We start from the raw sequence: 71801 nt of genomic DNA, 5'->3' as shown, positions 1-71801 counted from the left end.
TGGTGTAAATAAAGTCCTGGTTTATTCTGCCTCATTTGCATATGCAAGAGTTTCTCTGTGATAGACTTTCAAAGGTGGGGCAACATGTATGTACATCTTTAATTTAATAGAATTGTCAAATAAGTTTCAGAGAGATTTTACTAACACTTCAACAGACAAAGTATAAAAGTCCTGTTTCCAAGTACAGCCTTGCCAACATTGAAGACTGTCAATGAGTGAAATTAATCTTACACTGAAATCAGCTCTGGGCTGACCGACAAAAACCTGAAAGCAAGAATTAAAAGAATCAAACAGTTTCCAAGTCACTCGATATTGTCCAGATCAAAGCTCAAGGTATGTCTAGGAACAGACAATATCCAGCACCCCAGGTAAAATGTACAATGTCTGGCATCTAATCTAAAATTACCAGGCATGCAAAGAAGCAAGAAAATGCAACCTATTATGAGGAAAATCAATCGATAAAAGTTATTGATTGGAAAGGAAGAAGTCAAAGTGCCTTTATTGATAGACAACTCCATGGTCTATGTAGAAAATCCAAGCAAATCTATGAGAGAGCTACTAGGACTGATTCATGAGTTTAGGAAGGTTGCAGGATAGAAAATGGTTAGAAGGAGGTGATCTCTCACTCCAAACACTTAACCGATTGTCCCGGCACTTTCCTTCCCATATCTGGAACAAGGCCGGTAAGCCAAAAACTCCTACTGCAGAAACAGTCTGCTGTGATGCACTTAGTATACAAATGCAATGTTTTCACACTAAGGAAATGCTCTACAATGTTGAAAGTAGTTAATGCTGAATGACAGCATCCAATCAATTCTTTTCTTCCATTTCCTAAATTGTCTTTAATTACCTTGTACTACTCGAATATCTGAATCCCACAACGTCCTTTGCAATCCAGCAAAATGACAAGAACCAAGACACCGAATAGCAGCTCCAATTTATTTTTTGCATTAACAACAAAACAAGTGGACCTTGAGGCCCAGAAGCAAGTACAAGAAACAAATTAGGCCCCCACAGCAAAGTGGCAAATCCTGCAGAAATCACTGCCCTAGGGAAGCATGCACTGCCTAAAACGGGACTCGAGGTTAGGCTTAGATCCCTCTTTCTTGGCGAGGCTTAAAGAAAAGTGGAGGCACAACAGGCCAGAAGAGTCGCACCAGCACGGATAGTTGGTAAAGACAGCCGATGACGGAAACGTGGAGATGGCTGGGATCTTCAGCAGTCAGTCGTCTAACATGGAGAGAAGGAGAAAATCAAGTCAGAGGGGAGGAGGGGCGCCTCCCTTCCCGCACAGCAGCACACCCAGAGCAGCGCAGCCCTTCCTGAAACTTAAGCCCTGTCTTGCTCGCAGCTCTCCTTGGGCTGAGACCGGCCCTGGCCACTTGCTGCCACCAGCTCCCCGGCCCGTTTCAGAACTCACACAGTGAGGACGTTGCCGTTCACACTGATCTCCTTCTGCACTGGCAGTCGGCGTTGAGCATTTGGGGTCAGGAACAGGCTGGCGAGCTCCGCGTTCTGAGGCGATGGGAAGGGCACGCTGAGGGTGCTCGTGGGGTCTGGTTAAGGCACCATCCACAGGACCCACTTTACCTGTACTTCAGCCCTCCTGCCCTCTCCGAGGCCCGCCTCTGTTGCCCACCTCCCCCTGCCTACCCGGGCCACAGGGGCTCCTCAATAGGATACAACTGGACTTGTCGGTTATTTGGGCCTCCAGCCACGGGCGCAGCATCTCCGCCGGGCCCTGGTGCCCGCTCCATCTTAGGAACGCCACTGACTGCAGAACCTACCTCTCCCGAGACGCCAGGGCAGACACGATCGCCAGTGCCACCGTGGTTGTCAGGGTCTTCAGGATCCCCAGGATCCCCAGGTGGCCGGTCACCTGGTCCGCCTGGTGCACCAGGCTCGCCTGCCCCACGTGGCCCACCAAGGTCTCCCGGCCTGACCTGAGAATCTGCACCCCTTGCTCTGACTGCTGCACCTGCCTCTGCCTCCAGGTCACCTGCACCTTCGTCTGCCACCAGCATGGCTCCTCCGCCATCAGCCTCAGACTCCATCTTGAACGCTGCCACTGATTCCACCGGAAACTGTGCCACCTACCGCTTCCGTACCAAGCTCTGCCCCTTACTCACAATGCAACTCGAAATGCCCAGAGCGCCTGCGCAGACACTCCCTGGTGACGCCTACTGCCATGTGATTGGTTCCCACCACGAGGACCCTAGAGCCCAGGAAGGCTATCTAGCCAATGGGCTCTCCCTCACAATTTCCGCCCTTAGAAAACGTCATAGCCCTAGTGCGCCTGCACAGACAGGAACGCAGGTCTGGTCCCGCCAGGCTCGAGGCGGGAGCTGTAGCGAGCCCTGGGCACCCTTAGGCTGCCTAGCCACGAGCCCGTGACTCCACCCCAGTGCACTTGCACAGAGAGACCCCCGCACGCCAGCTCCCTGCAAGGTCACGCTGCCTCAACTCCCAAGACCATATGGGCCACGAAAACTGTGGGAATCCAGAACAGCACACGCTTTAGTCTGTGGTGCACCGCGGGCTCCTGTGCAGACAGGCCCTGCTGCCTGCCCCTGGAGACCCTGGTGAGGCCCCGTGGTGACTGGTTCCCACCAAGCCTGTCTTGCCCGAAGCGTGCCCATGGGCCAGGAAGACTGTGCCCCTGCTGGCCTGGAAGGCTGTGCCCTGCTGGTATGGCCAATGCCACACGCAACCAGCTGGCTGACCAACAGTGCCCTGTCATCAGGTTCTAGGAGGGACTCGGGCACCTCTGGGCCAAGCCCATCCTGTCCCGTCCCTCTGGTTTCTGCACATGGTCCAGCCCTGGGGACAGGAGGTCAGGGATGTGGGGCCACCACTTCCGGGCCCTACCTGTCCTACGGGAGCACCCAGGCTGGAATTGTCACCCGGTACAGCAGAGGGTTTTTCCGTGGACACCGGTGACCGTGTGGGGTGCCACCTCCCCTTTCTGGGCACTTCCCAGACTCGTGTCCCATTTTGCCACAGCCTATTCACCCCTCTCCATTCCACCCTGCTCTTTCCATCAGGGACCTGGAGGCATGGTCTTGGCATACCTTCCTGGCCGGGGTCCCTCCTTCAGGGCCTTCTGGAAAGCACAGTTCGTCTGGTTACATGGGGAGCACAGGGCTGCCTCTGCACTGAGGCCTGGCTTAAGGGACTGACCCCAAAGCCCCCCAAAATGTGCCACAGGGTGACCAGGGCCCGCTCAGCTGCCCACAACATACACATGGGCTTCTCTCCTCGGTGGCAACTCTGCCCTGCTCCTCTGCCAGGAAAGCGGTTTTGCTCAGTCCCCAGTCCCTGAGGAAAGGAATGCCTGTGCCAGTGGGCATTCGTGCTGCGAGTTAAAGGCCCTGCCCAGGAGGCTTCTTTTGCTTCCTTCTGGAGCTCATGCTCATGTCCATTGTCTCCCCTTCTTGGAGCCCCCGCCCCACCTATAAGTCTCCCTCCTGCAGTCTCTTTGGGACGAGGCCGCCATCCTACTCAAATATATGCCAAGTCCCTCTCCAGCTCATCCACCAGCCACTGGGATGGAGAGCAGTCCGCCTTCCCTGGACGGGGGTCACTTTCTCCTGTCCACACACAAAGTCCTCCGTGCGTTTGAAGACTCCCCTAGGAGCTGAGGGCACGCAACAGACTCCAGTCTGCTGCACGGTCCAGGTTAACTGAGAGCGTGAGCTCTACACATGCGCGCACTCACACACACACGCGCAGCTCTAACTGCGTGTGCCAAATGTGCACACATCATACACGTGTGAGCACACGCATACTTGCACACTAATGTACACCATAAAACTGGAGGTGTGCAGCAGGGTGAAGGCAGTGAGAAGACGCCAGCAGCACTGTTGGAAGAATGAAAACGGAGAAGCTTCAGGAACTCCTAGGACCTTGGGAACGCAATTCCCAGAACTACTTGCTTGACACAAACTGTGTAATTGGCCTTCGAGAAGGAGAATTCTGTCCACGTTTTCTGGTCTACTTCTTCCCATCCCACTGCCAAGCAGGGCTTCAAATGAGACTGTACTTAGGAAAAGTATTTCCCATTATAAGCACTGGTTTGAAAGGACACTGAGAGGTGCCTTGGGGCAGGCTCACCTTCAACTATGCAACAAAGTCAGAACATGCCCCTCTTTCTCATACATCGACTGGCTCAGTGATCAGATTGAATAAAGAAGTAAAAGGAGGCCACTTGAGTGAGTTGATTTCCTAGCAGAGGACGGTTAGCCTCACTCTATTCCCCATTCACGTACCTCATCTCCAACTAGTTTTTCTCACAGTGGGGCCCACGTACCAGAACTGCTGGTATCATTAGCTAAATCTTAGTGCAGACAGTGAGCTTTGTGGCATATTAACTTTTTTTTTTCCTAGCCCCTTCTCCCCAAGTCTGCAGTAGCCTTGCAAACAAGCAGCCTGCTATCATGGTGAAAACCAGGAGCCTAGTAGCCACTGGAAATGGTAGAACAGGTTTGGAGCTCCTTCAAAGCCCCATTCTGAAACAATCGTCATTATCTGATCTGTCTGGTGGTTCCCCAGAAAAGCCGACCCGAAGGCTGTCTTTACGTGACCTGAGTCAGAGCTCACCCGGTGCAAACAGCCTTTCTCTGGGGGCTGGGTGGAGTGTGCCAAAAAATAGTCAGAGGCAATTGTTTAACATTGTGACCACCTCAGGCTTTGGATAACAGTTGAGACAAACAACAGGCTAACCTAAAAGCTTAAAGGGAAAAGATGGGGAATGAGATGTCCACTGGGAGCTTTGAAAAGCTCTGACACATTCCTGGGAGTCTAGAAAGCCTGGAACACTCATAAGGCTGGGCTCCTGCTCAGAAAAGAGCTGAGGAGGCCCTAAGCTCTCAATTCTGGCTAAATTTGGAGCTCTGCCCAAGCAGGAAGTGGAGGCTAAGGCAGAGTTGTGAACTGCAAGGCTGAGAGGTGAAGGTGTGCCCCAACACACACACACACACACACACAGACACACACACACACAGACACACAGAGCCCATCAGCAAAGACTTGGAGACAAATTGGTTCCAGGAATTGGAGGAAATATCAGTGCAGTCATTATCTGACCACTCAACTAACCAACCACAGACTCCAGTGTCCACACACAACAAAGAATACAGATTTTACAAGGTTAGTTTGGAAAACTCATGAAACAAACAGCAACAAAAACAAATCTAGCGGAGGAGGCAGAATCTGATTTCTGGAGTCACCACATTATAATATTTAAAATGTACAGTTTTCAACAAAATGCTATGAGACATGCAAATACACAGAAAAATTATGTGAAAGTAACTATAGAGGTAAACATAAAAGACAGTATAATTGCATTTATGTTTATAATGTTTTTTTCCTCCTATCTGATTATAACCCCTTTATAATGTGATAATCATAAAACTGTCTTGATGGGCTTAGAATGTATAAATATGTGATGCATGTGATAAAAAGAGCACAAAAGACGGGGCAGGGAAGGAAAGGAGCTTTATAGGAGCAAAATTTTATATGCTATTCAAATTAAATTGGCATAAGTCTGAAATAGAATGTTAGAAGTTAAGGTGCTCTTTGTAATCACCAGGGTAACCCCTTAAAAATAAAACTCAAAAAATTTGGTAAAAGAAAAAAATGAGAGAATTCGAACGGTCACTAGAAAATACCTATTTAACACAAAATAAGACAGTAATGGAGGAATAGAGGAACAAAAAAGATGCAACATACAGGAAACAAATAGCAAAATGGCAGATGTGAATACTACCTAGTCGTTAAAGTGAATGTAAAAGATTAAACACTCCACTTAAAAGGCACAGAGTGGCAAGATGAAGTTTTAAAAGCACATGATCCAACTATATACCATCTACCAGAGACACACTTTAGAATTCAAGGACACAAAGAGGTTGGAATAAAAGAACAGAAAAAGATATACCATGCAAAGAGTAACCAAAGAGAGTTAGAGTGCATGTATTCATATCAGGCAAAATAGACCTTAAAATAAAAATTGTTAATACAGACCAAGAAAGACATTTTATAATGATAAAGAACTGAAACGATATGGCTGCAATAAAACATGTACTTAAATGTTTATAGCAGCATTATTCAAAATAGCCCCCAATGAAATAATAGAATATTATTGTATTATTTGTCCATAAAACAAGAACGGTGACAATCAGCTTTGTACCCCGTGAATAGTGGTAAGCAATAAAAAACTAAATAAATAAAGTTATATTCTAGCAGTGGGGGGGGGGGGAAGAAATGAAGTATTGTTACATGCAACCAATGGATGAACTTTGAAAATCTTGTGCTCAGCCAAAGAAGCCAGTCACAAAAGGCCACATACCGCTTGATTCCTTTCATATGAAGAGCTCATAATGCGCAGATCCATTGAGACGGGAAGTGCTGAGTGAGGACCAGGGGCCTGAGGTGCGGCCATTGAGATGGTGAGTGACAGCGAATGGATATGGGGTTTCTTTTTAGGGTGATGGAAATGTTCTGGAACTAACTGGTGGTAATGGTCGCGCAACTCTGTGAATACTAAAACCACTCTACTGTACACTTTAAAGTGGTGAATATTATGTTATGTGGATTATATGTCAATTTTTAAAATCTCAGGAGGAAAGTTCTATTACTAAAACGAAGGAGCAAAGAAGATACATGGAATATGCCATCTCTGCCAGATTGTGCCTCTCTAGCCAAGCAACTCCACCAAGGACACACTAGAATACAGTCAGAAGATGAAAGTGAACTTGTCCAGTGGCAGCGAGCAGGCAGGCGGACCCTGGCAGGTGGGAACCTCTGATTAAGGAGGTCATGCAGAGAAGCAGGCCGATGGAGTGGCTGTGCTATACCTGACATGAGACTTCCACCCGCAGCTCCAAGACAGCTTCAGCTGTGGCTGTTTTCCCACCAATGGCGGGAAGGAAGGGGACGGAAGGGGCAGGTGCAGCAAACAGCAGAAGACAAGCATTTTCCTTTATAAGGAATATGAGCCAGCAATTGCACATATCGCTTATGCTCCTACCCCTCTGATAGAACTTAATCACACGCAGGGCTGGCTGCATAACGTGGAGGGCCCAGTGCAAGATGAAAATGTGGGACTCTTTGTCAAACAGCCAGCGGGGGGGGGGATGCAGTTAAAGGCACTGAAATATGTGGTTTTAAAAATGTTTTATCACCCATAAAACAAATAAGAGAACTGGGTTGATCATGAGTAACGACATAGGCATAGAAATTGCAGAGAATAATATTGTGGTGTCTCCTAATTGTAGGTAATAAGAGAAAAGAGAACGCCCTCACTTAAGATGTGTTTGACTCCCTAGGCTAAGACTTCGATGCTGTCTTGAAAGGCCATATCTTGAGGGGCTAACCCAGCAGGCTGCTGTGTGGTTGAATAAGTTCGGCATAGGCTTTCCAACCGGGGTTCCTCGCTGCTGAGACGTTCAGGCAAGTTCTGACCTGGGGAAGAAGGATAGCACCAGGGCGCTGCCCCAGGAGGCACAAGGCCACTGGTCCTCAGGGCGGGGATGGACAGAAGCAGGATCACAACCCTTGCATAGAGTGACGTTGCTATACATGTGCACCACGGTCTGTGGCTCGGCACGAGCTTTCCAGTCCCAGATGCTGGCCAGGCTGTGGAGGAAATGTGACTTTCATACGTTGCTGGGTGGGGCGCAAAATGTTGCAGCTCACTTGTTTCTTAAAAGGTTAAACATACCTTGCCAAATAAGCTAGCTACACCATGCCTAGGTATTTATCTAAGAGAGAGAAAACCTGTACTGTCCACACTAGAACTTGGACATGAATGCACACAGGAGCTTCATTCACAGTAGCCAAGAACTGCAAACAGTCGTAATGTGATATGCTCACATGGCAGCAATAAAAAGAACAAGCTACTGATGCATATTGTCACCCAAAATTCAGGATGTTGAGGCAAAATAATTTTATAAGGTTTACTAGATGCCAAATGGGAGGATCGGCCCAGCAAAGGCCAGCCAACAGAGTTGGGAAGTGCTCTGGGAGTCTGTTACGACTAACAAAGATTTTACAGGGAAGGTGACAGAGGAGCGGGGACCACGTCCGGGAGGACTTATTCCATTCTCGTTGGTGGACCAAATACAGAAATGACAATCACCGGTTACAAGTGACATCAGAAAGTGAACAATGTCTATGTGCAGTTTCAAGCAGAAAATCTTCATGCTTCAGCTGTTTAAAACAATGATGTGACTGCTTTCAGTCAGCAAATTTTACACTCATCGTGTGTTCCAGCTGACCACATTCTATCCTTAGATTAAGAAAATAATGTCGACCCTGAGAACATGACACTTGACACACGGCAGAGATTGCTTGAGAACCTGCTTCAGTTGCTTCATCAGTACAATGACATGGACGAAGTTTAAAGTCATTATGCCAAGTGAAAGTAGTCAGACACATAAGACGACATGCTACGTAATTATATGAAACGCAAAGTAATCTAGAGTGACAGAAAGAAGGTCAGGGGGTGCCCTGGTTGGGGGTAGTGAGAAAGAGCGACCGCAAAGAGCCACGTGGGATCTTTTGGGGATGATGAAAATGTTCTGCAGTTACCCTGGTGGTGGTTTCACAGGTGGGTGCAATTTCCAGAACTCACTGATGGACGATTTCAATGGATGCAGTTCCTCGTATGTGAATTATTCCTCAGTAAAGCTGCTAAGATTAAACTGTTGCCTCCCAGGGACCTTGTAAGGCAGAAGACATGCTGTCCAATGCCAAAGTGCTGGGGGAAATGGTAGAAAGAATCAAAATGTTGGGGATGAACTTGGGCCAGAGCTAGCAGTCTGCAAGCAGAGCTGGGAGGGAATGCCGTTCTTCTGAGGGTGGTGCTCTCTGCCTGAGACCCGCAGTCCTTGTTCAGTGATGGCCTGGTCATTTAGAATTTTACACGTTGAGAGAGCTGACCACTTCTGCAGCCCCAATTCCAGCAGTTTGTGATGGTCGCTTGGAATCAGCCTCCTGAGGAAGAGACAGAGACTGCAGGAGTCAGCCGAACCGTTAAGGCCAGTTTCTTTTCTTTTTCTGTTTGTCTTTTTCTTTCTTGTTTTTCTTTTGTTTGTTTGTTTGTTTTTTGTCAGCTGGCCAGTAGGGTTATCCGAACCCTCGACCTTGGTGTATCAGCACCACATTCTAACCAACTGAGCTAACCGGCCAGCGCAAGGCCAACTTAAGAGTGTTGCATCCCCATCTGAGCCCAACGTTTAAGATGAGGCAGATGGCCTCAAGACAGGTGCCATTCATTGTCAGAGAGGGGCACAGGCCAGCGGGGAGGCCACTAAGTGAAAGGTAAGAGACTTCATGCTTCAGAACCAAGTCTAGATCATCAATTCTTGTATGTGGAACTGGCTGGAAGCCAACCAATCGTTTGAGGGAATCATACTGGCAAAGACAGTGCAATCTGGGCCTGCCAAAGCCAGTGACTGCTCCAGCCCTCAAGCCACCCTCCAGGGGCCCCCAAACCTGTACCAGTAGGTAGCAGGCTGCCAATGGCATGTGGCCTCCAAGAAGGGCATACTCCCCAATTGTCACTTCAGGAGTGGCCCAGGGGGACAAATGGATAAGGACAGGTCCCCGGATGGCAAGGCCAGTGGCTATAGAGGGCAGTGTGAGAACAAGTGAGTCTTTCCTCTTTCTCAGAGGACAGATCTGCAGACTGCCTGCTGGGCCAGCCACGGGCTTTGCTCCACCGCTGGGGCTGGTGTTCGTATTACTCCTGCCTGGAGCGATTTGTTCCATTGCTGTGGACCAGAGACTGCCGTGTGTCCCCCGTTCTCCACTTCTGGCCAACTTCGAATTGTCCTCCAGTAGTTAGTCTCCCCTCTCTCCTTTTAGCGATAAAATTCTTTCAAGTTTTATCTGTGCACATTCCCATCGTGCTAAAGACTTACACCCAGCCTCCGTTGTAGTTACATGGCATTAGATGTGACCAGAACCAGCTTCCTGGGCGTGTGACCTCTGCACGGGGCCTTGCTCTCAGAAGGGCCTCATACTTGCTCCCAATGCTCTCCTGTCACAGTCTAAACTCCTTAAATCACTTTATATCTGCACTTCTGCTACATAAGTGAAGTCCATTGGGACAGCAGGGCATGTGCGTGAGCAAAGATGATGCACAGGTCTCGGCCTGTGAACATGCGGACCCAAGCCCACAGGCACGTGGGCAGCGTGTGTGCCATGCCTGGTGAAGTCTGGGGGTGACACGAGGCCCTGAGAGCGTGGCCAGGGTGAGACCTGGGCCCAGATTGGCAGAGGCAGTGGAGGCTGGGACACGAATGCTGCAAAACCCCACCCCCTTGATCATGCCAGTTCTTACTGTCTGTGGGCAATTTCCCACAAGTTGGCCCCAAGTCAGCAGAAAGGATTAATGTCCCCCCTTTTGATCCACAACCCACTGTTCTGTGACTCCTTCCTCCACCCTTCTACCGAAACTAAGGCAGGAGAAGTGGCAGGTGAGGGCAAAAGAGGAACTGAGGACAGCGTACAGGTTCCGGCTGAGGTGTCCATGTGCACAGTGGCCCCAGTGACAGACGGTGACTCCAGAGAGAGAAGTGGGCCCGAGAAGGAGATGAGCTCCCTCGTGTGCTGTGATCACTGTGGAAGTCACCACGGAGGACAGGCTGACCGACGTCGAGCCAGGGGGGAAATGCAGGGGAAAGTGGAGAGAACTAGGGTGAAGTGCCCGGGGAGGGGAGGGAAGACGGGCCGAAGCTCTGGAAGGGCTAATTGGCTCCTGCTTAGGGGCTGGGGAGCTAGTGCTGATGCACGGGAGCCACGAGGCCACGGAAAGAGCAGACGAGGGCAGAACGGCTTCGTGCATGGAGGGGCAGAGCCACATGGTCCCCAGACCCAGGTCACTACGGCCAGTGGACTGCAGGGCTCTTGCTCAGAGGGTGGCCCGGACTCCCCGACAGAGAAAAGGCAGCCAGAGAGTCTGAGAAGGATTTTAATTACAACCCGCAGCGAACTGAGGGACAAAGCTGTGTTAAGCTTCAGGAAAGAAAGGGTGCCCTGGCAGGGCAGCACAGCAGGGCCTTCAGATGAGGTGCACAAAAGGCAGGGAGAAGCGGTGCGGCCGCAGCTACTCGGCTCAGCGGGGACCAGCTGCTTCTGTACGTGCTCCACGCAGCCTGTCAAAGACAGGAGAGTCAGGCAGGAGCCTCCCGTTGGGGCCAGCCCCCGACCTCCCTGATGGCCGAGACTGTGACCAGGGCTATGGGATGTGTACCACTGACTTCAAAGCATCCGGAACGTGTCAGTCAGGCACTGCACGGCCACCGAAACACAGAGAGGCATCACTGGGCACTCCAGGCACACGGAGATAGAAACCCTCCTCTCACCCACGGGATAGGCCCAACCTAGCAACCCAAACACCCCATCCAAACCTGGCAGTACCCAGCCCTGGGACTGGCCCACCCACCTGTCACCCTAATTAAGTGCAGACGTGTTTTCTAAATGGGAACACAACGTACGAATAGTTCTTAAACTTCGGTGCGTATCAGAACCATTCACAACCTATTAAAACATGTACACTCCCTGCCCAGCAGCGGCTGAGGAGAAACGCAGTGTCTCCACATGTGCTAAATCAGATCTTCAGGACCTACTGGCAAAGTGGTTCAAACAATGTATTATCTACATGGAGACAGATGCGTGAATGGGTGGATGGGTAGGTGGATGGATACAGAGATTAGATAAGTTAGACAGGTAGACTGGATGACGGATGGATGGGTGGGTGGACGGATGCACGGACAGATAGCCAGACAGACAGGTAGACATACAGATACGTAAATGCACAGAAGCCTCCAGGGCCAGGCCTGCCAGACTCTCCCTCCCACAGAGATGGTGGTCCCTGAGCGGCTGCCTGCACCCCCAGCCCCAGCCCCACAGTGTCGCAGGTTCTACACTAAGACACCCAGGTCCTACCCCGCCCCAGCCTACCACGTTGACCTCTAAGGTTGTCAATTTCTTTCGGCTGCACACGACACTAGCCCAGCAGGTAAGAGGGAGAGTGAAATGGTTACACGTCCTTGCCTCCTCTCCCTCCTCAGCCCTCTCTGGCCCTGCCCACACATCCCAAAGCCCAGTGGCTCGACTGGAAGGGAATGTGCAGTGGGAAGGAGACACCCTCCCTCCAAGTGGATGGGAGGCGGACAACACGAGTCAGTGTAACTGACTGAGTCAGTGTCACTGCTCAGCTTGGAGGGCAACACTTGAGGGCAGCACCACACTCCAGGCGGTGGCTGCTGGCTTTCTTGTCGTGGAAGATGGAGAGGTGGCTGTGCTCCACTACAACTTTATCGGCAGGCTGGGTGGCGGCCACAGGACGTAGTTTGCTAACCCCCGAGTGAATTCAAAGGACAGGGAATTCCAGTGCTCACCATTGCTAATCTGGAAATGCAAACTAAAACCAGAAGTAATTTATCCCACATCATATTTGAACACTTAAAGAAGATAACATTCCAAGGTTATGAGGAAACCAGTATTTGTGCACATGGCTGGTGGGTGTGGAAACTGGGACAGCCACTTGGCAGGGTAATCTGGCAGAATCTGTGGACAGCAAATTATACACTTAATTAGGCTCCTGGCACTCTTGTAAATGCTGCAGAGAAGTATTAACTGATCCCCACAACAGTCCTCAAATTAAAATATGTACTATTATCGCCACCTGTAGGTGAGGAAATGGGTGTAGAGAGGGCCCACGGCTGGCCCAGGCCCCTTCCACTTGTCAGCAGGAATGAAATGAAGCAGTCTGGCTCCAGGTCCTTGCTTTGAATTGGAAGTATTAAGAGTTTCAATGCCCATTCCCTCGGTGCCCCAGCAGATCCATTGCCAGGTCATCTCCTGGAGAAACATGGGTACGTGATGTACATAAGGATACATGCCCAGGGATGTTGATGGCAGGAAAAACCGGGAACAATCGAAATTCCCATCAGTAAGGAAATGGACAGATGCAATGAGGCCTGTTAATGCAGCAGATTAAAATGCAGCAGTAAAAAGGAACGAACGAGCCTCTGTTCACGTAAATGTCAAAAGCATTCCGATCACTGTATAAAACTAGGTGCAGAGCAAGATACAGAACAGGCTACAATTTGCAAGTTCACAGCCCCTGCCCCCCCAAGTCCTGTATGCGGTGTGCGGATACATACATACATGTATGTAAACATCTACACATACTTTTAAAACATCTGGAAGGACACACACCAAGCACCTGACACTGGTTGGGGAACGGCAGGGGGTTGGGTGGGGTGGGGATGCCAGTTGTTCGTAGTTCTTTCCCCTGAACTTACGGGTTCCAAGCTTCCCAGAGCTCAGTGCCCTGACATCTGAGGAGTGGCCCTTTCCTGGGTTTCTGTAAGGCCCTCGAGTGTTAGAATTTCTCATCCCCAACAGGCCTCCACCCTTTACATACCTCCCTTCCTTTCTTTCCCATTCACACCCCTGTCCTCCCTTGCCTCTCCCCCACACATCCTGTCCGGGCTGATTTTGCAGAACAGAGGACCGCAGTGTCTGAAGACCTCTTGCCTGCAGGAACTCGATGTCTGATTTTCCCGGGCCTGCACCCGAGAAGCCTACGCTGCTGCCGAAGATTACAGAGCAGGGCACATGGGGTGCAGCATCGATTCACACTTTCCCATCATGGGCCAAGTCTGGCGAACTCCCTCGTGTCCCTCGATGTCAGGCATACTGGAAGCGATAAAGGAGGAGATGGGAAAGTCAGTGGCGTTGGTGACGTACCTCTCCTTTGCCATGCCCTCCTTCCCCTCGCCTCACCTCAGGCCCCATCTCTTGCTGCCCTCGCTGCTGACTACCTTCCCCTCCTGGACACTTAGCCTCTCCCGTTCAACCACATCCTTCCCGTTGTTTCAAAACAAGAGAGGATTTTTAATTTTTACCTTTGTAGGAGTGACATGTGCACATGGTAAAAATAACCTGCAGACCTACGCGAAGGTACACAGTGGAAAGTGACTCTCCCTCTTACCCTTCACCTGTAGTCTTCCTCCCCAGGCCATTAACCAGGTTGCTCTGTATCCTTCCAAAGTCATGCCACGGAGATATAAGCAGGTAGGAATAGACATCCTTTTTTGCTTTGCACAAGCATAGCAAACTATATTTGCTGGCTTGCACCTTGCTTTAACACGACATACCTCAGAGTGCGTCCCATACAGTCACATGTAGGTCTAATGAGTTATGTGTCACATCCGTCCCGCCGAGGACACACTGCCTGCCATTTCAGGACAAAAGGGGCCAAGTGTAGTTGACTGGCACTGAATGTCCAGTCGGTCGCTTCAGGGAGTCCACGTCGGGGACTCAGCGTCAGTCCCTCTTGCTGGCAGGTTGGACATCCACAGGCAGCAGTAGATGGATTAGCCTCGGTGAAGGGAAATCTTTACTCTTGGAGCTTCACCTGGGCCTCCTGGGCCACTCCGTGCATGTGCCCACAGGTCATTTTGGGGTCACCCATGGCAAAGGTTGGCTAACATCAACTGACCAAGTCATTTAGTCTACTTGCTTGTTCAGCGCCTCTTCCATGGTGGGTACTTTCTGCTGGGTGTTTGCACGTGGTTCAAGTCTTTACACTTCATGCCCACTCCCAGATGTCCACCCACAGGCCTCCACTCCAGACCTCCTCCTTGTTCATGACCTTCCAGTTCCTTCCCTCCATGCCCCTGACCAAATGACCAGGCCATGCTTGACAGTGTCAACTCAGACCTTGAGCCCAATAATCCTCAAGATGTCTAGGTAGAGTCCCCTCTCCACAGCGTACAGTCGCCTGAGTCAATGGCCGCAATCCCTTTGGAGAAGAGTTGGGAATATCATCGTACGGTTTGCTTGCCACGGTCTTAGTGTGTCCTTCCTGCGAGGGACCCAGCCACCTCTTTAGTCAATGGGTTAGGGCTCTGAAAATTAGGTTCAGGACTAGGAACTGGGCCAGGGATAGAGACTTTGTGTGCTGGTGGCTACTCCGCCATCCTTGCCTTCTTTAAGTGGTATATGCCACAGCTCGTTCATTGGCTGCCTATGTATGGTGCCCCTAGGGATGCCAGGCTCTCTCATCCATCTCCACAACTCCCTGCAGCTCAAGCTCCCTCCACTGGCCATCCAAACTTGACAGTCATTACGGGAACAGTGGCCTCCTGACTTCCGGTGTCTATGGTCTGCCACCTCGCCTCTATGAAGCCTGGGCCCATCATCCCCACGGATCCTTGACCCTCTGCCCTGCAGTTGAACATGGCCTGCAGAGGACGCCACGGCTGGGCTTCTGAGTGATGCCGGTGCCCTCTCACCGGCGCAGTCCTGACAACCTTCATGAAGTGGAACACAGTCCTCTGGCAGAGACGTCTCATCCTCGTATAATACACACATTCTAGCCCATGGTGTTGTCTTAGACAGAAGCAGCCAGTTCTGGGATGGGGGCTGACATTAGCATCAGCTGCCGTCTAGAAGATAAACACCCTAACCCAGCTGTTTCAAGCTCTCAACATGACACTTGAACTTGGAGGTGGGAAGTGACGTTTTCAGTCGCCGCCAGGCTAGGCAGTTCCCACAAAACTGATTCCAGTACACCCACGGTCCTTGGCCTCTTTACACCTTTCTCTACCACCTGCTGGGGCAATTTCAGTATTTCCATGTCATTCGACACAGGCCATGGCTTTCTCCAGGCTTCTAACAGCCACCCTGGCAGCAAGTCTGCCCCAGCCCCTAGGGTCTTTGCCAAGATATTCAATTCCGTGTCCTGAAAAACTGCCCCCCAAATCAGTCAGTTATTGCTTGTCTGGTGCACGCTAGCTAATTCCTGCCACTCTCCCTGTGCACCTCTTTCCTCCCTTACCAGGCCTGTGCCAAGCAGGGGACGCAGCTAGTGAACCCTGGATACTGGCCTCTCAGCCAGGAGAGGTAGTGGGGGCAGCTCGTCTAAGTGGGCATCTGTTGCCTCGCAGCGGGGAGGCCGCTGGAGCATCTTCCAGCATCGAAGAAATGCTAGCTCTACTGGGAAAGGGCAGCCCCAAAGAGCCCAGGACTCTGCAGGGCCAACACCCTCGGGGCCGTCCCTTCATGTAGCTCCATCTCGAATATTAGAGTCCCAGGTTTTCCAACCAGGCCTCTACCTGAGCATGATAGACCTGCCCTGGCTGAGCAGTTCCCACGGCCTGGAGTCCTGCCACTCTGCTCGTCCTCTTCCTGACTTCTCTGCCATCAGGCCCCCTTGCTCTTGGCGGCTATTAACTGCTTGTTAGCAGCCCTCCATCTCTTTTTATCCCTCTGCTGTGCACCAGCATCACTTAGCAGACAGGCACGTCCCAGAAGAACAAATTGAAATGGCAACAAACATCAAAAGATGTGCAGACTCACTGCCAACATTTAAAAGACCAGCAACTCTTATTGCTGTCAGGGATAAAGTGGAAAACGTGCTCTGGCCCATTCAGGAGGAAACGAGAGAGCAATCTTTTGGGGAAAGCAACCAGGCAACACCTATTCCCAGATAAAGAGAAAGAAAAGCCCCCAAGACAAAGATATACGTGAAAAGGATGTTTATTGACACTTCTTTCGCAGTGGCAAAAAACTGGAAATAATGTGAATGACCAACAGGGGGGAATAGTTCAGTGCACACCCTCCAATATTATGCAGACATTAAAAAGAATGATCAGAGCTACGACAACTGATTGGGAGAAATTCACATTAACGACTAAGTGAGAAAAAAGTTGTCAAAAATGTGTGTAATGTGAGCCCAATTTTATGAAACAGAAGTGACAAAAATACCTATGTATTTGTATAAGTGTACGTATACAAACGTCTGTATTTGGTTATGTGGAAGGACACAAACTACGGTGTTAACACAATTTACCTGGGGTTGGGGTTGGATACAGGGGCCGGAGGGTGGGGTGGGTAAGAGTCAAAACAAAAAAGCAACTAAAAAATCTGCACCACACCCCCCAGATATTTAATGTGAGCACATTTGTGTACTATTGTATTCAAAAACGAATTAAATAGTTTCCCTCACTCACTCACTCACTCACTCACACACACACACACACACACACACAGACAGACAGAGAGAGAGAGAGAGAGACAGAGAGACAGTGAGAGACAGAGAGAGACAGAGAGAGACACAGAGAGAGACACAGAGAAACACAGAGAGAGACACAGAGAGAGACACAGAGAGACACAGAGAGAGACACAGAGAGAGACAGAGAGAGACACAGAGAGAGACACAGAGAGACACAGAGAGACACAGAGACAAAGAGAGACAGAGAGAGAGAGAATGAATAAGGACAAAACAAAGACATTTTCAAACACAGAAATATTAAAAGGATTTCCACCCACTGGCCTTCATTGAAAGATCCATTCAGGATGCACTCGGTCAGGAATACGATCCTGAGGGAAGGGCATCAATGATCGGCCCACACGCTAACTATGATGTGCTGGAGATTTCAATTCACTTGTGACAGGAGGAGAAGCAGGAGGAAGAAACTCTAATTCTTTAATATTTTAAAAAATAGACATCCAATTACAGCTCTAGCAGCAGTCAAAACATGAGGAGAGATGTGTGATTCATAGTGAAATTATGTCAAGGTCCATGTCGTGTTTGAGAGGAGGGTAGAAATACTGAATAAGTTAAGATCGCCTTAGAAATAATTATGGCCGAGTATATCTGTTAAAACTTTTAAGGGAAATTACTAAAATTGCAGAAATTGAAACTATAGCTTCCAAGCAAGCAGAGGGTGGCAAAATTAAGTGAATAAAAAGATAAACAGATACCACTACATAAGATCATAAAAATACATTCAACTAGATCAATAACTACTAAATATAAAGATATGAAAATCACCTACTAAAAGACACAAATAATTGTGCAGTTTGTTATATATATTTATTTTTTTAATTTTATTTTTATTGAATCAAAACTGATTTTACATATTTCTGGGTTCAACATTGAGATATGTGGATCAAATCAGTATCTCTAGCATATACATTGTTACAAATTGTAATTATTCTTTATGCCCCTTGTCCAATCTCTCCTCCTCCCCCCTCTAATTACCCTAGATTTCTTCTCTCCTTCTGAAAGAACAATGGTTACTCTGTTGATTTGCTGCCCAAATGATCTGTCCAATGCTGGGAGGCATGATCAGATCCCCCAATACTATCACAGAACTGATGTCTCTTCCATCACCATGAAATGGGCTCTGCAGAGACAGACATCCTTCTCCTTTCTTTATCTCTGCTGGTGACTCTCCTTCTGTCAAGGCACTCCAGTTGCTGGCGGACCATCTGCATGGTGGTTGTGGCATCAAGCTGCCTTTGCGGCAGCCATAGTTATCGTGGTAGCTATGGAGGGCCACCCACATGGAGGAGATGTTTTTGGCCTGCTCTATGGGGCTGGCAGTGTGCCTGGTTGTGGAGAGTGTCCGATCCACAGTTCCATGCCCCGGGTCACCGAGTTGGTCCCAAGACACTGGCACAGGGTGCCTAGTTGTGGGAGGAGTGCTCAGGTCCCAGGCTGCAAACCCTGGATCCATACCCTGGGTCTCCAGGTGGGCCCTGAGGTGCGGACATGGGTGCCTCGTTTGGGAGGGGAATCCAGTCCCCTTCTCCATGCCTCGGGTATACGGGCACACCTGAGGCACTGGTGCAATGTGCCTGGTTGTGCGATGGTGGTCCGGTCCCCTTCTCCATGCCTCGGTCCATGGGTAGGGCCTTGATGCACTGTCCCAGAGTGCCTGGTTGTGTGGGGATCCAGTCCCCAGCTCCATGCTTCAGGTCCATGGGCAGACCTGAGGCACTGGTGCAGTGTGCCTGGTGGTAGGAGAGGGATCTGGTCCCCTTCTCCATGCCCCGGGTCACAGCGCAGGCCCCAAGGCACTGGTGCAGTGTGCCTAGTTGTGGGAGGGGTTCCGGTCCCCTTCCCCATGCTCTGGGTCCCAAGGAAGGCTCTGGGGTGCTGGCATGAGGTGTGTGGTTGTGGGAGGAGGCTCTGGTCCCATTCTCCATGCTCCAGGTCCCAGCACAGGCCCCAAGGCTCTGGTGCAGTGTGCCTAGTGGTGGGAGGGGTTCCGGTCCCCTTCCCCATGCCTCGGGTCCTCGGGTGGACCCCAAGGTACTGGTGTGGTGTGCCTGGTTTTGAGAGGGAAGTCTGGTCCCCTTCTCCATGCCTTGGACCCCTACGTGGGGCCCTGAGGCACTGTCACAGCATGCCTGGTTGTGGGAAGCGGGTCCAGTCCCTGCCTGCTAGCCTCGGGTCCCCAGGCAGGCACCTAGGCATTGGTGGTGTGCTGGAATGTGGGAGTGGGGTCCGGTCCTTGACTCCAATCATCAGGATCTGGGTGGGGCCCCGAGGTGCTGGTGCTGTCAGTTGTTGTGGATGGGGTCCTGCCCCTGGCTCCATGCATCACGTCTCTTGGTGGGCCCCAAGGAATTCATGGTGTGCCTGGGCCGGAACTAAGGTTTTGTCCTTTGCTTGCTTCTAAAATGGGAACTTCCTGTGGGAACCAGTACTTGAGCTGTGTGGTTGATGTAAATTGCCGCCTTGCTGCTGTTTCCCTAGGGAAGGCTTTTTGTGCAGCTCAGGGTTTAATGGCTGACCTTATAGGTACTTCCAGCTCTCCAGATACTCAGTGCACCTGGGTTGTGTAGAAACTCTGATCTGGGCCTGAGTTTTTTCATGAAACTTCACCCCATGCAATTCGGCATACCCAACTCCTCTGAGTTATTCTGTGCAGATTGGGGTGTGGATCGGCTGTCCTTGCTGTGTCCCAATGCTCTACCGGTGGGCCCGTCTCCCCCACCGCCCGTGCTCCAAACACTTCCCATGGGATGGGCCCTGTGCCTGTCCCTTGTGATGACTCACCAGCCTCTGAGTGGTTCCCCTTTTTCAGTTGTTCTGGCTCCTCACTCCTGTGTGGGTCCACAGGAACATGCTTAGTGGTCTCGCTGTCCTGGGAGCCACCAAAGTCCTCTTCTCCCCTTCCACCTCCAAGCAACTGCATCTAAAGGGCACAGCTGTGGCATTAGCCCGCTCCTGCTCCATGTGCTCCAGCATTAAAGTGGCCATGGTCTGAAACACTGAGAGCAGCTTTTTCTTTCTCTCCTTGTGCGCTCTCCTGCCTTCATGTGTTCCATAGGTCTCTCCTCCTCTTCCTGTGAACTCCAGCAGAACCAGCTTGGCTGATGCTACATTTTTGTAGTTGTAAATTCATTGTTTTGTGGGGGAGAGTGAGGCTGGGGACCGTCGATTCCGCCATCTTCAGCGGAAGTCTCTGCAGAGTTTGTTTTAAAGTCAGCCCTATAGTGCTTACAAGAGACATACCTAAAATAAAGCTGTGCTAAAAGGTTGGAAATAAAAGGATGGAAAAAATATACCATTGAAATACTAAGAAATGGAACCAGGCAAAATAGAACTTGGGGCAAAAAATATTATTACCAATGAAATTAGGACACTACATAATAAGGAAGAAATAGTCTACTAAGTATAAAATCATGAGCTTAGATGCACACAATTACGTAACTTTAAAATGTATAAAGCAAAAGCTGACAGAATTACAAGAAGAAACTAACAAATGCGCAATCATAGAGGAAAATTTTAAGCCACATCTACCAAAAATGAGCAGACCAAGCACAAAATATTGGTAAGGGTATTGATGACTTGAACAACAAACTTAGATCAATCAGAAAGACCTGCTACATAAAGAATATAGGCTTTTTTCAAGTGCACGTGGGACAGTCATGAAATTTGACCACATAACTAGGTCACAAATGAAGTTTCAACAAACTTCAAAGAATCAAGATCGTACAGAATACATACACATTCTCTGACGATATAGAACCATTGTTCTACATTATATGTAAAACAAACTTAAAATGATACCTTAAAATCAAACACACGTGTATTTGGAGCCTTAAAATGCCCTCCTAAATATCTCATTGGTAACAGAGCCAAAAATGGCAGAAATTGTGAAATATTTAGAGCTTGATGACAATGAAAGTGTTGCATATCAAAACTTATAGAAGGTAGTGGTCCTGAGAGAGGAAGTTTTAGCCTGAAATACATGGATTTAAAATCTGCAGGGGTGCACCTGGGGTCCTCCCACAGACCCAGAAGGAGAAGGGGCCGACAGGGTTACCCCCGCTGTTGGGACTGCGGAATCTCGGGGAAAAGTGAACCTGCTGCCCGCCAACCCAGCCCCGTGAAAGAGACATTCAGACACGGCAGGGATTCTGTCAGGGCAGTTTCACTTTATTGCCCTTACACTGCAATTTATATAAGCAAGCAAGTAGGGGCTTTCCATGAACTAGCCAATCAATTAAAGGATCACGTGTGAATGCATTTTGTACTAACATGTTGAGCATAGCAATCACACAGGGTTCACGAGTGCGGAAATACTGGAGGACCAATAAAAACTTTTGGAGCTATCTTGGGTTATGCCTCCCCTACTTCCCGCGGGCGCCATCTTCATCCTCCACCCATAGGCACCATGTGGCTCACAGATAATGTTTGCTCCTAAAAATGAGCCCAACAAAAATCGTGAAAGACTGGAATGGGGGAAATAGAAAATCACCATCTCATCTCTAGGATGAGAACGATAAACCAGTGTAGAGAGAAATTAGAGAGGACACAAGAAGATGGAGAGATATGCCATGCTCTTGTATTGGAAGAATTAACACTGTGAAAATGTCCATAGTACCCAAAGTGGTCTACAGATTCAATGCAATCCCCATCAAAATACCAATGACGTTTTTCTCAGAATTTCAAACAACAATCCTATCATTCATATGGAATAACAAAAGACCACCAATAGCCAAAGCAATCATGAGCAAGAAAAGGAAATAATAAAGCTGGAGGCATAACACTACCTGACTTTAAACTATACTACAAAGCCATAGTAACCAAAATAGCATGGTACTGGCATAAAAACAGACACACAGACCAATGGAACACAATGGAGAATCCAGAAATCAACGCAACGACCTACAGCCATCTGATCTTTGACAAAGGCACAGAGACTGCACACTGGGGAAGAGACTGCCTCTTCAGTAAATGGTGCTGGGAGAACTGGACATTCACATGTAGGAGAACGAAACTAGACCCGTACCTCTCACTGTATAGCAAAATCAACTCAAAATGTATTAAAGAATTAAATATACATCCTGAAACAATAAACTCCTTAAAGAAAACATGGGGGAAACCGTCCAGGAAGCAGGAGTGGGTACAGACATCATGAATAGGACCCCAAAAGCACAGTGAACTGAAGAAAAAATAAACAAATGGAATTTGATCGAACTAAAAAGCTTCTGCACAGCAAAAGAAACAATTAACAGAGAGAAAAGACAGCCAACAGAGTGGGAGAAAATATCTGCAAAATATACATCTGACAGAGGATTAATATACAGAATACACAAAGAACTCAAACAACTTAACAACAACAAAGAAACAAAAAAAAAAAAAACAAGTAAACCAATTAAAAAATGGACAAAGGAGCTGAATAGGTATTTCTCAAATGAGGATGTACGAATGGCCAACAGACACAGGAAAAAATGCTCAACATCACTCAGCATTTGGGAAATGCAAATCGAAACCACTTTGGGATACCACCTCACTCCAGTGACGATGGCTAATATCCAAAAGACTGAGAATGATAAATGCTGGCGAGGTTGTGGAGAAAAAGGAATTCTCATACATTGTTGGTAGGACTGCAAAACGGTGCAAACTTTATGGAAAATGGTATGGAGGTTACTCAAACAATTACAGATAGATCTCCCATATGACCCAGCTACTCCACTGCTGGGAATATACCCAGAGGAATGGAAATCATCATGTCGAAGGGTGACCTGTACTCCCGTGTTTATTGCAGCACTATTTACAATAGCCAAGAGTTGGAACCAGCCCAAATGTCCATCATCAGATGAGTGAATAAGGAAAATGTGGCATATCTACACAGTGGAATACTACTCGGTTATAAAAAAGAATGAAATACTGCCATTTACAGCAACATGGATGGACTCAGACGCAATTATATTAAGTGAAATAAGCCAGGCACAGAGAGAGAAATACTGCACGTCCTCACTTATTTGTGGGAGCTAATAAAAATAAATAAGTAAATAAACAAACAAACGGGGGTGGGGTGGGGAAAGAAGACACAACCATCACAACGTTTCCTTGACTTGGTTAAGACAAGTGAACAGATATGATGTTGATGGGGTGGAGGGGCGAGAGGGAGGGAGGAAAAGGAGGGATTGGTAAAGGGACACGGAAATCAACTCTATTGTATATTGATGAATTAAAATAAAATAAAACATGAAATACATCCATTCGCAGCAACATGGATGAACTTAGAGAAAATCATATTTAGTGGAATAAGCCAGGCACAGAAAGAGAAATACCTCATGTTCTCACTTATTTGTGGGAGATAATAAAAATAAATAAATAAATATACAAAGAAATAAACAGGGGGTGGGGGCGGGAATAAAGTGAATATGTATCAACAAGTCAAAAAAAATACACTTATATTCGTCAATAATAATCATTAAAATAAGAAGCCATAGAACTAATTAGCTCTTTCCAGCATGTGAGGATCCAATGGGAAACTGAGAGTTTGCAGCCTGAAGCAGGGAGCACTCAACAGAGCCCGACCATGTGGGCACCATCACCCTGTTCTTCAGCCACCAGAACTGTGGCGTATCAATTTGTGTTGCTCATAAACCACCCTATCTATGGTATGCTGTTATCGCAGTTGGAACTAAGACACCCTCATCTTACAGCCATTCTACGAACACACCTGAAGGTTTTCTCTTCTATCTCGTGCTTCTTCCTGTGTGTCAATTGCTTTACAAGTTCTGCTGAGAATCGTGTGATATGCAGATGTTTTGGTCATGTGTGAGCACACACGCTTCTCCATAGGGTAACCAAGAGGCCTTGCATTTTATAAACCCCATGCATGTCAATGGGTCGTCTGATGTTTCAGCCGAATTTCTTCTTACTCAAACATTTCACCTTCAGAAAGGTTTACGTACTTCCCACTCATGAATACTAAATATCAACCATATCCTTCATCCACGATTCCTACAGTTTGGCTAGGACTGTGTTTAACATCTAATGTACTGCACAGGTGGCATATGGATGTGTTGATTAAGTCGAGTGTGATAATTATTAAACAATGTGTACTTAAATCACCTCATTGTACACCTTGAATATATACAAATTTATTCGTCAGTTAAATAATTTTAATAAAATATAATAAAAATATAAAATCAAAAAAGAAAAGATTTTAAATAAAATAAAAGAACATGATTATGAGATGATTTTTACCTTCTGTCCATGTTTACCCAGAAGTTTTCAAAGCAAAATGGAAAACATACTGGTTTCAGCCCATCCCCCATAGCCCCTGGTATGTTAGTTATTGCACCTCATTACTCTCATTCCCCCTGTCCTTTGTCCTCCTCGAGACACATTTGTAGGCACTGGGAACGCGGTTGCTGTGCCCCTAGATCTTCAGTCACAAGTTCCCACCCCACTGTGAACCCGACCACCTGTTTTCTGCACTGTTGTCCATCAACTGTGGTGCACGGCTGGAGAAAATGAGAGGTCGGCGCTGCTGGAGACTCAGGACCCCCAATCTACTGCGCTGCCTCACTCCCCTCAGTGCTTGTTCTCTCCACAACCGTCACCCCCGCGGTCCGTGATGACCCAGACAGAAGCAGCTCCCAGCTCTACTACGTGTGGCCTATCTGAAAACGCTTGAAAATCAAACGTTCGGAAGCCTTGAGCAGCAGACGTGCGAGCCATGAGTGGGTATTCAACGCCGAGCCACCCAGGACACAACTGAAAGGACCCACGCTCACCGGGGGCTCACAGGTGGAGGCCACTGCTACCCAGAGCCACCAGCTACGCGCACATCCCACAGTGGCAGGGTTGGCTACATGCCTGGAGTTTTCTTCCTCCAACACACGCATCGGCCACACGTAAAATTGCCAGCTTCGTTGCCTGCACCCACGCACCGCCTGGCACTCTGGGGTCATTGCAGTATCTTCCCCATTCCTGATCCTCCCCTTCAGACACGGCCTTAGCTGCATGAGTCTGAAGCTCTTCCTTCTAGGGACAGGTTACATTCCCTTACCCCACTGATACTGAGCTTGACCGCGTGGCTACCGCTCGCTCACGGAATGGGGACAAGAGCGACAACGTGCTCATTTGATCCTAGGCCTTAAGAGGCATCACGATCACTCCTCTTGCATGTCTTCCACCATCACAAAAAGAACATGTTCAGTAGCCAGGTGACCTTCTGGTCCCAGAGGAACGGAGTAGGCCCCTGTGGAGTAGGGCCATCCTAGCGCCATGATGTTCTATGCTATGGGTGTACGGTGATTCACTTAAACATTGCTCTCCTGCTAAACACTTAGGGCTTTTATTCAAAATTCTCACACGTCCAAAGAGTGCTTGAGCAAGAATTCTTGCACATTTATGTGCCGTGCATGCATTGAGGTGGCATGGTGACGTGAGATTTCAAAGAGGGTCTTTCCCATTTTCCTGGAATTGATGATGAAAGTCCACAGCTATGAAAAGAGGTACTCAAAATACCTCACATTCTACATAGTGAGGACCACCCCCATTCAGGACCAACCACCTACCTACAGGGATTTCCAAAAGGTGCCATTTCAAAGGAGCCCATTCTACGACTTCCTCATAAAGAGGATGGAAGTGGAGGAGTCACGTTGGGGAGGAACCACCCTTCTCCCGAAGGCTCTCCCAGTGCTGTGAAGGGTACAGGGGCAAGCACCTCAAGGGCACCGTCTGTGGGAGTCTGCAAAAAGTGGATATTGACATCTTGCTCAGGGTTAGACATTTTCAGATCCAGCGGGCTTGCAGATCCACCCCAGGCCTCTCGGAGCAGCAAACTCAGAGGCCAGGGCTGCTGCTAGCTGAGGGCCACCTTCCCAAACAAATGGGTGACCCAAATGCTTGGTTTTTACAGCCACTGAAACTGCCTCCCCCAGAAGCTGTAGCAATTTCCATGAACCCAAGGGTATTTTCCCAGATCCTCACCAACACTATATACTATAAATGGTTTTCATTTGTGTTAATCAGTGGAAAGTGATATTTGGTTGTTGCATAAGTGTGAATGATTATTTCCTCTTACTGAATTGTGTGTTTGTGCCCCTTGGCCGTTTTCTTCTTGTATTTATCTTCTGTCTGAACGCTTTGCAAGAGGTTTTGTATACACCGACTATTGATTATTTTCTTGTTATGTGTGTTGCAACCTTTGCTCCTTGTGATATCTTGCATCTTATTTTTATTTAAGATGCACGTGACATATAGCAGTTTTATATTTTAATGTCATCAAATGCTGGTCCTTGTGTGATTGCTTCCATTTCTCAGATGCTTTGAAAGTCCTTTCCCATTTCTGGACTCCCACTCACAGATGAGAAGTTGCCAGGCCAGCTAAATCATTTGTGCTGTCCTATCACCCAGCACACTGTCGTGTGCTTGAAGCATGAGGACTTGGCCCCACAAGATACTCTCCTGAGAGCAGCTTTTACATCCTTATTTATCAGGGTGTAGATGAGGGGATTTAGCATAGGTGTCACTGCTGCATAAAATATAGAGACAATTTTGTCCCCATCTTGGGACTTTTTGGCCTGTGGTCTCATATAAATATATATTAGTGTCCCAAAGTAGATGGTGACCATGACCAGGTGAGAACCACATGTGGAAAAGGCCTTAAGCCTAGCCTCAGTTGGATGGATTCTTAAGACAGCCGTGAGGATACAAAGGTAAGAGATAAGGATGAAAGTTAAAGGTACTGGCATTGAAATGACAGCACATACCATCATCATAACCTCTAGGGAAATGGTGTTAGAACAGAGCAATTTGAAGATGGCTTGGACTTCACAGGAGAAGTGATTGACTGCATTATGCCCACAGAAACTGATGGGGAAGAGCAGAATGGGCACGACAGTGAGCAGGAAGGCTGTCACCCACACAGCCAAAGCCATTAAAGTGCATTCTCGAGAAGACATGACCAAGTTGTACCTGAGTGGATTTGAGATAGCCACGAATCGGTCGTAAGCCATAATGGCCAGAAGGAAACACTCAGTCAGTGCCAAGAAGGCTCGGATGGCAAGCTGGGCAAAACAGGAGCTGTAGGAGATGGTGGGAGAGTTCTGCAGGGAGTGCGCCATGATCAGGGGTAAAGCACTGGTGGAGAACAGGAGATCCAGTAAAGACGAGTTACCAAGGAAGAAATACATTGGGGTGTGAAGCTGAGAACTGACTCCCACCAGGAAAACGATCATGCTGTTTCCTGCCAAAGTTAGTATGTAGAGAAAAATCAGTGCCCAGAAAAGAACACTCTGGGATGTGGGGTGGTTGGACAGTCCCACGAGAACGAATTCCGTCACTTTGGTTTGGTTTACAATTTCCTGGTAAATCATTTCGTCTATCCACAGCTACAGGTGGGGAGAGAAGGCAGACGAATCAGCTCTTTGCCAGCAAGGAATTCACCGAGTATACTATCAGGTTGCTTAAAGCACAGCAGCCCTTGACACAAGCTCACCTCTGAAGTTTTCAGCCCCTAACCTGCCAGCAGCTTCAGTGACCCACACCCGTGTCTGCATCCTCTGCGGGGAAAATAAAAAAGCAGTCCTCCAGGAAAAAGGACCGGGACTCCTGGATTGTGTGAACACAGTATTGGAGGAAGAGAGAACAAAGGACCCACCCAGCCTTCTGGCCAGCAAGCCTCCCATGAGCTCCTGCTCCAAACTAAATGAGGCATGACCACGAGAAGAAACCGGCTGCCTCTTCATTCAGGAGCAGGAGAATGACAGTATAGCGGCACAGGGAAACGTCCTCAGGACAATATTGGCTTGTACTCGCTCGAAATCAACACTCAAGGTCCTAAGTCCCTTCCCACACTGGGGCTGAGACCAAAAGATCCACAATGCTTTCCTCCCACCTCTTCAACCAGCAGCTCGTCACTCCTCAAGGCAGAGAAGAAAGGAGAAAGGGAAGGTTGGAAAGTCAGCATCCTCTAGGACTTGTGAGAGATACAGATTCTCAGGCCCCACCCCAGACCTGCTGAGTGAGGAACTCTGGGAGTGGGGCCCACAAATCTGTTTTAACAAGCTCTGCAGGCATCTGTAATGCATCTAAAGTTTGAGAACCACTGGTTCGAGAACAACTTGATCATTTCCTGCTGGTTTTCAGCTTTCATCCTAAAGTAGGAATGAGAGATGTAACACAGACAGCTTTTCAGATGCTTAATAATTGCAGGGTCCCTCCCAAAGAATTTCGTAAAACTATTCAAACACACACACACACACACACACACACAGACACACACACACACACACACACACACACACATTTTCAAACTGGCATCTAAAGATTTTTGTCCGTTTCAATACTTGGAAAGATGTGATCTCTGTTTTCCTGTAAATATTCATAATTTAAAACCACCCCTTCCTGAATATTCCCTGGAAAGGCTCATTTACCCTCAGTACTGTGCATACCTGGGTGTGAAGAGCAAACACAGATTTTCACGAGCCTCTGGTAGGGCTTGCTCCACAGCCAGTTCCTGGTGCAAAGGCTGCTGAGTGTGCTACAGCACAGAACGGGTTCGTCATTTGGGAAGGTGGTCACTTCTTGCTGCCGTCAGGGCCAACTCCAATGTCATGCACATGTGCTTGAGTAAGTGGACTGACCTTGCTCTTCTGCAGACTCCACCTGGAGGTCAGAGGAAAGTGGCCTACGCTGCCTCTTTGCACGCAAAACTACCCCGTGCCACTGAGGCACTGTCAACACCACCTGCAAGGGAAAGGTCTCCGAGTGCTCTTCACCGAGACTTCCATGAGTGACATGCATTTCCAAAAATGATATCCCAGCCCCACCTCCACCCCAGAGGGTGGAAGGCGGTATTGTCAGCAAATCGCGCCTGTGAGATGGGTGGAGCAGCTGACTCAAACCAGCCAAGCTTCTTCCAGCTCTGCAGCCAGGCCCCCTTCACGGAAGGAGCCCAAACACTCAGTGACGGTGCTGGACAGAATCAGACCAGAGCCCCTTCCTGCTGAGACTCTGAGCCAAGCTCTGTTTCCCCAAGGTTAAGTCGGCTTTGGGACAAACGCAGTGAGATGTTTGTAACTCTTGTCAGACGCTGACGTGTTTGCCCGACTTCAGGGACCCATTGGACGGCCACGAAGTCTTCCCTTGCCTGCAGTGCTCACGTGCCGTCTCCCTCGTGGAGGAGAGAGCTGCCGTCTCAGCTCGGCGAGGCCTTGCCCTCACTCAGAGGCCCGCGGGCCCAGCACTAGGGAGGTGAGGAGCTCGATAGAAGAGTTTAAAACAGCATTAAGGACCTAAGAACTGTGCACAGCAACAAACCATGAATTATTTCCTGATGCCTTCTTCAGAGACTGGGGGCTGAAGAGCAATTGGCTTCTGCTTCTGAAAAGCAGGCCGTAGAGTGGAAAGTGAACACGTGGGCAGAGATGAGGATTTCTTCTTTCCCAGGAGTGGAGGCTAAATTTTACTCCTTTTCCATAAATACCGACGTTTCCTAGCTACTTGATCCCCAGTTTCTGAGGCCCACCAGGGATAGGCGCAGAGGGCATCTCCGGAAGCACAAGATTGCCAAGGATTGCAGAGGCCTGAGCTTTGCCAAGAAAGCCACCTGAATCTGGGTTATCTGATAGCCCTGCACTGTTACCCCATTGCCCATGACTCCGGGATGCAGTGAAGCCAGGATGGGTAATATACAAGCCCAGTCCTCTTGCTAGGGACGCACAAGGGTCAGCTCTACCCGGAACGACTCCAGCTAGACTCACACTCTAGGAAGAGTCATGTGGCTTGCAAGGTGGCTCCGGAAAGTAATTCCGACTTTCCAGTCTGCGTTTGGGTTGAGTAGGGGAGAGCTGCCTTGGGGGTTAGCTCTGCGGGCCTTATGAAGCCGAGAGAGACTGAGGAAATCCAAAAGGATCTTGGCAAGAGAGCCTCAGGGGAAACAATTACAGGTGTGCACCAACCATATATATCACTGAGGCTGTGAGTGGCCTCTGTGGGCAGCCACACTTGTAAACATGGAGCAAACACACTTACTCCTTGAGCCAGAGAATTACAGCAAATAAGTTCATGCTACTGCCCCACAGCCCAACGCACGGGCTTCTGCCTTTTCTATACCAGGCTCTATGCTGGCTGCTGCCAGGGAGGCAAAGGTCAGCAGGAGTGCACAGACTAATAGGAGAACGAAGACACATATCTGAAGCAGACATTAAGAATTCAGCTTTAGAACTAAGTCTGTTTACAACGCTTAGAATTAGAATTCAGCTGCTTAGAAGGAAAACTGAGGGCAAGACTTGACCGAGGATGAACTTGACCTGGAGCCAGACAGATCTCCAGAGGTCTAAGCTCAACTCCACCCTTTCCTGGCTGTGTAATTTTGGGTGAGCTATGACACTTAACCTCTCTCAGCTTTAGATTTGTTTTCTCTTTGACATGGAGCGAATAGTAGCAGCTACCTCACTTCATGGTTTGGAGGAGGAACTGAGAGAATATACGTATAACTAGTCTGTAAGTGCAAACGTCCATGCGGGAAAAAACCCAACACTCCCCTACTCCCGTGAGTGCGGGCTCACCCTGTGGGTCCCAGGACATGAGGATCAGAGCACGGTGGTCCTGTATCAGCACTTACTGGGGGTTATCATTCTAGGCCAGTAGGGCTGCTTCGTCTCCCCTTAAGTGCAGTCCCACCATGTTTCCCATGGACGTTGGATGTAATTCAGTGAAATAAGTCCTGTGAAATATCAATTAAATAATAGCTAAAGTGATCACGAAAATTTTAGTGTTGAAGAAGAAATAGGAAGGCTGATCAATGAAACAGAATTAAGAATCCAGTAGTAGATTTTTTTAATTCATATGGAAATTTAGTGTCTGATAAGGGAGAAATTTAACATTTGTTAAATTTGATAAAGACAACATTCAATAAATGGTGTTGTGGACAACTGGCTCTCTATGAAAACATGCACCACACGAAATTGGATCCCCACCTTACTCCTTTCACCAAAATCAGTTTCGGGGATCAAAGAGTAAATGTAGACAAACAAAACACTAAAACACCTAGAAAGACACACGGGTGGATATTTTCATCTTCCGGAGTGCTGAAAACATTTCTGAGCGCAGGATGTGAGGCTAGAAGCACTGCCGTGCTGTTGATGATGGTGTGCATTGGAGCGGCATCTTTGGAGGGCAAGTTTGCTGCACTTTAAAGTGTGCACGCCCGGGGAGTAATTGCAGTTGCAGGTGGTGGGCACGCTGATAGCACTGATCTGCTCGCCGCATCGTGGGCACAGCTGCTGACGGTCAGCTCTGTGCCACATGAATATGCATAATCAATAAAAGTTTTTCAGATTAAAAAACAAAAAAACAAAATGTGCACACCGAGCTCACAAATGGGAGGGGAGGAAAGATCCAGATGTCCAGGGAATCTGCTCTGGCCAGAGGAGAAAGTACTGAAGGAAAGGAAAAGACAGGCAGACATGCTAAACAGCGATTTCTGCATCTCAATTGAGAGGCTTCCTGTTATCTCACCCTGTGGGCTGCAGAGACAGCAAGTCCTGACTGTGGAACAGCCCAAGCCTCAGGGAACTTGAAGCCATGTTAGCAAAAGTTGGCTTCTCTCCCAAACCCCTTACTCAGTGTCTGTCCCGTTGGGAAATCCTTTCCTGGACATAAATGCTCACGTCTGGGAGACACCGTCCTTCACCCCCAAGGCCATATGAGCACCTTTTGCCTTCTTTATTCATTCATTCAATCAATATTTATTTAACATCTATGGAGTGCCAGGCATCTTGCCAGGCTCTAGGGGCCCATCTGTCACCACTCAATAAGTGCTCATTCCACAACAGAGAGCTCATAGGCTGAAGAGGATGTGCAGAAAGACTGAGACTGAGTGGAAGGATGATGTTATCTGTTCGCAGGTCAACCTCGGGTAGGTCATTTCCTTATTCTCAGGCTGGTTTTCCATGCCGTGTCATTCCTTTGTTGTTTTTCCATTTAGTGGCCTGGGATATGACTGGGAATAAAGGCATGGTGACACTGAGGCAGCTTTTACCACTGAGACCACACCACAGAGTGACGGCGCAGAAAGGAGCTAGACAGACCGGGGTCACCATTGACTACTGCATCTTGAGATGGATGTCATGTACTTCACGTGGACTGGCTGACATCCATTTGCCAGCATCTCCTCCAATTTGTCTCCTTGGCAAGCACTGCATGGAGACCACATTCAAAAGGCCCTTCTGGCTGTCTCTTAGTGGATATTTGAGACACAGAGAGAGTCCCGGGAATGTTGTATAACAGGAGGATTTTCAAGTTACCCCACACCTGGACTGGAAGCTGTTGGCCATCTTTGCAGCCCTTGCCACAGAAGGTGCAGATGAAACGTCTTCAGAGCAAAGGAAGAGCAAAGCACATCCACAGGGATGAAAGACAGGGAAGGGGGCAGTCCTGATGGTGTCTGAGTCTCTGGTTCCACTTTGCTCCTGTCTGAGTTTCTGGGAGACAACTACCCCCCCCCCCACCACAGCCCCCACCCCCAACCTGGTATTCACATAACAAGTTCCCATGGTTTCCTGGGCTACTTGGAATTGGTTTCTGCTACTTTGGGGTTTTTGTTATTTTACTTCTCAAAATACATTGTACTTGATGTTCATGCCCCTTTACCAGTTCCTCTCCACCCCTCTCCCCTCCCCGCCGTCGTAAGTGTGCACTTGACTTAAATAGTTCAAGGAATTTTTGTGGTTATTCCGTCCGGTTTCTGCTACTTTTGACCAATAGAACCCTAATGGTAGATCTGCTTGCTCATGTTACAGAAGAAGCTCGGTGTCTACCTGTATTGGGAGTTAAGAGGGCTCCATCAGACACTCTGTGCTCCAATCTTCCAGGCGGGATGAAGAGAGACAGAAAAAGGTTAGACTGTCTGGGGTCAACTTTGCCAACTGAGAGATCTGGTTAACTGTGAAGAGCCCAAGATGATGGCATCAGAGAGGTTCTTTTTCTGTCTTGTGGTGGCAGCAGTGCCCCCTGACCTCTAGCTGGCATGTTTTCCCTCAGAGAGCCAGTCCATGGCAGTGCCCAGCTCTTTCCATGGAGTCTCAGCATCTAAGCGAAGAAAGCAAGGGGGCACCTGCCTGGTGAGCCTAAAACTCTGACACGTACCTACCTTCAGGCAGTTCTGACTTTGCAATTCTTTGTGGTCGCCCCAAATACTAGAAAATGAAATTAACCTGCCAGCCTGTAGCTACCCTTTTCAGCACACAGAGAACCTGTAATTACTGAACTCAAGTGAGAAAAGAACGGCCAACCAGATTGCTTCGTCACGTTTTCACCCAACACATGAGACGGTTCCACTGAGCAGAGCTCAGTGTCCAGGTACGGGGGTGTCTGTGGCCTCTTCCCCACGGGCAATGTGGTGAAGGGGGCGGGGCAGAGTTCACCGTGGGGCAGAAGTGCCAGCTAAGAAACCAAAGAAGTCCTGAGGCCCCAATCAGGACTTTCCCTTTCAAAGAGTCCAGATAGTTAATAGGATGCACACAAACATCCACGCTGGCCCTACAGCCACCGAACTTAGGAGACAAGCCAACGTCCAGGCCCAGCACCATGATGTTCCCAGAACTCGGTTCTGTGTTGCCCCCAATCCTATCAGAGTCCATGGTCTCTAACTGGGATCTAACTGGTATCCAACTGGAGCCAGATGCAGAAAACCTGGATAATTTTGAGAGCGGCGGTCCCCGAGCTGTCACTGCTGAGAGAGCCCCGCAGTCACCATGGCCGCTCTCTCCGTTCCAACAGAAGAGCTTCTGTTTTCGAAACTGTGGCCAAGAGCAGAGGGGGCCAGAGGGCAGGAAAGAGGAAGAGAAAAGTGGAGCGGCTAGAAAACTGCCACACGCCCACCTTGGTGTCGGCAGCCCCTCTGGTGGTGGAGGCAGAGGCAGAAACGGCTGGAATGATTCAGAGGAGATTGCGAGTGATCCTAAGCTCCAGCAGAGTAGTCTGGGGTCCTGTTTTCTGCTTTGGGGTGTGGGCCTTGTCCCTGCCACCGCCTAGAGCCCAGCACCCAGCACTGTGCTGGCCCTGCAAAGGATGGACAATTGTCATATGGTAGCCGGTCTCACTTTCAGCAGGATCTTCTCTCTGTCTCGTTCCCTCTCTGTCTCTCTTTCTCTCATTCTTTCCTTTCCTTTCCTTCCTTCCTTCCTTCCTTCCTTCCTTCCTTCCTTCCTTCCTTCCTTCCTTCCTTCCTTCCTTCCTTCCTTCCTTTCTTCCTTCTTTCCTTCCTTCCCCCCTTCCGTCCTTCCTTCCTTCCTTTCCTTCCATCCTTCCTTCCTACCTTCCTTCCTTTCCTTCCTTCTTTCCTTCCTTCCTTCCATCTTTTCCTTCCATCTTTTCCTTCCTTCTTTTCTTCCTTCCTTCCTTCATTTCCTTCCTTCCTTCTTTCCTTCCTTTCCTTCCTTCTGTCCTTCCTTCCTTCCTTCCTTCCGTCCTTCCTTCCTTCCCACCCTTCCTTCTTTCCTTCCTTTCCTTCCTTCCGTCGTTCCTTCCTTCCGTCGTTCCTTCCTTCCTTCCTTCCTTCCTTCCTTCCTTCCTTCCTTCCTTCCTTCCTTCCTTCCTTCCTTCCTTCCTTCCTTCCGTCGTTCCTTCCTTCCTTCCTTCCATTTCTGTGTATCTGTCCATCGTTTTTTCCTTTTCTGTTTTTCTTCATTGTCTTTTTTCTTTCTTTTCTTCTTTCTTTGTTTCTGTGTGTCTTCCTGCCTGTCTTTTTTCTCTCTCTTTGCTTTTCTTTCTTTTAAAAAGGAAAAAGAAAGGAAAAGGAATGAAATTTCCAGGATGTGGCAATGGCTTTGACCTGGGCGCTGGTATTCCTAGAAAGGGCAAGGGCATCTGGGAGGCTTTTCTGAACAATAGCACCAGGGGTCTGCCGCTGGTAGGTGAGGCAGCTTTATGAATGCAGGTGACACATGAATTTAGGAATGCAGGGGACGATTTAGCTTACTGGGCTGCACGGAAGCAACTGTGGCCCTGCTCTACTGAGATGTGGACTGTGGTACAGGTTGGACACTGGGCTACACCTAGATCAGGAGTTGTCGGGGTGTGGATATGCTGGCCTTGGGGAGATGTAGGCATGAGACAGGAGGTTAGGTCAGCTGAGGAGCAGCATTCTCAAGGTTCCATTGCTCTCATTCCCACGTCACTCAGAGAAGTAAGCCACTTCGATGACTCTGATTTTGCATATTAACGAGGGAAGCCCTGAGAGCCTCCTAGTTCTTACAAAGAACGAGGGAATCTCAGTTTGGGGGGGGGTTTGTCGGTTCAAATGCCCCAATCTCAGGCTCCATTGCCCACTTTGAGCTTCTTTCTAGCAAGGACTGGTCCCTGGATTCGACCCCAGCCAAACCTGTATGTTATCTGCCTCTCAAATCAGCCTGAGGCTGATTCACGTAATGGTAATGAATTCTACAATGGGGACTGCAGATTTAGCAGATCTGACTGAAATAACATTGTCAGGACCTAAACTGTATCCAAGGTTTGCGAACGAAACACAAGTCATCGGGATTGGGATTTGGGTCCAGCTGTGTGACCTGGGGAAGGTACGCCCCTCTGTGCGCGGATCCCAGTACGGCCTCCTTCCTGACCTCTCCTAGGACTTTCTCAGTCCTGCCTTCACTGCTACTTAACGCAAGTCACAGGCCGTGGAACTCCTCTAAGGACACTCCCTTCCTAACAACCATCAGCTATACTTCCGAGGGCTGCTCCCTGTGGTCCAAACAGGCTGGAAAGACCCCATCTGGGTCCTGGGAAGCAGCCCTTCCCCTGCTGCCCTGAGGATGGGCTGTTCATCGCTCTTGGGTTCTCACCAACAGCAGACTTCTACTCTTGCTTCCGTGTTTTCTGTATTTTCAAGGTTTAGGGACCAAATAAACAAAGCAATCCCCACATTTCTGCAGCATTCTCATGGGGGGACAGAGTGCAAGCGTCCGAGGAAGACAAACACGAGCCCAGCAAGCATGTTCTCACCCACAGAAAGAATTTTCAAGGGAGGGCACAAGGGTCTCGTGGGAAGGCTGAGCGTGGAGGGTGGGAAGCTGGGCTGGGTCACGGGAGGGGTTGAGCGCCAGCTGTGTGGCCTCTGTCTGAAGGGAAGCTGGCCACCCTGCTCTCTGCCAGTCCTGCCAGCCGTGGCTCCCATGTCGGGGGACACGGAGAATAAGCCAAGAATTACAGCCTCGGTGGTGCATAATATGATGGCTGAAGCCCAGGGAGCTGTGGGGAAACAGGAGAGGGGCTAGCCCACCTAGGGCATCAGGGGAGGGGTCTGGAAAGGGGTGGCACAAAAGCCGGGCCTCACTGCAGCTGAGGCGTGCAGGCACAGTAGGGGCAGCAGCTCGTGCCGGCTCTGCCCCCTTCCTCTCCAGCACCCGCTTCGCAGCCCTCGGCTGCAGGTAGCAACGTCGCAAGTGCCTGAGATGAACTGGCCAGAGCTCACGTCCTGCAGGAATTCCCTAGAGCAGCAGTGATCCTGCAGACCCGTCTCCATCAAACTCCAGACCCCCACCGCAGACAACGCTGCAAGCGCAGGACGGCTCTGGCAGGAGGGTTGTCTTCAGGGCCTGTGAAAATCAACTGCACGTTTACAACTCGCTCGTCTTGGATCGTTTCTGTAAGAGCCCAGCCGGGGAACTAAAGCAGGATCTCACCAGCCGTTCTTTGTTCTCGGTGAACAGAGGGCGGAATTCAGGAGGCTAATCGGATGGAGGTGAGGGCCGAGCCTGGGGAAGGAGCTGGCAGGGCCTGGTGAGCCGGGTGCGCTCCCGTCCGTGCGTGGAAAGGGCTCCAGGGTTTCCTGTGACTTGGACAATTGCTAGAAAGCTGTCCTTTCCAGCCAGCAGTCCTGCGGCAGAGAACACAGGATGGACACGTGCTGGAAAAACCACACCCTAGGCTCTGAGTTTATCATCTTGGGCTTTGGAGACCTGGCCGAGCTGCAAATCCCCCTTTTTGGACTCTTTCTAATCCTGCATCTTGTCACCCTAGCGGGGCACATGACTATTGTGCTCGTCACCCTCACGGACTCCTGTCTCCAGACCCCCATGTATTTCTTCCTTCGAAACCTGTCCACCATTCAAATTGGCTATGTACTGTTTATTGTCCCCAACATGCTGGTCAACTTCCTGTCCGGGAACCAGCGGATGCCCTTCCTGGGCTGTGTCCTGCAGATGCACCTCTTCGTCGACCTGGGCGGGGCAGAGTGTTTCCTCCTGGCCGCCATGGCCTATGACTGCTTCGTGGCCGTCTGCCACCCCCTGCGCTACACACTCATCACCAGGGCCCTGTGCCTGCACATGCTGTCTCTGGCATGTGTCGGCGGCTTTGCCCTCTCACTCACCCTCACCACGCTGATATTCCTCTGGCCCTTCTGCCAGTCCCGTGAGGTCGACCATTTCTTCTGCAACATCCCTGCGGTGCTATTCCTGGCCTGCGCAGACACGCGAGCCAACGAGATGGCAGTCTTCCTCGTCTGCACGCTCGTCCTGCTGCTCCCGTCCGTGCTCATCCTGCTGTCCTACGGATTCATTATCAGCGCCGTCCTCAGCATCCACTCTGAGGGCAGGAACAAAGCCTTCTCCACCTGTGCTGGGCACCTGCTGGTCTCTCTCCTGCACTATGGCTGAGCGATATTCATCTACATTTGCCCCACTCATGCTACACCCAAGGACAGGACAAAATCGTGTCCTTGACCTACACCAACGTCACCCCCATGCTCTACCCTGTGATCTACAGCCTGAGGAACAAGGAAGTCAAGGGAGCCCTCAGGAGCCTCCTGCGGCGCCACAGCCGCTGAAGAGCAGCAGCAGGTGACCCCTGCACCAGGTGACCCCGGCCCCAGGTGACCCTGGCTACAGGTGACGGGGAAGGCAAGGCGCGGCCACCAGGACTAGCCCGGCCCCCTTCAAGAGCCCCGTCAGTCCTCAGATCATGCACCCTGCAGCCCGTCCTCCCCTTGAGTGCTTGGCCATGGTTCTCAGCACACCAGAACTCGCTGCGCCCTTTTCTGTTTTCAGACAGAAGAGAAGAATCCTGAGGTTTTCTGAGACAGGGCAGTTCTGCAGTGTCCACCCCCTCAGGGGCAATTCCAGGACCACCTGGATCACTGTCAGCCATGTGGACAGGCAGAAGGTCGTGACATGACCCGAACAAAACGTGAAGCCAGCCACCTCTCTGGACAAAACGCCAGCGGGGACAGAAATACAAGGAGCTCCCAGATCCAAACTAGGTAAAGTTTGGATGCAAAGGCTGAGCCGGCCCAGACACGGAATTCCTACATCGGGAGAAAGTGACCTGGAGGTCAGCCGAGACGCAACACTGCACACCGAAGTGGCAGCATTAGGGTTAGTAGCGGCAGCACTGAAGGGCCTGTGACCTGCCCACACCACACTGCACCCTGCACACGCCCACCGTCCTCACTGAGGCGATTCAGTATCTGCCCTGTTCCTAAGCTTCTGGGCCAGCTCACGCCTCCTCGTCCTTTGAATCTCGCTTACAGTCCACTTGCTCCCGAAGCCCGTGCGGACGGCCCCTCCTCCATGGCTCCATGTGCGTGCGCTTCATCCACTACCCCCAACTGGCCTGGAGCCTCCTTAAAGGCAAGAACTGTCATGACTCTCTGTCACCCCAGCACCTGGCACATAACAGGTGCTCAACAAATGGTAACTGACCCTTGGCTCTCGCACAGAAATACCTTTGGATCCCAGCTGCTAATGCACTGAAATCTTTCAATATCCTCCTGGGCCAAGGCCTCTGCGATTCGGGGATGATGATCGGGTGTAGTGATCTCAAGAAAGTGTTTTCTCAACCCACTCCCACCCCACAGGCTGGGTAAGTGCCAGGGAGCCATGTGGTCCACTCCACCATAGCACTTAGCAGGAAATATTTCTTGAATGAACGCGTGAATGAATGAATGAGGGTCTCTTGTGTACCAGACACTGGGCCTAGCCCAGAAAAGCTTAAGACAAGGTCCCTGCCTTCAAGAAGCTCACAAATTAGCCCGGGCCATTAGGCACTAAAACAATGCTTACTTGCTAGTCATTCTTAGGAAGGGCTGAATCATCCCCAGCACAAAACCTAGGAGCACCCACACACTATTAAAAGGGCCAAGAAGGAGGGAGCCGAGGGCCCCGACAGACCCTCCACTGAGCAACTAAACCGACACCAAGACCACCTCCCTCTGGACTTCGTGTTCAATCAATGACACATTTCCTTATGATGTGAACCCAAAAAGCATTCCTAAATGAGGCATAAAAAACAAAAACAAAAACGTAAGCGTTAGCTACTTCCAGGCTTGCCCGCTCCCCTCAGTTCACTGCTCCTAGCACGTCCCTCATAGTGCCTCGGTGAGGACCCCGCCCTCGGAGCCACCAGAGGGGCGCTCCTAGATAGGAGCGGCCAATCTTGAAGGGTAGGAACCATGTAGGCCCTTTATCCTAGTGCCCAGCCCTGCCTGCTCTCTGGTCACTGACAAGGCCACGGCAAGTCACTGAAAGAAGAGGACAGCTATGGAAAAGAATCCATGACAGGCTCCACCCGGGAGCTCACAAACCAGTGTGGGAGACAGACCAGCAAATTCCTGGAGACAGCCCAGTGCTATCAATGCTACGCCCAAACATAGGCCCAGGTGCTATCACCTGGGGCAATACTGTCCCACACCTGCTGGGATTGTGGGGAGGGTTGCATGAGATGATTCACGGAGAGTGACACATGGCCCAGAGCCAAGCACACAGGTGCCAAACTAGTGGCAGTGGGGATAGGCCGAAGTTCAGGGCACCACCTAGCCCTTCCAGGTTGCCCTCCCCTGTCATGGTGCACTTGCCCTCAGGGCTGGACAACGCTGCAGCCCGGTCGGGGGGGGCGGCAAGGGGGACACCAAGCCGTTGTAGCTTGCAGTGAGCACCCCTTTATTGGAGCAAGCTTAGGCGGCTGCCTCTTCCTCTCCCACCTTGAGAAACATTAACTCCCACTGCTCACATCCCTAAATCCTCCCCTACTTTCAAAATAAACTAGCAAAATGCTGACAGCTGTTGAATCTGGATGAAGGGTACCTTTGTTTTTCAATATTATTCTTACTGTTGTGTAGATACGTAATTTCCACAATAAAATGGTTTTTTTTTTTGTAAATTTTATTTTGTCGATATACATTGTGGCTGATTATTGCTCCCCATCACCAAAACCTCCCTCCCTTCTCCCTCCCCCCCGCCCCCCCAACAATGTCCTTTCTGTTTGCTTGTCGTATCAACTTCAAGTAATTGTGGTTGTTATATCACCCCCCCTATTTTATTTTTTTTTGTGTGTGTGTGTGAATTTATATATTAATTTTTAGTTCCCACCAATAAGTGAGAACATGTGGTATTTCTCTTTCTGTGCCTGACTCGTTTCACTTAATATAATTCTCTCAAGGTCCATGCATGTTGTTGCAAATGGCAGTATTTCATTCGTTTTTATAGCTGAGTAGTATTCCATTGTGTAGATGTACGACATTTTCCGTATCCACTCATCTGATGATGGACATTTGGGCTGGTTCCAACTCTTTGCTATTGTAATGAGTGCTGCGATGAACATTGGGGAACAGGTATACCTTCTACTTGATGATTTCCATTCCTATGGGATTATATCAAACTAAAGAGCTTCTGCACAGCAAAAGAAACAATTAACAGAGTTAACAGACAAACAACAGAGTGGGAGAAAATAATTGCAAAATATACATCTGACAAAGGATTAATATGCAGAATATATAAGGAACTCAAACAACTTTACAAGAAGAAAACAGGCAACCCAATTAAAAAATGGGCAAAATAGCTAAGTAGGCATTTCTCTAAGGAAGATATACAAATGGCCAACAGACATATGAAAAAATGCTCAACATCACTCAGCATCCAGGAAATGTAAATCAAAACCACCTTGAGATACCATCTAACCCCAGTTAGGATGGCTAAAATCCAAAAGATTCTGAACGATAAATGCTGGCGAGGTTGCAGAGAAAAAGGAACTCTCATACATTGTTGGTGGGACTGCAAAATGGTGCAGCCTCTATGGAAAATGGTATGGATGTTCCTCAAAGTATTGCAGATAGATCTACCATACGACCCAGCTATCCCACTGTTGGGAAAATGTTTTAAAGATTAAAGACTACTGATTGGTCCCCCTTGCCCAGGCAGCCCCTTCCTTAGAATGCCATCTCCTATATCCCCATTCACGTGTGCACGGGCACACGCACACACACATGCACACACATGCACGCACACGCACACACGCACGCACGCACACATGCACACGTACACGCGCATGCGCACACAGGCGGCCTTTGGGGAAGCACAGGCAGCGGGTCAGGCCACTCCCAGGCAGTGGTTGGGTGTCTGGCAGCACAGGGGACCCAAGGGAGGGGGGAAGGTCACTTCCCAGTCATGGGTGGGGCGCAGATCATGCCACGGCCGTGAGAAGGGCATGGACACCATCTGGAGGGACGTCAATGGCAGGCGCCCTTCCTGGTCAGTGGGCAGTGCCTTGAGGATCAGCTGAGCTGCTCAGAGCAGGGCAGCCTCTCCATTCCCAGACAGGCTGGTCCTGCCCATGCGTGGCTGCCATTCACTGTCCCCAAGTGGCAGCGGGGAGGGTAGGACGGGGTGTTCAGAGAAGACCAAGGTCGAAAGGCCAACCGGGGCTTCCCACCAGGTCCCCACCCTGAAAGTCCGGGGTCCAGCACAGGAGCCTTCTGGAGGCCGGTGGCCCTCCGTGACCTGCACGGGGTGACACCAAGGGCAGACCCACCAGCCCTGGTAGGTAGGGCTGGGCTCTTCCCCGGTCCATATTAGGCTGGCCTTTGCCGTCCCGATCCCCCTACTGAAAGACAGAGGGCCCGACTCAGGCACAATCTCTAGGGAAGGGGCTCAGGAATCTGAACAGACCAGGGAGAGGCTGTTCTTGTCAGACGGGTGAGAGATGATGCCAGCCTGGCCTAGGGTGGCCTAGGGAGCATGGACAAGACATATCGAAGGGAATCGATTGGTGGAAGGTGAGATGAAAGCAGGGGGCCTGTGGAAATGCCTGTCACCAAGACAGAGAACACAGGAGAGGAAAACACTTGGAGAGTGGGGGAGAGAGATCGGTTGAGAGCTGGTTGGGTGTCAGGTGACTACAGAGCATCCAAGTTCATGTGGCTGTAGTGATCCAAAGCCCAGGAATTCAAGACAGATGTTGAGCATGTCTTACTTAGCAATCACCTTCCTCGAATGTATACACCCTGGCCCTGTCACCTGTGAGGCTTCATCATCACAGACTATGCCTAATGTGTTCTAAAATGTATTTAATACATTCCCAGCAAGTCCTCTCTGATTCAGAAACACAAAGGCTTTGACTGCCAGAGCGCTTGCCGGGACTGGTGCTCTGGGGTTATTTGCTGAGCAGCCCCGTCTATGTGCGTAGTTTTTGTGTTCGCGCGCACTTGTGTTTATACGTGAGTGCATGGAAAGGGCAGAAGAAAAAACCCATTGTGTAATATTTAGGACATGCTGATGAAGGAAACTGTCACGTGCCCTCTGGAGGAACCACTGTCAAGGCAGAACGAGCACTGTGTGGAGAATTTAGAAAGGGGTGTTTCCTGGAAGCAAGTCAAAGCTGCAGACAGGGAAGCTGTGGAGCGTTGGCCCCGAGGCTCAGTGACTTCGCGGACTTCATCATAGCACAGTCCTCCTCATTGCATCAGGAAAAGGTGCCAATTAGAAGAACCTTGCGAGGAAAAATACGGTCTCCCATGAATTGAACAGGATAATTAAAGCTTCAACAAAGTGGTTCTCTTGGGAACTAACTACAAGTTTTTCTCAGCAACAATTGAGGAATAACTGTCTTAAGAATATTTTCTCCTTACAAATGTAACACATGTTCACTGTAAAAAGAAAAAGAAAAAAAGAAAATATTGGCAAGTTTGGAAAAGACAGTAAAAATCACCCGTTGTCTCAACACTTTAGTGGCTATCCTTAGACGACCAAAACTAAACGTGATGTGTTTCTGGATAAGTGAGCTAATTCCTGTCTTGTGCTTAGGACAGTGACTGCAAGTACTCACCCAGTAAATGTTCTTGTTGATTATTATTCATTCCTAGTAGGCTTAGAAGATTTTCACCATCCCAAGATCAATGAAGCTCATCTAAACTTCCTCCTACCGTTTTAACTTGCGCGTTATTGTGCATGTGTTAGGTGAGCGCATTCTCCTTAGACACGATTCGGGTCGTGCAGAAGCGCTTCTGTCTACACTATTCCTTCACACGCTGCTCTCCCGGGCTCCTGCTGAGGTGTGGACCGACAGCTTCATTGGTTCGCTCCTATTTCTATCCGCTACCTCATTTCATTCATTCGGTAGCCACTTGCACCTCAGAATTGTCCTGAAAAGGGTGAGACTGAGGAGGCATGTCCAGTGACTCTTGGCCGCATCGCTGGAGGGCTGTGTCCAGGGGTGCCAGCTCCCCTGCACTTCCAGGCCCACCCTGTGCATAGGCTGGGTGGGGACAGAACAAGGCAGATGTGCTGGGAGCTGGAGATGGAGCGCTGGCACAAGACACAGAGGTGTCCACCCCAGCACCTTGGAGTCTGAGGGCACGAGGACTGTGCAGCGGGCCCAGAGGCTCAGCGTGATCTGAGATGTGACGAAATGTCTGTGGAAAGACAAAGGCACAGGAACAGGCAGGCCGGAGGTGATGGCGATCGGGAGGGATTCAACAGGTGTACAGAAAACACAGGAAAGCGCTTGAGAGCAGAGCTCTTCGTTTGTCGCCCTGCCCCTGCTTGCGGTCCCATCTCAGTAGGACCCGGTTACACCAGAGCCTGGGGGTCCTCCTTGACCACACTCTTCCTCGTCCCCCACATGCAGCCGTCCCTTAGATCGGGGGCTCTGACCTGCTAATGCGCTCTTTGCTGTGTTTTCTACGCACCTCTCGAATCCCTTCTCCCACCCTCGCCTGCTTCATCTGCTCGTCCTCAGCTTACTACTCTCCTTTTCTCCCCGACCGTGTCAGCTGCGGGGGGACAAGGCTTTCTGCGGGCTTCCTTCTGGCTCGATCCGCAGTTCCTGCAGCGAGCAGTGCTGGGTGCAGAGGCCCTCAGGACAGACGCCTGCTGAATGCAGCAGCTCCTGCCTGGGAAGGTACCCCCATTTCCTGCACCTCTTTCCTCCCCTCCCAGAGAAGCAGAGGTGGAGGCAGGAGCCAGCTTTGGAAAACGACATGTTTTTATTGCTGTCTTTGCAGTGGCTTTTTAGCACAGTAAGATCGTCCCCGCAGGCCCGCCGTCCTCACCCAGCCCCACCCCTCCAGCCTATGTCACGGTGGGGGGAAGCCTTTCTAGGGGCCACTCGGCTGTCTCGGGCCTTGATGTGACATAGACGTACATGGGTTAAAGCTGCTACACAGAAGATGGGCCACGCAGAAAGTGCATCAGCCTTAAGCTTGGAGGTGGGAGCCATGCCCAGGGTTCCTTCCCTGGGTTGTGCCCAGCCCAGGGAGCAGGGTGTGGGCGGGCAAGCCTGAGCAGGCCAGGTGAGAGCCCCAGAGCCCCGGGACAGAACCCTGCAGCCTCTCGCCCCACAGCCGCGTGGGTAGAAGGACTGTGTGAACAGACACCCATCCCAGGGCAATGCCGCCCCCATCCCTGCCGGCCTCCAGCTGTACCTCTCCTGTTGATGTGCGCCCCTTTCAGACACAGAAGTAGACCAGCACCCACCAGACACAGGGTCACCTCCCAGTGGAGGGCCCTTGGCACCTCCTGCCCGCCAGAAAGCCCCAAGACTTTGCTCCAAGGGGAGGGAGAGCGCCTGAGGGCCCTGCCAGCAGAGGGCCAGGCGACTGGGACCTGCCCCGACAGGGGGAGGGGTGGCTCCTCGGTCCCACAGCCTTCTGCCCACCTGGACCAGGCCTGGGGGCACTGCAGTGTGGCTGGAGCCTGCGAGGATCTGACCGGCGGGAGGTGGCGGGGATGCCAGTCGGCCCCAGGCCCCCCACCAGGTGGACGCAATGGACAGCTGGGACAAATGTTGCCGTAGGAGACCTAGGGGCTGGCCTGGGCGCTCCCCGAGGACATGTAGGGCCCGGGAGTGATGGCTCCACACCCCTGACCTCCTGTCCCCAGGGCTGAGCCATGTGCAGAGACCAGAGGGACGGGACAGCATACGCTTGGCCCAGAGGCGCCTGGGTCCCTCCAAGAACCTGATGACAGGGCACTGCTGGTCAGCAAGCTGGTCGCGTGTGGCATTGGTCAGGATGGCAGGGCACTCTTGGGGCAGGGATAGGCTTGGTGGGAACCAGTCACCACGGGGCCTCACCAGGGGTCTCCAAGGGCAGGCAGCAGGGCCTGTCTGCATAGGAGCCCACAGTGCGCCACACGCTAAGGGCTGGGCCAACCTGGATCCCCAGGGTTTTCGTGGTCCATATGGCCTTGAGAGTCGAGGCAGGGTGAGCTTGGAGGGAGCTGGCCGTGTGGGGGTCTCTCTGTGCAAGTGCACTGGGGTGGAGTCACGGGCTCGTGGCTAGGCAGCCTAAGGGTGCCCAGGGCTCGCCCAGGGCCGGCCTCGCGCCTGGCGCGACAAGACCTGCGTTCCTGTCTGCGCAGGCACACTAGGGCTATGACAGGTTCTAAGGGCGGAAATTATGAGGGAGAGCCCATTGGCTCGAAAGCCTTCCTGGTCTCTAGGGTCCTCGTGGTGGGAACCAATCACACGGCAGGAGGCGTCACCAGGGAGTGTCTGCGCAGGCGCTCTGGGCATTCCGAGTTGCATTGTGAGCTAAGGGGCGGAGCTTGGTATGGAAGCCGTTGGTGGCACAGTTTCCGGTGGAGTCGGGGGCAGCGTTCAAGATGGAGTCTGAGGCTGATGGCGGAGGAGCCATGCTGGTGGCGGACGAAGGTGCTGGTGCCCTGGAGGCAGAGGCAGGTGCAGCGGTCAGAGCAAGGGGTGCAGACGCTCAGGTCAGGCCGGGAGACCTTGGTGGGCCACGTGGGCCAGGGGAGCCTGGTGCACCAGGCGGAGCAGGTGCCCGGCCACCTGGGGATCCTGACGACCCTGATGACCATGGTGGCACTGGCGATCGTGTAGGCCCTGGCGTCGCAGGAGAGGCAGGTGCTGCAGTCAGTGGCGTTCCTCAGATGGAGCGGGCACCACGGCCCGGCAGAGATGTTGTGCCCACGGCTGGAGGCCCGGGTAACCGACAAGTCCGGTTGTATCCTATTGAGGAGCCCCTGTGGCCCGGGCAGGCAGGGGACAGGATGGGGCTGGTGGGCAACAGAGGCGGGCCTCGGAGAGGGCAGGAGGGCTGAAGCACAGGTAAAGTGGGTCCTGTGGATGGTGCCTTAACCAGACCCCACCAGCACCCTCAGCGTGCCCTTCCCATCGCCTGAGAACGCAGAGCTCGCCAGCCTGTTCCTGACCTCACATGCTCAACGCCGAGGGCCAGTGCAGAAGGAGATCAGTGTGAACCGCAACGTCCTCACTGTGTGAGTTCTGAAACGGGCCGGGGAGCTGGTGGCAGCAAGTGGCCAGGGCTGGTCTCAGCCCAAGGAGAGCTGCGAGCAAGACAGGGCTTAAGTTTCAGGAAGGGCTGCGCTGCTCTGCGTGTGCTGCTGTGTGGGAAGGGAGGCGCCCCTCCTCCCCTCTGACTTGATTTTCTCCTTCTCTCCATGTTAGACGACTGACTGCTCAAGATCCCAGCCATCTCCACGTTTCCGTCAGCGCCTGTCTTTACCAACTATCCGTGCTGGTGCGACTCTTCTGGCCTGTTGTGCCTCCACTTTTCTTTAAGCCTCGCCAAGAAAGAGGGATCTAAGCCTAACCTCGAGTCCCGTTTTAGGCAGTGCATGCTTCCCTAGGGCAGTGATTTCTGCAGTATTTTCCAATTACTGTGGGGGCCTAATTTGATTCCTGTACTGGCTTCTCGGCCTCAAGGTCCACTTGTTCTGTTGTTAATGCAAAAAATAAATTGGAGCTGCTATTCGGTGTCTTGGTTCTTGTCATTGTGCTGGATTGCAAAGGACGTTGTGGGATTCAGATACTCGAGTAGTACAAGGTAATTAAAGACAATTTAGGAAATGGAAGAAAAGAATTGATTGGGTGCTGTCATTCAGCATTAACTACTTTCAACATTGTAGAGCATTTCCTTAGCGTGAAAACATTGCATTTGTATACTAAGTGCATCACAGCAGACTGTTTCTGCAGTAGGAGTTTTTGGCTTCCCGGCCTTGTTCCAGATATGGGAGGGAAAGTGCCAGGACAATCGGTTAAGTGTTTGGAGTGAGAGATCACCTCCTTCTAAACATTTTCTATCCTGCAACCTTCCTAAACTCACGAATTGGTCCTAGTAGCTCTCTCATAGATTTGGTTGGATTTTGTACATAGAGAATGGTGTTGTCTATCAGTAAAGGCACTTTGACTTCTTCCTTTCCAATCAATACCTTTTATCGATTGATTTCCCTCATAACAGGTTGCCTTTTCTTGCTTCTTTGCATGCCTGGAAATTTTAGATTAGATGCCAGACATTGTAAATTTTACCTGGGGTGCTGGATATTGTCTGTTCCTAGACATACATGAGCTTGGCTCTGGACAATATTGAGTGACTTGGAAACTGTTTGATTCTTTTCATTCCTGCTTTCAGGATTTTGTCAGTGGGACCAGAGCTGATTTCAGTGTAAGATTAATTTCATTCATTGACCGTCTCCAATGATTGGCAACACTGTGGTAGGAAAGAAGGACTTTTATACAATGTCAATTGAACTGTTAGTAAAATCTGTCCGGAAACTTATTTGACAATTCTATTAAATTAAAGATGTACATACATGTTGACCCACCTTTGAAAGTCTATCTCAGAGAAACTCTTGCATATGCAAATGAGGCAGAATAAACCAGGACTTTATTTACACCACCACCTAAAAACTGTTAGAATGTAAGTGTGCATCAACAGGGGAGATGTTTCATAAATCCCAGGATGACCATCCTGGTGGAATATTATGCAGCAGTGAGAGAAAGAGCAAGGTACTAAGATTGGGCACTAATACAGAAAGAGATGAACACAAGTCACAGATCTCTGCAAATGGGGCATGATATGTTCCTGTTTCTGCAGTAACCTCCCGCCATGGGAACGTGTGTGGATATGCACAAAAATTACTTGGAATGAGCCACCTTCACTGTCAAAAATGCTCATGACTGGAGAACAGCATTACAGATGGAAACAGACCATTCCCGTAACACACGTACGTGCTGTTTAAACATTTTCATCAAGCACATATCTCTTTTGCAATAAATATTATTACTTTGGGAAAAAAATAGTCTGTTCTATTAAGTTAAGGAATAATGCTCCCTACACTTGTTACTAATAAAACATTGGAAATGGTTTTGACTTTGCTGAAGTGACTGTGGCACTGTAGAAGTCATCTATTGGTCTTGTCACCCAGCATCAGTTCCACTTCTGGTACCGCCATCCTTATTTTTCCCAACAAACCTCCACCTGCACCACCATCCTTTTCCTTCGGCAGCTGTGATTCTGGTGGAGTTGACTTCACCACGAATCCAGGGGTGGGCACGAGGCTCAGGCTTGGCCAAAGAGAGCACTGCCTTCCTCTGGCTGTGGGGATCCCATCGAAGTCAGTGACACTTTGGGTGTTACCGGGGGCAGGCGACCATTGGACAGAGGAGAAGCTAAAGCAGGATGGCTGATCTCAGAACCAAATCCTGCATCCACCTGTGCCTGAAGCCAACCACTGCCCTTGAACCATCCAGTTACACACACCCAGAAATTTTCCCTTTGGCTTAAGCCAGTGTGGCTATTTTTGATTGTTTCTGTTTCACTAATTCACGGGCAAAAGAAAAATCTTGGCTACTACTGAATTGAGGAACCAGTTTTATTTGTTAACATATGTATTAGTCGGTTTTGTGTTGCTAGAATAGAAATACCTGAGACAGGGTAGTTTATAATGAAAAAAGGTTTATTTGGATTACGATTCTGGGACAGCCGCATTGGGCGTGGGCCTCAGGCTGCTTCTATTCTTAGCGGAAAGCATCAGGTGGGTACAGGCAGATCACATGATCGCATGGCAAGATGAAGCAAGAGTAAGGGGGGGAGATAAAAGAGAGAGAGCGACAGAGAGAGAGAGAGAGAGAGACAGGATTATATAAACAACCAGCTCTTGTGGAACTAATAGAGCGAGATCTCACCCAGGAACCCCACCCCCAGGGGGAGCATTAACCCGTTCGTGAGGGATCTGCCCCCATAACTCAAACAGCTTCTTCCGACACTGTCACATTGGGGATCAGATTTGTATATGAGTTTTGGTGGGGGCAACACGTCCAGACTCCATCAACGCACTACAGTGATCTGAGAACTTGGCTGTCCTTTTCCTCAACAGAGAAACGGGCACGTTTTCATTCTAAGGCTCCTTGCTGGAAAGCCACCAGGCCATAGTATGTGGAAAAGGAAGCAAAGGAGGTTTTTGTGGGTAAGAGCCATAGAAGGAGAGGAGAGACGGCAAGAGGATAGCTGGAGGAAAGAGACAAAGACAAGGGGGATCAGGACTAGTCTTTTGCAGACAGTGCTCCAGAAACTGGCCCAGAACTGGACCATACGGTGGTATGAAGAAACCTGTACCTTCCAGTCATTTTAATCCCTGCATAATATAATATTTCACAGAGTTTACATACCACAGTTATCTCAACAAGTCTCATATACAGGCCTTTAAGTTGTTTCTAGTTTTTCTCTTTTATAAAGAATGCTGAAATGAATATCCTGGTGCTTTTTCATGTAATGCACTATGTACAGTAGGTGAGTAGAAGGGGAACTGTTGGGTCAAAGAGCAAGCCCTGTTAAAGTATTTCATACATATTACCAAAGTGCCTTCCAAAAGGGTTGCACCAATTTATCTCCAAGTAATTGGGCATGAAAGTGTCCATTTTCTTACATCCCACTCTGTATTAGTCAACCATACCATGTACTAGTACCAACATGCCATGACAAAATCACATCAGCTAGGTGGTTTAAACAACATAAACTTATTTTCTCACAGTTCTGGGAGTGGAAGTCCAAGACCAAGGTGCCAGAAGGGTTGTTTTCCAGTGAGGCCTCTCTCCTTGGGTTGCAGGTGCCTGCCTTCTAGCTGTGTCCATACAAGGCCTTTCCTCTGAGTTTTCGTGAAGACAGTGAGCTCTCTGGTGTATCTTCCTCTTCTCGTGGGGGCTCTAGTCCTGTAGCATCAGGGCCATATCCATATGATCTCTTTTAAACTTCATTACCTCCTTAAAGGACCTATCTCCAAATACTGTCACATTGGCAGTTAGCGCTTCATATGAATTGGGGCGTCAGGGCACAATTCAGCCCACAACCCCAGACAGAACATTTCCAATCTTTTAAATCTTTTCCCATATGCTAACTGTAGTGGATTGAATTACGTCCCCCCAAAACTCATTGAAGCTTGAATTGTGTCCCCCAAATTTTCTGTCTTAGAAACTTGGCCCCCACTGTGACCGTTAAGAGGGTGGGAAATCCTATTATGGGAATTGAAAGGTGGAGCCTTGAAGAGGTGATTGGATTAAAAATGGTGGTCACGGGTGGGGTTCTGAAGGCTTTCTAAGAAGAGAAGAGTCTGTTTTTCTCTGCTCCCTCTGCTTCCACTATCTTGCAATGGGAGACCCCTGGGTCACTGTCGCCACCATCAGATGGACTTTGAATTTCCCAGCCTCAGATACAGCAAGCAAAACATTTCACTTTTCTTTATAAACTATCCACTTCCAGGTAATTTGGTCTAAGCCACGGAAGCAGACTAATACACTAACCTACATCATATCTCAATGCTGTTTCACTTCCTTTTTGATTTCCCATATAGATGAACAGTCCTCTGACACTTGTCCAGTGCTATCTCCTCTTATGAAAACCATCCACTCGTCTCCTTTGTCTCTTTTGTAATTGTGATAGTCATATTTTGCTTACTGATTGGTGAGTGCTCTTTGTACATTAAAGATACCAAATATCTGTCATAATTGGAAAATAATTTCAGTCTTCATTGTTTCATTTTATCTTTGTTCATGGTCCTCTTCTATATAGAATTTTTTTAAAAAAATTTAAACATATTGAAGTGATCTATTTTTTATTATTACTTCTGGATTTTGTGTCCTTTGGAAGGCCTTACCCACAGTAAAATTATAAAATTTGTCCCTTATAACATCTTCTTTAAATTTTAAACTTTTAATCCACTAGGAATTTATTTTGGTGTGAAAAATGACATTGATCTAACTTTGTTGCCCCTCACCCTCAAAGGTTATTCAGGTGTCCCAACATCATTTATTGAATAATTCCTATTTCCCCACTGAATTGAAATGTAATCTTCACCAAATTCTAAATCTTCATTTGGTTTTATTCTTGTAACTTTCTTCTTCGAGCTAACTTACATCGGATGGTCTCTCTGAGGAAATGACCTGAAGGATACAGTAGGTACAGTTGGGAACAGTGTGTGGGAGTGGGGAAGAGAGAGAGAGAGACAGACAGACAGACGGACAGACAGACAGACGGACAGAGAGAAACAGACACACACAGAGAGGTCCGATTGCTCAGCTCGGTTTACCTTCCCAAGGATGAGAGAGTGTTCGTTTCCTTTATTGTCACTGAAATACAGGGAACAGAGGAGCACTATAGGAGACACCACAGGGACGCCACCACTCAGTCCAGACTATGGGAAATGCTACAGGAGGAATGACAGATGTTTTTTAAACAAAATAAAAGGCAAGGGGGAAAAAGGAAAGGGGAACCTATTATAAATCTAAAAACACTTAAGAGACATATCAACCCAATGCAATGTGCAGATACTGTGTGGGTCCTGATTCAGACAAATATTTCAGTGACAATTAACGAAATGAACACTTACTGGGTATATGATGACAAGAAGGGGTCTGTGTTAATATTTTACATGGGAAAGTGTTATTTTCATTATATTCCTTCAAAAGAAACTCATTTTCTCTTCGAGATACGAACTGTATTATTTCTGGATAAAATCATGTGATGCCTTATAAAGTGAGTTGTGAGAACAGTCCCAGTATTTCTATTCTCTGTAAGAGTTTGTATAATGTTAGGATCTTTTGCCCTTTGAATGCTTGGTAGAATTGTTTGGACTTAATGGATTTCATCCAGGTGAGGGAAGATTTAAAACTGCTTGTTTCATTTCCTCCAAGTACATAGGTGTATTCAAGTTTCACATTTCTTGAGGCAGTTATATTTCCTCGCACAATGTCTGGTTAAACACTACCACCTCGGCCCCTCAGGGCGGGTGCAGGACAGGGCAGCTGAGGTCAAGGGGATTCAGGGCGAGTACAGACACCACTGAAGACGTTTCACTGTAGAGCCGGGAGAGGAGAGTTCCGGAGTCCCCAGGCTGAGGTCAGGCCCTGGCCAGGCCCTGGCACAAGCCTGGCTATGGCTCTCTGGGTGCTCAGGGAGAACAGGGTCCCGAGAGAATGTAGAGTCTGACTCCCGAGACGTCTGGAGTGGGACACTGTGGCCCAGCTTGGCACAGCCACAGTGTCAGTGCAGCTTCAGATTCATCACCCACCCAAACTTCTACTGGTACCAAGGCTCCCTTCTCAGGATGGGTGGGGTTGGCCATGGCAGGGGTGAGGTGCTAGAGGCTGGGCCAAGGCTGGCAATGTCATAAAGGGGTCAGGACAGGTGGCAGGTCCCAGAGCAACTCAAGGAGGGGAACGTGGGTGAGGCTGGCAACATCCCACGGGGGACACGTGTTTACAGATGAGACCGAGGTGGAGTTAAATTTAATAAATAGGCGGTTGGGGGTATAAATAGCAAGACAGGCAGGGGCGATCCCAAAACTTGGGCACAAGGGCAGGAAGGTGGGGGTATTGCTGCTGCTGAGGCGGGGGGCTTGGTCCTGTCTCCCCTCCTCCTGCAGGGCCCACAGCAAGGCACTAATGAAGGGGGCCCACGTAGGCGGGGGCATCTTGGCCTGGTGACCTTCCCCATGACACCTTGTCCAGGGTTCAGCCCAGGGACCCAGGCTGGTGCCAGCAGCTCCCCTTGACGGGAGGACGGCTCAGGACGGAGAAGCCCCCTCCTCACCGACTCTGCCACCCTTAGCTGTTGCTGGACACGAGGCTGATGAACTGTTCCAGCTTCTGGCACAACTTATGCTTCCAACAAGAGGCATCTCGGTCCAGAGCGGTAAGAATCTGGGGGAGGACGGTCCCCTGGAGCTGGGCTCTTCCCTCCCGCACGCTCCGGCCCACCCCTCCTCCCGGCAGCTCACGGCTCAAACCTCTCACCTCCCAACAAACCCCCAGCTTCTCCACCCCAAGTCCTCCTCCAACTACACAGCGTTCTCCGCCTCCTCTCCAGAGCTAGAGCGCGGCCCCTCCCAACAGTGGCCTAGACTCGCTGTCCCTGACTCCCCCCTTCCCATTCTCTCCTAAACCAGTGATCTCAGCTTTCACTCCAAGAAGCTAGCAAAAACAGCAAATTAGTCCGATAAACAGGAGGACAGAATAAATAAAATATCAGAAATCAGTGAAACAGGTAAAAGGGTAATAAGGAATACTATGAAGAACTTTGTGACAATAAATTCAGCAACTTAGACATAATGTATGATTTCCTTGAAAGACACATATTACTAAAGCTGACACAAGAAGGAGAAAAAAAGAATACCTGTGGAGCCCTATATCAAGTAAAGAAAATGCATCCAAAATTAAAACCCTCCCTCCCTACAATGAAAACTCCAGGCCATGTGCTGTATTTATTTCCACCAAACATTTAAGGAAGAAATTGTGCAAGCCTCACACTTTTCTTTTCAGAAAACAGAGGAATAGGAACAATATTACCATGAAACAAATCTAGACAGAACTATCAACAAGAAGATACCCACAGACCAACATCCCCTTACAAGGATGGTGTAAAAATAATTAACAAAGAGAACACCAGGAAAGCATATTCAACAATATATTAAGTCTTGCACACCATGATCAAGTATGGCTTATCCTAGAAATGCAAGATTGGTCTACCATATGAAATCAATCAATATAATGCACCATATTAACAGAATAAAGGAGACAATTCATGTGATCTACTCAATAGTTGCAAAAAACCTCATTCGACAGTATTCAGTAAATGATATAAAATGAAATCTCAGCAAACTGGGAATAGAAGGAACTTCATCAACCCGTAAAGGGTTTTCATGAAAAAATTATAACCAGCATCATCCCTAATGGTCAAATTTTTCCCCTAAGATCAGAAAGAAGGCATGTGTTTCCACTCTCACCCCTTCTCTTCAACAGTGCACTGGAGGTCATAGTCATTGAGGTCAGGCAAGGAAAAAAGGGGCACATACATTTGAAATGAAGAATGGAGTTCTCTAAAAAAATTAAAAATAAAATAAAAAGAGGAGAAAAAGAAGCAAAGAAAAAAAAAAGAATTGAGTTCTCTTACTTGCATAGAACATGACCATGTGCATGAAAAAATCCTAAGGAAGCTACCAAAAACTACTAAAATTAATAGGTGAGTTTAGCAAGGCCTCAATATACAAGATTAATAAAACATTTATCACATATATGAGGGTACTTCAAAAAGTTCATGGAAAGGTAGAATTAAAATAAGATATGAATGATTCCTTGAACATTTGGAAGACCCTTCATAGACCAACAATGGTTAATTGAAGAACAAAATTTTTAAATATTATTTACAATAGCAGCAAAAATTAAATAACTAGAAACAAATTTAAGAAAAAATTTTCAAGACATGAAAACAATGGGAGAGATAGACTTTAGGACTTCTAGTCAAGATGGCAGAATAGACAGTCCCCAGCGTCACTCTCTCCCACAAATCAAACAATTTTCAACAATAAAAATGGAACATCAGCCAAGCTGGGACCGCTGGAGCTCAGGGGAAGAGGAGGAGAGACCTACGGAGTTCATTAAGGTGGAAGAAGCCATGATGAGACAAAGAAAAAACTTCTCTGAGTGTTTTGAGCCGTGGCCACTTTAAAGATTGAACTGCTGAGCACATGGAGCAAGAGCCGGCAGAAGCAGCAGCTGTGCCCTTCAGATGGAGTGACTTGGAGGTGGCAGGCGAGAAGAGGGCCTTGCTGGCCTGCAGGACAGCAAGGCCACTAATAGGATTCCCGTGGACCCATGCAGGAGAGAGGAGTCAGAGCAGCTGAAAAGGGGAGCCATTCAGAGGCTGGTGAGTCATCACAAGGGACCGGCTCAGGGCCCATCCCATGGGAATTGTTTGGAGCATGGGTGGTGGGGGAGACGGGCCCACCGAGAGAACACTGGGACACAGCAAGGACAGCTGATCCATCCCGCAATCAGTGCAGGAGCACTCAGAGGAGACTGGTCCAAAATGCAGAATTGCATGGGGTGCAGTTTGATGAAAAGATTCAGGCCCAGATCAGAGTTTCTACACAACCCAGATCCACCAGGTCTCTGGAGAGCTGGAAGTACCTATAAGGTCAACCATTAAACCCTGAGCTGCACAAAAAGCCTTCCCTACGGAAACAGCAGCAAAGCGGCAATTTAGCTCAACCACACAGCTCAAGTACTGGTTCCCACAGGAAGTTCTCCCATTGTAGAAGTAAGCAAAGGACAAAAATTAGTTCTGGCCCAGACACAGCACCAGTGCCTCTAGCTGCCAGGGGATGTGAGGCATAAAGTCGGGGATAGACCCCCACCCACAACCAGGCACACTGACAGCTCCTTGGTGCCCCACTGGGGGCCTGGGGCATGGGGCCAGGAACTGGACGCCCCTGTCCACGACCAGGCACACTCCAGTGCCAAGGAGCATGCCAAAAACATCACCTCCGTGTGGGTGGCCCACCACAGCCACCACAGTGGCCACGGCTGCTGTGAAGGTGGCTGGAAGTCACAGCCATGACATGGATGGCCCGCCAGCCACTGGAGTGCATTGACATGGGGAGAGTCAACACCACAGACCATGGAAAGGAAGAGGATGTCTCTCTCTACAAAGCCCATTCCAGAGTGACAGAAGAGGCATCTGCTCTGTGATAGTATTGGGGGACCTGAGCACACCTTTCAGCATTAGACAGATCACCTGGGCAACAGGTCAACAGAGTGACCATTGCTCTTTCAGACGGAGAGAAGAACGCCAGGATAATTAGAGGGGGGAAGAGGGGAGGGAGAGGGAGATGGGAGAGATTGGACAAGGGGCATAAAGAATAAGTACAATTTGAAACAATATACGTACCACTAATATTGATCTGATGAACACATTCAGCATTGAATCCCAGAGATATGTATGGTCAATTATGATTCAATAAGAAAAATAAATAAATAAACATATAAATAAAATATTATGTTTACATATGAAAATGAGGGTCTTCAAAAAGTTCACGGAAATGCATACTGTGAAAAAAATTCGCCTGGATTTGAAATTGTTATTTCACCAAAATAAACTTGTACTGACTTGTTATAACACATGTGAATAGCGTCTCATTTGAGGCACTAAGAATGACAAGACATCAGTTTGAGGAGAGCCCTTATCAGAGCAGCACGGGCCACAGTGTCCTTCTCCAAATGTCTCTGGAGTCAGATCCTACGTTCTCTTGAGACCCTGTTCCCCCTGAGCACCCAGAGAGCCATAGCCAGGCTTGTGCCAGGGCCTGGCCGGGGCCTGACCTCAGCCTGGGGACTCCGGAACTCTCCTCTCCCGGGTCTACTGTGAAACGTCTTCAGTGGTGTCTGTACTCGCCCTGAACCCCCTGGACCTCAGCTGCCCTGTCCTGCACCCGCCCCGAGGGGTCGAGGCGGCAGTGCCTTCCTGCTTCATGTCTTCTGCCTCCTCTGTGGAATCCGGCCCCGCCTCGTGGTTCTGGACCCCCAAGTGTCTTCTCTTTTTCTGCACGAGCTTTTCTTTGTGTCTGTAATCTTTTTACCTACTTAAATGCTCGGAAAGTGGAGTCGGTGTGGTGCTTTGTCTTTGGGGCACAACTCATTGCAGGGTACCTGAGGATTTGAGGAGGTCCAGGCCATGGTCAATCCGTCAGCAGCTCCTGGTGGCTCTACTTTCAAGAAATATTCAGAATCTGCTCCCTTCTCCCCACCTCCACTGCCCCCACGCTGATCTAAGGCGCCAATTTCCCCGCTCCTGCCCTTGCACCATTCAGCCTAGTCTCAGGATGGGAGGCAAAGAGACCCTGTTAGAATACAAGGTGGGTTATCATCGCACGGTGTTAAACCCTCTGGTGCTTTCAATTGCACTCAACTCCTTCAAACCTGGCAACTTCTTACTGTCCTGGTTGTGTGTCCATGGTAATGCACCTCCCAAACTTATATCCCAATCTGGTAAAGCAGGGAGACGAAGAGAAGCCAGGACAGGCCAGGAGTGCTCCGGGCCATGAGAACAGTATTTAAAGAGACCCCGGTGAGAGAGAGCTCATGGGCTGATTAGTAGCAAGTTTGTCTGGAGCCGCTCTGCACCAGTCAGGCACTGTTCTAGGAGATGCAGGGGTGAGAAGTAATGCAAGGAGCATGGGAGACGGGATGCGATCTAAAATAGGGTGGCTAGGAAAGCCTCCCTGAGGGGGTAATATTTGAGAAAGACGTGAAGGAAGTCAGGAAGTGAGCCACGTGGAACCCGGGCTAAGAGTTTCAGACAGGAAAGAGCCAGGACGAAGGCCCTGAGGCAGGAGCGGGCCTGATGTGTTTGAGAAAGCAGGAGGCGGTCAATGTGGCTGGATCAGAGCGTGCAAGGGGGAGAGCGGGAGGGGATGAGGCCAGAGAGGAAATGGGCCAGCTAACACTGAACGTCATAGGCCACTCACTGTAAGGGCTTTGACTTTGAGCCTGAGTGAGAGGGAGCCCACTGGAGGGTTGTGAACAGAGCAGTGACACAACCTGACTTGGGTTTTAAGGCAGCCCGGCAGCCCGGCAGCATCAAAACTCCATTTGTGAGGCCAAGGTGGCTGACGGATTCTGGCCTTTGCCGGGTGACAAAGGACAACCAGACTGAAGCCCAGTCCCTAAACCCAGAAAAAAACGTGGATATCTCCAGAGGGTCTCCCTCAAGTGTTTGGCAGACCACTGAAGAGCACACGCATGTGAGGAAACGACCCCGGGCTTGGGAAAGGACCACTAGAAAGGATGAAAGGTAACTATGCTCGGTGTTCAAGGAGGGCCAGGAAGAGCACTTGTCCCCACCTCAGGAATTAAAACAATCTCCTAATTCAGGAGGTGTCTGGTGGGACACTCAGAAGAATCGTGCCTCAGTAGTGTGGAAAAATTAATCCTACACCATGAGCTGCTGTGGTCCCACCTAGCAGATCTTAAAAGCAAGGATGTAAAGAATCAAACTGTTTCCAGGTAATCTGATGGCAAATTAAAGAACAGAACTCATGAATATGTTTAGATATACAAAAATATTCAGCACCCACCCAAGGTAAAATACACGATGTCTGTTATCCAATGGAAAATCACCCAGCGTGCAAATATTCAGCATACCCAAGCTACAGTGAGAGAAGTCAATCATTAAATCAGGCACCCAGACTGGAAAGGAAGAAGCAAAACTCTTTATCTGCAGACGTCACTGTCCGTGGAGAAAATACAATGGAATCTGTAAAAGTGTGACTTGAACTAGATAAGTGAGTTTAGCAAGGGTGCAGGATATTTTAGAGACCTAACTGCCCTTACCCAATCATTTACCCAATTGTCCCAGCACTTTCCTTCACTGATCCGAAATAAGGCAAGTGACCCGCAAAATTCCTATTCTAGTGTTTCTGTGTTGTTTTCTCTTTTTATGCAAAATAAGGATTCATTTCGGCAGAAGCTTAACCCAATGTTGACTTGGATGTCGGGAAACCAGAATTCTAGTGGGAGGCCACACATTCTGGGGAGTCATTGTGTACTGCAGATCACAAGCACTAAGTGTTTAGAGGATTTTACAAAGACCAAAAACTCATAGGTTAATTGAAAAAATTCAGGGAAAAGGTAATGTGAAACTTACAAAGTAAGTTGTACCTTCGTGTCACTGTTATAGCTTTGCTATATACATACAACTGCAAAGCTAAGAACGGAGTCCAAAATGTTGACAGCAGGCAGGACACAGTAAACTTCCATTTTCTTTCATTGCCTAAATTGCCTTCAAGTACGTTGCGCTACTTGAGTATGTGAATTCCAGAACTTCCCCTCCAACCCGAGGACAAAAGCTAGAAAATTGGGAGCTGCTGTAGCTGAAAAGAAACTCGGACACAGATTCAAACGTCACTTTTATTTTCTATAGTAACAAACGTTTACTCATCTCCCTCCTCCAACAACAGGGAAACAAAACAAGTGGGCCCCAAGCACCCAAGAACCAGTAGAGGCAAAAAATTAGAATTCAAGAGAAAAGTGGCCATGAACGCAGGACTCAAAGCCCTGGGGAAGGAGCGTTGGCTGGCATGAGACACGAGCTTGGGCTTCAGTGCCATTGTTCCCGCAGACATTTAGGGGGAAACTGGGGCCCAAAGGCCTTCATGATCCGCACCACCAAGGAAAGCTGGTCAAGAAAGGAGATTACGGAAGCTTGGAGGACGCCGGGGTCTGGAGCAGTCCATGTACTAAAAGGGAAAGAAAGTGAAAATATAGTTAACAGCTGGAACTCTTGCCTGTGCCCGGCTCCCCACACCTCTCTTTACACCTAACACTTAGGTGTCTCCATTAAAATGACCCTCCCTCTGAACACCTGACCATTGGTCCCCACACCTCCCCACCCCAGCCCCTTGTAGAACTGACACAACCAGGACGCTGCCATCCACTGTGCCCTCCTGATGAAGGGCCTGCAGCTGCGATTTGTCATAAACCGTCAGGGATCGGCGGGCGACCTCCGCCTCACAGGCAGACAGGAAAGGGACCCTGAGGGTGCTGCAGGAGAAACGGTTAAGGCCCCATCCACTAAGGACTCTGCCTGTGCCTTGGGCCTCCTTGACCCTCTCGGCCCACCATAGTCCCAGGCAGCTCCCTGCACACTCGGGCCCGGCCCATCTCCCCGAGTATGTCCTCGGTCTAACCCTGCAGCCGTCCATGTCCCCCACTGGCCTTTGCCTTCCAAGTGTCCCTGCTCTCTGCCTTGCTCCCCTTTCTGCAACACCCCACCTTGCTCAGTCCACCCTTTATGCCTCCCCGCTTTCCCCTGCCGTCCCCGGCCGTAATGGGCTCCCCGTTAAGGATACATTTCATGGAGCTGGGTTCCTGGCCATCCAGCCGCAGGCGCATGATTTCCACCTCGCTGTCCTTCAGACCGGGCCTGGGGGACATCGAGGATGCCTGGAAGGCCGACGACTGCCGTGCCCGCAGCACAGACTGCTCCCGGGCCACCCCGGCCATCAGGACCGCCGGGGCTCCCCTTTCCATCAGGGCTTCTGGGGCCACCCTGGCCTTCTGCCCCGCCAGCTGCACCCCCTGCCCCGTCGTCTGCAGCCTGAATGGCTACTCTACCCACCGGCTTCCCCGAGTGCTGCTGATGGAATGGGGCTTCCGCACAGAGCTCCGCCCCTTTGCCCACAATGCACCACGGGAGGAGCACTGCGCCTGCGCACACATGCCGCCCACCCGTGAGGTGCCAGGTCTGCGTTGTGTTCCCGCCGAGCCCGCCCTGCTCCCCGCAGGCCCCTGGGAGATCCCGTGGGCCCTAGAGAGATGGAGGCTCCCGGCGAAGCCCTGCGCCTTGGCACCTGCTGCGACCCGGGCTCCCCAGAGCGTCCCTGCAAAGAGGCCCGAAGTTAGGCCTCCTAGAAAGTGCTGAGTTCCCCCCAAACCGGCCGTGAGGCTGTGCCGAGGCCGGCCTGGACCACCTCACATAGCACCAGCCGGCCCTGGGGAACCTGGACGACGTGCAGACCACACAGCATCTTAGGGAGGTGCAGACTAGGGGGGTTGAGACGCCCCACGATGACAAGAAGGGACGAGGCGCAGCTGAGCTGGGGATAGGACCTGCCGAACACAGCAGGCTCGCTAGGGCTCAGTGCACAGTGGCTGCGTACGACAGGCGGTGACAGCAGAAGCTGCCAGGGACCGGCTCTCCAATGCTGAGGGACAGCCGAAGGGGCTTGGGCTGGATAGTGTAGGCAGTGGGGAGCCAGTGCAAGTTCATGGCCTGAAGGGAAGGACTCACGGCAAAGGTCAGGTCAGAGCCCTTTCTGTGTGTAGGTAGTTTGTCCTTTACTCTCTCAGTACCAAGTCACACGCCATGGCATAGTATTTGCACCACACGCAGATACAATAGCCCTAAAGATCCCAAAGAGTACAGATGTCAGTCAAATGTGGTAAAATAATTAGAAAACCATCAGGTTTTATATTTATCACCTTTTTAGTGCAATGTAGTTGCTAGTGTATGCAATTAAAGTTTTAGTAAGGACAGCAATGAACAACCAGCTCCCAGATTTCTGACATTTTCCCAGTCAGCTCTCGGGAACCCCATGTGACCCAGCTCTAGCTCACCAACGCTCATCAGTGCCTGTCTCTTACTCGCGGCCCTCTAGGCAGCCTTTCTACTAAATGCTCTTCATTTAAAGCTGTTAGAATGTGCCATCTGTTTCCTGCTGTGCCCTGACCAACACTCCAAGGGTAGAGATGCAGAGGCATCTTAGAACCACGTGAGGACACCTTCATGGATCAGTCAGGGTTTCTCTGCAGGTAACTTCAACCTCTCTGGCTGTTCTTGTGTAGCGACTTTAACACATGGAACCGGTGGCTTCCAAAACCATTTAAAGAGCTGGAAGAATGGGATGCTATGAAGAGAAAGTACATAGACACAAAAACATGCCTATTCCAGAGAGAAAAACTTGCTGCCCTCTGCAGAATGGAAACAACCCAATATAATCCACCTTCTCCCAGTCCCTGCTATGGCCTGAATGTTTGTGACACCCAAAAATTTATATGCTGAAACCTAATCACCAATGCGACGGTATTAGAAGGTGGGGCCTTTGGACGGTGATTGGATCATGAGATCAGAGCCCGCGTGGATGCGATTCGTGTCCTTAGAAAAGACAGACCCCATGTGAGAACGCAGCTAGAAGGCGCCATCTGTCCTCACCGGACACTGACTCGGCCGCCACCTTTATCTTGAATCCCCCAGCCTCCAGAACTGGGAGAAGTAATTTCTGTTGTTCATGAGCTATCCAGTCTGTGGCATTCGGTTATAGCAGCCCATAAGCCTGACAGTCCCCCTGTGGGGTGATTCCATACATGGGGCTCTGCTGTTGGTACTTTGGGTGCTCAGCAGTGGTAATACCCAAATCAGGCTCGCTGCGGTCAAGACCTTACTGTTGAGACTGTGAACAACTTCCGTTCCCCATGGCCCCATTATCATGAGCCCACTCAGCAAGAATCGGGGTGACAGGGAAAAGAAGGTGCCGGAAACCCCCAGAGCTGCTCATTGTATCCAGCTGTGTATTGAAAGCCTCCGCCTCTGTGGTGCATGCACCTTGGGAACATTCACACAGGATATGCAGTTCCTCACGCTCTGGGCCCAATCTTGGAAGTCTGTTCACATGCCTATTCCCCAGACTGCATTGTGGTCAATCCTCCAGCCTTGTTCCTTCCGAGTCCTGACCATCTGAACAAACTCTTATACACTTCCCCTTTACTCAAGTACATCAATACTTTCCACCACATCCTTCCCGGGAGAATGAACTAAAAGATGCACTTCTGAAAGTGTGCCTTACAGAGAATTATGAAGACGTGAATGGAGCTTAACTGGTTGTTGGAGAGAAATTTAAAGCTTTGAAAGCTTCCAGTAACATACAAACAAACAATGACTAAAAAGAGAATGACCTAAGCCTCCAAGTCTATAGGTTACAAAAAGATCTGAGTATCGCCACGGAATTAGAAGGAAGAGATATTTAAAAATGAGAATTAAGGAAATTAATAAAGAAATTAGGAAAACACCTTGACCGGGGTTCACCCTAAACATTTTTACAAAGAGAAAAAATTAGGCCATCCCCTGGAAAGATTGATTTAAAGAGTCAGAAGTTTTAATGGAAATGTTAGCAAAGAAAAAAAATATAAGCGTACGTATTGCAGAGACTTTAAAATGATAAGGTAAATTTATTGCACTAAATTATATAAGTGTTTAACCAGACAATGTGCGAGGAAATATAACTGCCTCAAGAAATGTGAAACTTGAATACACCTATGTACTTGGAGGAAATGAAAGAAGCAGTTTTAAATCTTCCCTCACCTGGATGAAATCCATTAAGTCCAAACAATTCTACCAAGCATTCAAAGGGCAAAAGATCCTAACATTATACAAACTCTTACAGAGAATAGAAATACTGGGACTGTTCTCACAACTCACTTTATAAGGCATCACATGATTTTATCCAGAAATAATACAGTTCGTATCTCGAAGAGAAAATGAGTTTCTTTTGAAGGAATATAATGAAAATAACACTTTCCCATGTAAAATATTAACACAGACCCCTTCCTGTCATCATATACCCAGTAAGTGTTCATTTCGTTAATTGTCACTGAAATATTTGTCTGAATCAGTACCCACACAGTATCTGGACATTGCATTGGGTTGATATGTCTCTTAAGTGTTTTTAGATTTATAATAGGTTCCCCTTTCCTTTTTCCCCCTTGCCTTTTATTTTGTTTAAAAAACATCTGTCATTCCTCCTGTAGCATTTCCCATAGTCTGGACTGAGTGGTGGCGTCCCTGTGGTGTCCCCTATACTGCTCCTCTGTTCCCTGTATTTCAGTGACAATTAAGGAAACGAACACTCTCTTATCCTTGGGAAGGTAAACCGAGCTGAGTAATCGGACCTCTCTGTGTGTGTCTGTTTCTCTCTGTCTGTCCGTCTGTCTGTCTGTCCGTCTGTCTGTCTGTCTCTCTCTCTCTCTTCCCCACTCCCACACACTGTTCCCAACTGTACCTACTGTATCCTTCAGGTCATTTCCTCAGAGAGACCATCCGATGTAAGTTAGCTCGAAGAAGAAAGTTACAAGAATAAAACCAAATGAAGATTTAGAATTTGGTGTAGATTACAATTCAATTCAGTGGGGAAATAGGAATTATTCAATAAATGATGTTGGGACACCTGAATAACCTTTGAGGGTGAGGGGCAACAAAGTTAGATCAATGTCATTTTTCACACCAAAATAAATTCCTAGTGGATTAAAAGTTTAAAGTTTAAAGAAGATGTTATAAGGGACAAATTTTATAATTTTACTGTGGGTAAGGCCTTCCAAAGGACACAAAATCCAGAAGTAATAATAAAAAATAGATCACTTCAATATGTTTAATTTTTTTTTAAAAAATTCTATATAGAAGAGGACCATGAACAAAGATAAAATGAAACAATGAAGACTGAAATTATTTTCCAATTATGACAGATATTTGGTATCTTTAATGTACAAAGAGCACTCACCAATCAGTAAGCAAAATATGACTATCACAATTACAAAAGAGACAAAGGAGACGAGTGGATGGTTTTCATAAGAGGAGATAGCACTGGACAAGTGTCAGAGGACTGTTCATCTATATGGGAAATCAAAAAGGAAGTGAAACAGCATTGAGATATGATGTAGGTTAGTGTATTAGTCTGCTTCCGTGGCTTAGACCAAATTACCTGGAAGTGGATAGTTTATAAAGAAAAGTGAAATGTTTTGCTTGCTGTATCTGAGGCTGGGAAATTCAAAGTCCATCTGATGGTGGCGACAGTGACCCAGGGGTCTCCCATTGCAAGATAGTGGAAGCAGAGGGAGCAGAGAAAAACAGACTCTTCTCTTCTTAGAAAGCCTTCAGAACCCCACCCGTGACCACCATTTTTAATCCAATCACCTCTTCAAGGCTCCACCTTTCAATTCCCATAATAGGATTTCCCACCCTCTTAACGGTCACAGTGGGGGCCAAGTTTCTAAGACAGAAAATTTGGGGGACACAATTCAAGCTTCAATGAGTTTTGGGGGGACGTAATTCAATCCACTACAGTTAGCATATGGGAAAAGATTTAAAAGATTGGAAATGTTCTGTCTGGGGTTGTGGGCTGAATTGTGCCCTGACGCCCCAATTCATATGAAGCGCTAACTGCCAATGTGACAGTATTTGGAGATAGGTCCTTTAAGGAGGTAATGAAGTTTAAAAGAGATCATATGGATATGGCCCTGATGCTACAGGACTAGAGCCCCCACGAGAAGAGGAAGATACACCAGAGAGCTCACTGTCTTCACGAAAACTCAGAGGAAAGGCCTTGTATGGACACAGCTAGAAGGCAGGCACCTGCAACCCAAGGAGAGAGGCCTCACTGGAAAACAACCCTTCTGGCACCTTGGTCTTGGACTTCCACTCCCAGAACTGTGAGAAAATAAGTTTATGTTGTTTAAACCACCTAGCTGATGTGATTTTGTCATGGCATGTTGGTACTAGTACATGGTATGGTTGACTAATACAGAGTGGGATGTAAGAAAATGGACACTTTCATGCCCAATTACTTGGAGATAAATTGGTGCAACCCTTTTGGAAGGCACTTTGGTAATATGTATGAAATACTTTAACAGGGCTTGCTCTTTGACCCAACAGTTCCCCTTCTACTCACCTACTGTACATAGTGCATTACATGAAAAAGCACCAGGATATTCATTTCAGCATTCTTTATAAAAGAGAAAAACTAGAAACAACTTAAAGGCCTGTATATGAGACTTGTTGAGATAACTGTGGTATGTAAACTCTGTGAAATATTATATTATGCAGGGATTAAAATGACTGGAAGGTACAGGTTTCTTCATACCACCGTATGGTCCAGTTCTGGGCCAGTTTCTGGAGCACTGTCTGCAAAAGACTAGTCCTGATCCCCCTTGTCTTTGTCTCTTTCCTCCAGCTATCCTCTTGCCGTCTCTCCTCTCCTTCTATGGCTCTTACCCACAAAAACCTCCTTTGCTTCCTTTTCCACATACTATGGCCTGGTGGCTTTCCAGCAAGGAGCCTTAGAATGAAAACGTGCCCGTTTCTCTGTTGAGGAAAAGGACAGCCAAGTTCTCAGATCACTGTAGTGCGTTGATGGAGTCTGGACGTGTTGCCCCCACCAAAACTCATATACAAATCTGATCCCCAATGTGACAGTGTCGGAAGAAGCTGTTTGAGTTATGGGGGCAGATCCCTCACGAACGGGTTAATGCTCCCCCTGGGGGTGGGGTTCCTGGGTGAGATCTCGCTCTATTAGTTCCACAAGAGCTGGTTGTTTATATAATCCTGTCTCTCTCTCTCTCTCTCTCTGTCGCTCTCTCTCTTTTATCTCCCCCCCTTACTCTTGCTTCATCTTGCCATGCGATCATGTGATCTGCCTGTACCCACCTGATGCTTTCCGCTAAGAATAGAAGCAGCCTGAGGCCCACGCCCAATGCGGCTGTCCCAGAATCGTAATCCAAATAAACCTTTTTTCATTATAAACTACCCTGTCTCAGGTATTTCTATTCTAGCAACACAAAACCGACTAATACATATGTTAACAAATAAAACTGGTTCCTCAATTCAGTAGTAGCCAAGATTTTTCTTTTGCCCGTGAATTAGTGAAACAGAAACAATCAAAAATAGCCACACTGGCTTAAGCCAAAGGGAAAATTTCTGGGTGTGTGTAACTGGATGGTTCAAGGGCAGTGGTTGGCTTCAGGCACAGGTGGATGCAGGATTTGGTTCTGAGATCAGCCATCCTGCTTTAGCTTCTCCTCTGTCCAATGGTCGCCTGCCCCCGGTAACACCCAAAGTGTCACTGACTTCGATGGGATCCCCACAGCCAGAGGAAGGCAGTGCTCTCTTTGGCCAAGCCTGAGCCTCGTGCCCACCCCTGGATTCGTGGTGAAGTCAACTCCACCAGAATCACAGCTGCCGAAGGAAAAGGATGGTGGTGCAGGTGGAGGTTTGTTGGGAAAAATAAGGATGGCGGTACCAGAAGTGGAACTGATGCTGGGTGACAAGACCAATAGATGACTTCTACAGTGCCACAGTCACTTCAGCAAAGTCAAAACCATTTCCAATGTTTTATTAGTAACAAGTGTAGGGAGCATTATTCCTTAACTTAATAGAACAGACTATTTTTTTCCCAAAGTAATAATATTTATTGCAAAAGAGATATGTGCTTGATGAAAATGTTTAAACAGCACGTACGTGTGTTACGGGAATGGTCTGTTTCCATCTGTAATGCTGTTCTCCAGTCATGAGCATTTTTGACAGTGAAGGTGGCTCATTCCAAGTAATTTTTGTGCATATCCACACACGTTCCCATGGCGGGAGGTTACTGCAGAAACAGGAACATATCATGCCCCATTTGCAGAGATCTGTGACTTGTGTTCATCTCTTTCTGTATTAGTGCCCAATCTTAGTACCTTGCTCTTTCTCTCACTGCTGCATAATATTCCACCAGGATGGTCATCCTGGGATTTATGAAACATCTCCCCTGTTGATGCACACTTACATTCTAACAGTTTTTAGGTGGTGGTGTAAATAAAGTCCTGGTTTATTCTGCCTCATTTGCATATGCAAGAGTTTCTCTGTGATAGACTTTCAAAGGTGGGTCAACATGTATGTACATCTTTAATTTAATAGAATTGTCAAATAAGTTTCCGGACAGATTTTACTAACAGTTCAATTGACATTGTATAAAAGTCCTTCTTTCCTACCACAGTGTTGCCAATCATTGGAGACGGTCAATGAATGAAATTAATCTTACACTGAAATCAGCTCTGGTCCCACTGACAAAATCCTGAAAGCAGGAATGAAAAGAATCAAACAGTTTCCAAGTCACTCAATATTGTCCAGAGCCAAGCTCATGTATGTCTAGGAACAGACAATATCCAGCACCCCAGGTAAAATTTACAATGTCTGGCATCTAATCTAAAATTTCCAGGCATGCAAAGAAGCAAGAAAAGGCAACCTGTTATGAGGGAAATCAATCGATAAAAGGTATTGATTGGAAAGGAAGAAGTCAAAGTGCCTTTACTGATAGACAACACCATTCTCTATGTACAAAATCCAACCAAATCTATGAGAGAGCTACTAGGACCAATTCGTGAGTTTAGGAAGGTTGCAGGATAGAAAATGTTTAGAAGGAGGTGATCTCTCACTCCAAACACTTAACCGATTGTCCTGGCACTTTCCCTCCCATATCTGGAACAAGGCCGGGAAGCCAAAAACTCCTACTGCAGAAACAGTCTGCTGTGATGCACTTAGTATACAAATGCAATGTTTTCACGCTAAGGAAATGCTCTACAATGTTGAAAGTAGTTAATGCTGAATGACAGCACCCAATCAATTCTTTTCTTCCATTTCCTAAATTGTCTTTAATTACCTTGTACTACTCGAGTATCTGAATCCCACAACGTCCTTTGCAATCCAGCACAATGACAAGAACCAAGACACCGAATAGCAGCTCCAATTTATTTTTTGCATTAACAACAGAACAAGTGGACCTTGAGGCCGAGAAGCCAGTACAGGAATCAAATTAGGCCCCCACAGTAATTGGAAAATACTGCAGAAATCACTGCCCTAGGGAAGCATGCACTGCCTAAAACGGGACTCGAGGTTAGGCTTAGATCCCTCTTTCTTGGCGAGGCTTAAAGAAAAGTGGAGGCACAACAGGCCAGAAGAGTCGCACCAGCACGGATAGTTGGTAAAGACAGGCGCTGACGGAAACGTGGAGATGGCTGGGATCTTGAGCAGTCAGTCGTCTAACATGGAGAGAAGGAGAAAATCAAGTCAGAGGGGAGGAGGGGCGCCTCCCTTCCCACACAGCAGCACACGCAGAGCAGCGCAGCCCTTCCTGAAACTTAAGCCCTGTCTTGCTCACAGCTCTCCTTGGGCTGAGACCAGCCCTGGCCACTTGCTGCCACCAGCTCCCCGGCCCGTTTCAGAACTCACACAGTGAGGACGTTGCGGTTCACACTGATCTCCTTCTGCACTGGCCCTCGGCGTTGAGCATGTGAGGTCAGGAACAGGCTGGCGAGCTCTGCGTTCTCAGGCGATGGGAAGGGCACGCTGAGGGTGCTGGTGGGGTCTGGTTAAGGCACCATCCACAGGACCCACTTTACCTGTGCTTCAGCCCTCCTGCCCTCTCCGAGGCCCGCCTCTGTTGCCCACCAGCCCCATCCTGTCCCCTGCCTGCCCGGGCCACAGGGGCTCCTCAATAGGATACAACCGGACTTGTCGGTTACCCGGGCCTCCAGCCGTGGGCACAACATCTCTGCCGGGCCGTGGTGCCCGCTCCATCTGAGGAACGCCACTGACTGCAGCACCTGCCTCTCCTGCGACGCCAGGGCCTACACGATCGCCAGTGCCACCATGGTCATCAGGGTCGTCAGGATCCCCAGGTGGCCGGGCACCTGCTCCGCCTGGTGCACCAGGCTCCCCTGGCCCACGTGGCCCACCAAGGTCTCCCGGCCTGACCTGAGCGTCTGCACCCCTTGCTCTGACCGCTGCACCTGCCTCTGCCTCCAGGGCACCAGCACCTTCGTCCGCCACCAGCATGGCTCCTCCGCCATCAGCCTCAGACTCCATCTTGAACGCTGCCCCCGACTCCACCGGAAACTGTGCCACCAACAGCTTCCATACCAAGCTCCGCCCCTTAGCTCACAATGCAACTCGGAATGCCCAGAGCGCCTGCGCAGACACTCCCTGGTGACGCCTCCTGCCGTGTGATTGGTTCCCACCACGAGGACCCTAGAGACCAGGAAGGCTTTCGAGCCAATGGGCTCTCCCTCATAATTTCCGCCCTTAGAACCTGTCATAGCCCTAGTGCGCCTGCGCAGACAGGAACGCAGGTCTTGTCGCGCCAGGCGCGAGGCCGGCCCTGGGCGAGCCCTGGGCACCCTTAGGCTGCCTAGCCACGAGCCCGTGACTCCACCCCAGTGCACTTGCACAGAGAGACCCCCACACGGCCAGCTCCCTCCAAGCTCACCCTGCCTCGACTCTCAAGGCCATATGGACCACGAAAACCCTGGGGATCCAGGTTGGCCCAGCCCTTAGCGTGTGGCGCACTGTGGGCTCCTATGCAGACAGGCCCTGCTGCCTGCCCTTGGAGACCCCTGGTGAGGCCCCGTGGTGACTGGTTCCCACCAAGCCTATCCCTGCCCCAAGAGTGCCCTGCCATCCTGACCAATGCCACACGTGACCAGCTTGCTGACCAGCAGTGCCCTGTCATCAGGTTCTTGGAGGGACCCAGGCGCCTCTGGGCCAAGCGTATGCTGTCCCGTCCCTCTGGTCTCTGCACATGGCTCAGCCCTGGGGACAGGAGGTCAGGGGTGTGAAGCCATCACTCCCGGGCCCTACATGTCCTCGGGGAGCGCCCAGGCCAGCCCCTAGGTCTCCTACGGCAACATTTGTCCCAGCTGTCCATTGCGTCCACCTGGTGGGGGGCCTGGGGCCGACTGGCATCCCCGCCACCTCCCGCCGGTCAGATCCTCGCAGGCTCCAGCCACACTGCAGTGCCCCCAGGCCTGGTCCAGGTGGGCAGAAGGCTGTGGGACCGAGGAGCCACCCCTCCCCCTGTCGGGGCAGGTCCCAGTCGCCTGGCCCTCTGCTGGCAGGGCCCTCAGGCGCTCTCCCTCCCCTTGGAGCAAAGTCTTGGGGCTTTCTGGCGGGCAGGAGGTGCCAAGGGCCCTCCACTGGGAGGTGACCCTGTGTCTGGTGGGTGCTGGTCTACTTCTGTGTCTGAAAGGGGCGCACATCAACAGGAGAGGTACAGCTGGAGGCCGGCAGGGATGGGGGCGGCATTGCCCTGGGATGGGTGTCTGTTCGCACAGTCCTTCTACCCACGCGGCTGTGGGGCGAGAGGCTGCAGGGTTCTGTCCCGGGGCTCTGGGGCTCTCACCTGGCCTGCTCAGGCTTGCCCGCCCACACCCTGCTCCCTGGGCTGGGCACAACCCAGGGAAGGAACCCTGGGCATGGCTCCCACCTCCAAGCTTAAGGCTGATGCACTTTCTGCGTGGCCCATCTTCTGTGTAGCAGCTTTAACCCATGTACGTCTATGTCACATCAAGTCCCGAGACAGCCGAGTGGCCCCTAGAAAGGCTTCCCCCCACCGTGACATAGGCTGGAGGGGTGGGGCTGGGTGAGGACGGCGGGCCTGTGGGGACGATCTTACTGTGCTAAAAAGCCACTGCAAAGACAGCAATAAAAACATGTCGTTTTCCAAAACTGGCTCCTGCCTCGACCTCTGCTTCTCTGGGAGGGGAGGAAAGAGGTGCAGGAAATGGGGGTACCTTCCCAGGCAGGAGCTGCTGCATTCAGCAGGCGTCTGTCCTGAGGGCCTCTGCACCCAGCATTGCTCGCTGCAGGAACTGCGGATCGAGCCAGAAGGAAGCCCGCAGAAAGCCTTGTCCCCCCGCAGCTGACACGGTCGGGGAGAAAAGGAGAGTAGTAAGCTGAGGACGAGCAGATGAAGCAGGCGAGGGTGGGAGAAGGGATTCGAGAGGTGCGTAGAAAACACAGCAAAGAGCGCATTAGCAGGTCAGAGCCCCCGATCTAAGGGACGGCTGCATGTGGGGGACGAGGAAGAGTGTGGTCAAGGAGGACCCCCAGGCTCTGGTGTAACCGGGTCCTACTGAGATGGGACCGCAAGCAGGGGCAGGGCGACAAACGAAGAGCTCTGCTCTCAAGCGCTTTCCTGTGTTTTCTGTACACCTGTTGAATCTCTCCCGATCGCCATCACCTCCGGCCTGCCTGTTCCTGTGCCTTTGTCTTTCCACAGAC

The 71801-nt window shown here is 49.5% G+C and overlaps 1 protein-coding gene and 1 pseudogene across 1 annotated transcript; one reads left to right on the top strand and one right to left on the bottom strand.

Moving 5' to 3' along the window:
- Positions 1-24658: 24658 nt before the first annotated feature.
- Positions 24659-33720, bottom strand: LOC134368563 (olfactory receptor 13H1-like). The gene is made up of 4 exons (XM_063084995.1): positions 33607-33720; positions 33389-33523; positions 26494-27465; positions 24659-24841 (listed from the first exon to the last, which is right to left on the bottom strand). The coding sequence occupies exons 1-4, from the start codon at positions 33718-33720 to the stop codon at positions 24659-24661; spliced, it is 1404 nt and encodes a 467-aa protein (XP_062941065.1).
- A 3255-nt stretch (positions 33721-36975) lies between these two features.
- Positions 36976-37907, top strand: LOC134366848 (olfactory receptor 10V1-like; annotated as a pseudogene).
- Positions 37908-71801: the final 33894 nt, after the last annotated feature.

Source organism: Cynocephalus volans, chromosome X (genome assembly GCF_027409185.1).
Source record: "Cynocephalus volans isolate mCynVol1 chromosome X, mCynVol1.pri, whole genome shotgun sequence".
Taxonomy (NCBI): domain Eukaryota; kingdom Metazoa; phylum Chordata; class Mammalia; order Dermoptera; family Cynocephalidae; genus Cynocephalus; species Cynocephalus volans.
This window is presented reverse-complemented; position numbering and strand designations above follow the sequence as displayed.

Coding starts and splice junctions, on each gene's coding strand:
- LOC134368563 (XM_063084995.1), bottom strand. CDS start 33,720: ATGGACTCTGATAGGATTGGGGGCAACACAGAACCGAGTTCTGGGAAC. Junction 27,466..33,388: donor CTCATGTGTTGGGTGAAAAC/GTGACGAAGCAA, acceptor CCCCACCTGTAG/CTGTGGATAGACGAAATGAT. Junction 24,842..26,493: donor CATGCTTCAAGCACACGACA/GTGTGCTGGGTG, acceptor GGGTCCTTTCAG/TTGTGTCCTGGGTGGCTCGG.